At 44.3% G+C, this 72,089-nt stretch overlaps 1 protein-coding gene across 1 annotated transcript; it reads left to right on the forward strand.

Annotated features, from left to right (window-relative positions):
• Positions 1–688: 688 nt before the first annotated feature.
• On the forward strand, positions 689–41,451 carry LOC139233091 (bile salt-activated lipase-like). The gene is made up of 12 exons (XM_070863609.1): positions 689–959; positions 1,537–1,684; positions 2,099–2,247; positions 5,157–5,298; positions 9,012–9,107; positions 12,041–12,220; positions 21,295–21,425; positions 25,914–26,009; positions 28,932–29,040; positions 36,007–36,484; positions 39,696–39,875; positions 41,162–41,451. Exons 2-12 carry the CDS (start codon positions 1,627–1,629, stop codon positions 41,325–41,327), a joined length of 1,785 nt encoding a protein of 594 aa, XP_070719710.1. The 5' UTR covers positions 689–959; positions 1,537–1,626; the 3' UTR covers positions 41,328–41,451.
• Positions 41,452–72,089: the final 30,638 nt, after the last annotated feature.

Consider the following 72,089-nt stretch of genomic DNA (forward strand, 5'->3'; position numbering starts at 1 on the left):
CTTTTAAAAGGGAATCAGATTGCATTCTAGTAGCTTACAGTTTGTGGAGATATCTGAGAATGCATTCATGGAAGAGTCTAAAATTTATATTTGTGCAGTGCTGACCAAGCTGCAGACCACATGGCCACTTTGAGACCCGCTGCAGCAGAGGTGCTTAGCTCAGCTATAGGTTCTTTAATGAATGCTTTGGCTGCTCATTAAGTTGGGGAATAGACTAATCTACAGCAGCCTGCCTGGTGTGGATTTATTATTTTGGGAAATTAGATTGAAATAATCATAATACAGGGCTTCAACAGCCTCATTACTTTCCAGTAATCCTCACACAGATCTTTAACCAGGGAGCAGAAGTGGCAGGAGCTGGTGTGGATCATGGCGATGTCTCTTAGGGTGAAGCCACATAAATGATCCAGAAATCCAGTTAAATGGTGGCCAAAACTCCACAGAAGCAGAAAGGTTCTGCTTTCCACCAAATGTTCCATTCTCATTCTGAAAAATATTAATTTAAAACTTGATTTTCTTAACCTACAGTATATGTGGTCTATGTTGTTGCTTTGTATTTGATATTCCATATTTCCACACAAGAACAAAAACTTTCATGGGCCTGGTTTTAGTGACTGAAGTATTGTGCTGTGGCAATAATGAGAAAAACAATTTATTACTAGGTTGCAACAATGGGCTAAACCAACGATCTTGCAAAAAGCACACGTTTAAAATTGCACTTAGTCAATATATTGTTGCAATTCTCATTTTACAGATATCCCAGGCTAATGTAACCAAAGTGTAATCTTGCCCAATGTCCATGCCAATTGGTTCACTGATCTGAAACAAGAGATGGTGACTTACTATAAATGTAGGTTCGCTTTTCGGAAAAGCTGACAATCAGGTGATGATAGAGTGTGAGGAGAAAGAGACACCTCTGTCAAGCAACAGGGACCAACAGTGAAGGAAGGCTGTAAGAGGTAAGTAGAGAATGGAGTGATAACTGCAAACAATGCAGCCTATAATATTATACAATTGTATGTTTTTATCTGCAACCACTTAACCCAACAGAACACTTCACCTCGGCCTTTCACAGGAATCATAAAAAAAGCATTCAAAATTGAAATAATAATCGTTGTTGTGAAACGTTTTGTGGAAAGCTATCTGACTTTGATAGTATAAGGTGAACTCTATTGTAAGTATCTGCCATTGTATCTGTAGAATTAATTTCCCTTTTAGTGTGATGTGTATTTTGAGTACGAAATACATGTGTGTCATATCAAAAAAGGCCATTTAGGTTTCAAGTTTAAAAAGACCCTGATATTTTTGCCTTCAATAGATTTGAATCAATTGAAATTGAGGAATAATTACCAGTGATGTTTCTTTCTGAATGTGGATAATCAGGTGTCAGAATGAGAGACTGGTGCTGCATCACTAGAGCCTTCAGGCACTGATATTCAGATGGGTTTCCAAGAATTTGCAGATCAGACATGTAAAGTGGTCATTCTCTTACTGTTGAGATTTCTTCTAATACCGTCTAACTATTATTCTGTCTAGCCCGCATAAGAACAGTGCATTCATTGCATCTCCTGGATATACAAAGAGAAAAGGATAGACAAAAAAAATAGCAGTTAAAAGGATAAAGCTATGGAGACAGTTCTACTAGTGATGCTACTGATTGCCTTAGGGCCAGGCGCACAAGCAGGTAAGCCCGTGTTAAATGCTAACAGTTCTTATTGACAATTGTCACACAAATTAAAATGTAACTTTTTTCAGGATTCAAGCACATCCTGACGCAATTATCCAAACTGCAGTTGTAGTAAAATATGAATGGGAGAAACCAGGAAAGATGCTGACAGTAACCAAAATTTAATGAGTAATTTGGAAGTTTTAATTAGAGACGGAGTCTCCTTAAGGCACATTATATAACACAGAAAAAGCAGCTAAAATATACTTGCTTACATTTAGCGATAAAAAGAAAAATATTAAACACTGTAAATTCCCAACTGATGGGGACGAACAATGTTAACATTGACACCTTAACGCATCAGTACAAAGGATAGAAGTGTAACAAAAGTGAATATAGCTGACACTATTGTAACTGTTTTCTGTTTGACAGGCTCTTTGTACACACTTGAAACTGAAATTCTGAAGGAAAATAGCGTTGAGTTTAAAAACCCTGTTATTCCAGAAGGTTATGATTGTGCTGAAAGCATTGGCGGTCCTGAAGGAATTGATACGCGAAGTCTTTGTGAAAATCCGGAAGGGGTAATTGCATAATCTTTAAAGGAAATGTATTTACTTTCTTGAAAAAATTATTGAAATGACTTTTACACAGATTCACATAACAAATATTAAAGCTGGCTAATTAAAAATGAAGTAATACACCAGTGTGATTTGCAGAGTAATTTATGGTCACAGAATTTTGTAGTAACTTGATCTTTCAGAGCAGAACATGGTGTGAGCATGTTGCAGTTCTAAGCTGTGGCGTAAAGTGATAAGAGGGCTTTATGTCCACAATATTTTGTAGGGAAAGTTTCCAATCTCATCCATCCAGTCATCATTTTGATTTTGACTTCGTGTTGGTCTAACTTCATGCTTTCTGTGCTCTGGTTTATACAGTTCCCTTCCTTGCTCCCATGCTAGCTGACTCTGTAATCGGAACCCTCTCAAGCACTGCACAGCCCCTTTCAAACTTGCTGTCATTCCTCCCCTCGTAAAAAAATCCAAGCTCTTGCCCATCTTTCCTTGCCTCGTTTCTAATTTCTCTCCAGGTTCTTTGAACATGTTATCATCTCCCATCTCTCCCATAGCTCCCTGTTTGAATCCCTTCAACCTGTTTTCTGCCTCTCCCATAACTCTAAATGGCCCTAACCAAAGCAACGAATCACATTTTCTGTTACTGTAACCTTGGTGCATTATTCCTCTTCAAGCTCGTTGCAGTCTTCAACATGTTAACCACACCATCCTCCTGCAATGACACTCCTCCAACGTTCCAACTCTGGCAATGCCCTCACTTGGCTCCACCTATCCAATCGTAGCCAAACCATTTCTAATAATGTCCTCTTTTCCCACCCTTACACTCAAAGAATTCATTCTAGGCCCCTTTCTTTTCCTCATTAACATGCTGCCTCTTGGCATCTGCAGGCATGGATCATAGGAACAGGAGTAGACCATTCAGCCCTTCAAGCCTGTTCCACCATTCAATCAGTTCAAGGCCGATCTGTATCTTAATTCCATTTACCCATCTTGGTTCCACATCCCTTAATATCTTACCTAAAAAAAATATATTAATCTCAGTTTTGAAATTTTCAATTGATCCAGCCTCAACAGCTTTTTGGGAGTTCCAGACTTTACTACCCTTTGCGTGAAGAAGTGCTTCGTGATTTCACCCCTGCATGATCCAGTCCGAATTTTAAGATTATGTCCCCTTGTTCTGGACTCCCACAGATCAATTTCCACCTGATGTTGTATAACTCTAAATCTCCACACCACCACAGCTCTACCATCAAACTGCTTGTCCAACATTCAGTTTTGGATGAGTCTTTACTTCGTCCAATAAAATATTGGAAAGACTGAACCATCGTCTTTGGCCCCTGTCACAAACTCAGCTCCCTTGTCTCACTATCTGGCCACTGTCTTAGGTTGCACCAAACTGTTCAGCGTCCTGTTTGACTCTGAGCTGAGTTTATGACCCCCATGTCACTCCACCACAAGAAACTGCTTACTTCCATTTTCATAACATCACCCATCTTCTCCTCTACATCAGCTTATCCACCAATGAAAACCTCATACACACATTTATCACCTCTTGACGTGATTACTCCAGTTTCTCCTTGCCACTCGCCACAAACTCCGGCTTGTCCAAAACTTTGTTGTTTGCATCCTATACCCCATTACCCCTGCCTTCACTAACATATATTTGGTCCTGGTTTGCCTGTGGATTAAATTTTAACTCATGTTCTTCTGTTTCAGCTCTCCATGGTCTCACCTTCTGCTAACTGTGTAACCTCCTCCAATCCAACAGCCCCCCTTCTGCTGATCTCCGTTCCTCTAATTCCAGCTTCTTGTACAGCCACCTTTCTTTCATTCCATTATTGGTGGCTTTTGCCTTCAGGCACTAAAATCCCACTCTCTGGAATTCCCTCATGAATCCCTTCTGCCTCTCCACCTTCTTCTCCTTTTTAGAAACCCTCCTTAAAGCCCATCTCTTCAACCAATCTTTTGGTCAACCTTCCTAATCTCTTCTTATGTGGTCTTGCATTCATTTTCCACTGTCTGCTTGAAGTGCCTTGTGATGTTTTCTACATTAAAGGCAGTCTAGAATTGTAATTTTTTTTATTGTTGTTGATAGTGGTCACCAGCTACACACAAGCAGTCTCTCTAAAATAATTGTTGGTTTCCAAAACATGCCATGTGGCTTTCTCCGTTAAGTTTATACCATGCACTGACAATGGTCAGTTATGCTTGAAAAGGATAATTGATGAATAGCTAGTATTCAGGGTAATCATCTGCACATATCATGAACTGGGAGTGTATATAAAAGAGACTGTGAACCCTGATATCTGTTTTAGTTACTGCTCAGTTCTTAAGAGAAATACAGACAAGATAATGGGGTAGAAATTGGAAATTTTGGGCACAGAGCATACCAATTTACCAGTGGGATGGCCAGCACCCTATTTGTGCAGGCGTTGGTCCCACTGTTAAATTCACGGTGCCCTTTTTTTTTTAGGTGTTCGCACTTCCCCAGTCTAAATTAAATGATTTTAAAATTCTCATAACCATGTTCAAATCCCACCATGGTCTCGCCCCTCCCTATCTCCGTAACCTCCTCCAGCCCTACAACCCTCCAAGATTCCGAGATCTCTGCACTCCTCCAACTCCCTCCTTCCCACCATTGGGGACCACACCCTCATCCATGTAGGCTCTATGCTCAGGAATTCCCTCCTTAAATCTCTCGGCATTTGCACTTCTCTCCTCCTTAAAAAATACTTCTTTAACCAAGCTTTTAGTCACCCATCTTAGTAAATCCTTCTTCAGTCTGTTGTCAATCTGATTATGCTCCTGTGAAATGCCTTGGGACATTTTTGTATGTTAAATGTGCTATCTAAATGCAAGTTGTTGTTGAGTATTCGAAGGGAAGGCAACTTGTGTAATATTTGTTCCATTATGTGCAGGTAATTGTACAGACTAAATATGGACCTGTGAGGGGATCTGTTGAGACAGTTGATGACAAGACTATTAATATTTTCAAAGGGATTCCGTTTGCTGCACCTCCAGAACGATTTCAGAAACCTAAGCCACCCAAAAGTTGGACCGGTAGGACTAGATACAAACACTCAACAAGAAAGTGAAAAGTTATGTTTTAATCAGATAGAAAAGTCAGACACTGATGTGTATATTAAGTACAAGTATATTTTCTTGACGTGGAGGTGGTTTGCATAAGGCAACCTCTCTCAGAATTAAACAGTCACTTATTAACGGCAGGTCTCTCTCTCCACTATTATTTGATTTATCTGTTCTGGAGAGTTATGTCTGTACATTGACAATTCAAAGATAAACATTTTCCTATTAATTTATATGTAATATATATCCAGTTCTAACATTGTTTTTATTTTGTCATATTTTAAAATTTAAAATAAGCTTTTAAAAAAAATTATACATAGGACGGGGCATGGTTTTGGTATCATATTCAGGGATATAGTCATGGTAGAGCTTTGTCCTGGAGCAATGTTTTAATTATTACAAATACTATTTTATTAATTGGTTCTTCCTATTGTGATGACGTCCTTAATATTCAAACATAGAAACTTGCTGTTTCTTCATCTCAGTCCAATTTTATTCCCTTGCCATTTCTCTGTATCGATCCAATATTTTTTCAGTTTCCTATGTTATTAAAATCTCTGCCTCAATAGCCTCTTGCGGTAAAAGAGTGATATGTTCTGTTAGCCATGAGTGTGACATTTTTTTCCCATCTTCTCCATTGCTTTTATACTGATAGCCTTCAGTCTCTGGCTGGTATTTTGCCTACCTCGGCGTGTCCGGTGCAGTCGGTGGTCATGGCAGGTCACGACCCCACTGCTAGCTCCATCCCATTGCTGAAAATGAACTTACGGGCCTGTTAAGCCCGTCCAGCGTGTTACCCAGTCCAATTAAATGGAGCGAGTCTGGTGACGTCATTCATGACGTGCTTTCAGCCGGGATCTTTAAAGGGTCCATGGCCACATTAGATGTGGCGTTTAATGTAACTTAATGCTGTCAGTGTACTACAGCATTGGAGGGCTGCAAACACTAACAATGACTGCACAAACGCAGAGGGCTGCACCCAGACTCTCCAATGACTTCCTCCCTATGGTTATGTTTATGGAAGGAAGCAGAGTACACAGGGAGGCTCTCTGCCCTTCTGATGGGTGGAAGAGACCTCCCCAGGAGACTAAAACAACCTAGTTGCAGATTGCACAGGAGGTCACAAGCAGGAATATGTTCAGGAGGGTCTGGGTGTAGTGCCGCAAACATTTCAATTATCTAATTAAACAGGAAAGGTAAGTACAAAGCCAGACTCAACTTCATCCTCCTGTGCCTCTCATCACAACCCCATCACTCTGTCTTCCCTACCTTACTCCTGCACATCCTTACACCAACATACCTTGCACCTCTGCCCATCCCTCTCTCCCTATCTACATTATCGCATCTCCATCTCACTAGCCATTCCTCACACTCACCTTCATCCTGCTACAATCATCCAACTAACAACACATGAGGGTAGCCACTTGGGTGTTTTATCCAATGTTCATGTAAAGCTTCTGTTAATGAGGTGTCAAACATAAAAATCTTTATTTTCAACACTTTCCAGTCTTGGGCAGATTTGTGTGCACCTTTGGAAGTGCTTTAGTGAGTTACAGTGAATGGTGAGGCATAATGATATCTCCGCAATGGTGATGAGTATGAAAGGAATGGCACGGTCATTGTAGGGATGCTTTATGGTGTTGGTGAAGGGTGGTACTGACCTAGCGCATCATATAGCAGCCATATGGATATACAGCATGAAGTTAACTAAATCTGGCCATGATATGGCCATCCCTGGCCTCCCGGGCAGCAATGTGTTCAGGTGCTGATGCCCTCTGTCCTGTGCTGCATCAGGTGATTGCGGAGAAGACTAGTGTTGTTGTTGATGCTGCTGACGCGCTTGGTGCTGCTGGTGTTGGGGTTCATTGTGGTCCAATTCTGAGGACCAAGGTGTGATAGTATAAACAGCATCTATGTTGATGGAATAGAAAGCAGGTGACATACAGAATACTGAAGTGTTCTGTCAATGGTGAGAGAGGTCTTCAAATGAGGTGAGATTGGATGGAGACTGCTGGAAAGACTTGAAGCCTGCAGAATCTGTGCTGGAAATGGCCTGAGCAACAGCTTCTGCCTGAGGAAGGTGGTAGATTTTACTGTACATTTGATGCTGTCAAGTAATCAACTGGAGCAATGGCCACAGAAATCCCGCGTCAGGTTGACAGATATACTTCCCGAGCCATGTGGTTGCCATGGCCATGCAGTTAAATTTAATAAGTAAGTTAAAAAAGCCTGTTTAGGGTCTGACAACTAGCTGTTAATCATCTCAATCGGGTCACTCGCTGCGTCCAGTCGGGTTGGCTCCGCAATGACAGATGCGTGTGAAGGAAAGACGCGTGGGGCTGGGATGACAGCGGGTTCCCGACCCACTGTCAAACCTAACAACTTTCCCACCTGAACCGCCAACGATCGCGCCCGCCACCACCCTGGAAAATTCCGGCCTATGTATCTTGTTACCAGTTTGTTAACAAGTAAAAACAATCTCTCATTAGTTACCCTATGAAAACCTTCAAAATTTTTTAAACAGCTGTTTTATTTCCGGGGGTGCCGATTTGCTCTGAGTCCGTTTAGTGCTACCAGCGTAGACCAATTGCACCCTCAATATTTCAACTGCAGCTGAGACGAACTTTTGTACTAATTCAACTTCACTAAGTCGGGGCTTCCTGCACCCGGCCCTCAGTCACACCCCAGCGTAGGGTCAGTGTAAGTACAGCTGGTCTTACCAGGCGTTCCTCGCCAATGGGGTGGGTGTGAATCTCACATGGAGGACCAGGCTTTAAAAAAATATATTGCGAGTGGCCCCTTACACAGAGAACTACTGAGGGCAGCCTCCTCCCCTTGCTGAGGAACGGCCAATCCCCTCTTGTCCCTTGTCTGCAGTCTGCCTTTCTAGCCTCTTTAGTAATGGGGTCACCCCGCCCTGCTAAAGCCCCAAAACCGGTGGGCCCTCTATGACCCCCATGAGCTTTTCTGGGATCAACAGTGGAGGTTGCAGTTGGGCACATCCCCATCTTCCACTGGGATGCACTCCCACCCCATCCCCCTCCGCCACCACCACAGACTTTCAGAACCTCTATGATTTCCTCAAAAAAGTTTGATCAGATTAGTCATGCATGTGCAGAAATTCAAGCTGACTGTTCCTGGGTGACCCATGCTTTTTTAAGAGTTCACTAATCTTATACTGCATCATAGGGACTAGAGGGCCAACCTTTTGAACTCCCAATACCAATGAGGAGGCTCACTGGCTGGCCTTGTATGTTGGAAAATTACAAGCACTCCATTCATTTTAACAATTAATTTCTGTATAATAAATGCTGTAATCTATAGCAAATATAAATTTCACACTTAACTGTAGCTATTTGTACAATGGGTAGAAAATGATTGCAATCAGGTTGCGCATTGGCAGGCAGTTTCCGCATTCTGCTTCAAACTGACATGGTTGTCCCCATGATGCATTGTCAATTGGATATACTTAGATAATTAATTAGATGATCTCATTATTGTATAATAAAGGAAGGAAAGAAAGATGATGAGAAGTTAGATTGAAGAGAGCCATGAATTAAATAAAGTAGTAATATACAGTAAATGTGATGGTGAACACAAAATGGATCAAAGAGGAATACGAATGCAATGTATGTGTCTGCAATACTTTATGCCTACATTTATTCAAAACTCTGTCCTTTCTACAGACGTCTTGGATACTACTAAATTTGGAGCATTTTGCCTACAAATGGGTTTCGGAAGCGAAGACTGCCTCTTTCTAAATGTTTGGTCTCCACAATCAAGTACGTAAAGATAAACTTGTCGAAAGTTTTAGTTCATGAAGAAAAATTTACATTGAAGCTTGTGGTGCTACAAATGCTTTCAGTTTTTTGTTTTATTGTGCATGTATTTTTGGTTATTTTCAAAGCTATTAGACACAAAAACCCTTTTCCACCAGTTCCGATGAATTCAGGAGCCACATCAGTGCAACTTCTAAGCTGTACGTAACTGCTCAAACCATGTAACTTCAATAACTCACAATGACCTTGTCAAAAATTAATTGATTAATTGACTAATTAATTAATTAAAGCAATAAAATAAGTCATACAGACCAGAAAGTCCCAGACTGATCTCAATCAAGGAGCACTTGGGGTGCTACAGTTAACCTCAGGAACCCTAGTTTAGGCAGAGAAAATATCAGCCAGGCTCCTGTCTACTATCGAATAAACTCATCTAGAAACTGCATGTATAGATGCCAGAACAGGACAAGATTGGGTTTCTCTGCAATGCCCCTCACAACACCACCTGCCAACTCACTGTGGGGATTCACATGTGAGGAACTGCCATTTGGTTGACATACCAGAGTGTCATTAGTGCCTGTGTTGTTGGACCCTTCAGAAAAGTCGGGTAGGAAAAGAGAGAAAATGGGTAAGAAAATGAAACACACCGGTTCACAGGGAAATAATGGGGGGCGGAGGTTTGAATTTGCTCGGAGCTGCTCCCGCTAGCATTGCACCAGGCATCTGCCAGAGGGGTTGGATGGGAATCCTGGTGAAGAAAGTGATCTACATTTGTAAGGGGGCCCAAAAATACTTTCAAAATGTTACCAATTATCAGGGATCCGACCCAGGCTTAGACCTCAGTTGGACCCCACTTTGGCTGGATGGCGGGTCGATAAGCCTGCTTGCAATTTGGCATACTGGCCTGACACTCTTCCACCAAGCCAGAGATAAGCTATGCAGCTCATGCTGCTGTCCCTGTTGGGCGGGATTGCGCAGAAAAGACAGAAGATTTATAGCCCGACGGATCTAATGAAAGAAGCCACAAAGTACTAAAAAAGCACCTTCCTCAACTTACTTGCATTCGCCAGATTTTGAATTTTTTGCCCACTAAAATGAATGTGGGGTTGGGGGGGAAATGTGAGCGGGAAGCTCACAAACAGTAAGTTCTTACAACCAAACTCAACTCCAAAATGAAAGCAATGGGAAACTAAGGATCCGTGTATAATATTAGAGACAATGTGAGAAGTCCCCTTGAGCAACGCTTCTTCCTACATTATGGCATAAACAGTCGTACAGTCAAATTAGACAGATGAATGCATGCACCTTTATCACCACTGTATTGCTGTCTGTCACTATAAGAACATAAGAAATAAGAGCAGGAGTAGGTCGTACAGCCCCTCGAGCCTTCTCTGCCATTCAATAAGATCATGACTGATCTGATTTTGGCCTCAACACTTTCTTGCCCGTTTCCCACAATCCCTTGACTCTCCTATAGTTCAAGAATCTGTCTATCTCAGCGTTGAATATCTTCAATGACTCAACTTCCACAGCTCTCTGGGGTAGAGGATTCCAAAGATTCACAACCCTCTGAGAGAAAAAATTCCTCCTCATCTCCGTCTTAAATGGGTGACCCCTTATTCTGAAACTATGCCCCCTAGTTCTAGACTCTCCAGCCAGGGGAAGCAACCTCTCAGCATCTACCCTGTCAATCCCCCTCAGAATCTTATATGTATCAATGAGATCACCTCACATTCTTTTAAACTCCAGAGACTTTAGGCCCAATCTACTCAATCTCTCCTCATGGGACAAACTCTCATCTCAGGAATCAATCTAGTGAACCTTAGTTGCACCACCTCTAAGGCAAGTATATCATTCCTTAGATAAGGAGACCAAAACTGTGCACAGTACTCCAGGTGTGGTCTTATGAAAATTCTGTACAATTGTAGTAAGACTTCCTTACTCTTGTACTCCAATCCCCTGTGCAATAAAGACCAACATGTCATTTACCTTCCTAATTGCTTGCTGTACCTGCACGCTAACTCTCTGTGTTTCCTGTACTAGGACACCTAAATCTCTCTGAACACCAACATTTAATAGTTGCTCAGCATTTAAAAATATTCTCTTTTTCTATTGCTACAAAAGGGTATAACCGCATAATTCCCCACATTGCACTCCATCTGCCACCTAATTGTCTACTCACTTAACCTATCTATATCCCTTTGCAGGCTGTGTCCTCACAGCTTACTTTCCCACCTAGCTTTGCATCATCAGCAAACTGGGATACATTACACTCGGTCTCTTCATCTAAGTGATTAATAAGGATTGTAAATAGCTGAGGCCCAAGCACTGATCCTTGTGGCATTCCACTAGTTACAGCCTGCCAACCTGAAAATGACCCGTTTATCCGTAATTTCTGTTTCATGTCCATTAACCAATCATCTGTCCATGCTAATATATTACCCCCAACCCAATGAGCCCTTATCTTGCATAACAACCTTTTATATGGAACTTTATCGAATGCCTTTTGGAAATCCAAATATACTACAGCCACTGGTTCCCCTTTAGCCACCCTGCCAGTTACACCCTCAAAAATCTTAAATAAATTTGTCAAAAACAATTTCCCTTTCATAAAACTATGTTGACCCTGCCTAATCAGATTATGATTTCTAAGTGGCCCGTTACCACTTCCTTAATAATGGATTACAGTATTTTCTCAATAACTGATGTCAATGTGAAATCCTTCTCTCACCATCCCCCTCCCTTCTTTTCTGTATACACATAAAGGGTAATCTTCTAACTTTGCACTTCTGACCAAAAGTCTTCAATGCGCACAATTTTCTGATGAATAATTTAATGATGCAATTCATACCTCCACTTGTTTTCTGTGTATAAATGATTGAAAGAAGAATTTCCATTAAAAACAAATATATATTTTTTAAATATCATTTATCCAGAAGGGAAGAATTTACCAGTCATGGTTTGGATCTATGGAGGTGCTTTCATTACTGGATCATCTTCAAGCAACTGGTACAAAAGAGCGCAAGTCGCTGCCCGAGGGGATGTTGTTGTTGTGTCATTTAACTACCGCGTGGGACCCCTGGGTTTCTTAAGTACAGGAGATGCAAATGCACCAGGTCAGTTTCACCAGTGTTGCTGAAATCATTAACTATTTAATGAGAACTACAGGTATGAGCAAAATTATAGCATGCCATTTATAAGGCTGCAGCAGGTATCACAACCTTAAATAAAAGTTCTATTTTCCATGCCTCCCCATTATAAGATATTCCCCAACAGGATGTGGGTGTGGGCTCATGTTTCTTGGTATGGCAAATTTTCAATCTTGGGCAAGCTATCAGAACAACATCTTCTTCTTAGGCAGACCCTCTGATTCGAGGATGACTTGCTTCCACACTAGCATGAGTTCTAAGGTGGCTGATGAGTCCAATCGGGGATCCATAGACTTGGTCACAGGTGGGGCAGGTGGTGGTTGAAGGAATGGGTGGGTGGAGTGCTTGGCTTGTCGGACGCTCCTTCCGCTGTTTGTACTTGGCTTCTGCGTGCTCCCAACGAAGAGACTCAAAGTGTTCGGCGCCTTCCCGAATGCTTCTTCTCCACTTTCAGCGGTCATGGGCCAGGGAGTTCTAAGAGTCGATGGGGATGTTACATTTCCTCAAAGAGGCTTTGAGGGTGTCCTTGAAGGGTTTTCTCTGCCCTCCTGCAGCCCGCTTGCCGTGACGGACCTCGGAGTAGAGTGCCTGTTTCGGGAGTCTTGTGTCAGGCATGCAGACTACGTGGCCCGCCCATCGGAGCTGATTGAGCGTGGTCAATACTTCGATGCTGAGGATGTTGGCCTGAGAGAGGACAATGATGTTGGTACGCCTATCTTGCCAATGGATTCGCAGAATTTTGCGGAGGTATTGGTGGTACTTCGCAAGTGCTTTGACGTGTCTACTGTACATCGTCCATGTCTCTGAAGCATAAAGGAGGGCGGGAATCACTGCTGCTCTGTAGACCATGAGCTTGGTGCCAGGTTTGAGATCGTGGTCTTCAAACAGCTTACATTTACATAGTGCCTTTAGTGTAGAGAAATAGTCAACAGAGCGTCACAGAGTTGTGAGGAAAACAAATGCCAAGCCAGAGAAGGAGAGATTGGGAAGATTGACCAAAACAGGAGTGTCTTAAAGGAGGAAAAGGAGGTGAAGAGACAGAGGAGTTTAGGGAGAGAGTTCCGGAGAATGTGATCTAGGTGGTTGAAAGCATGGTGGCCAATGGCATGGGTTAAAAGAGTCTGCGCAAGAGCCAGATGAATGGAAAGTTTGGCGGAGGGAGACGTAGGGCTGTAGGAGGTGACAGAAATAGGGAGAGAACATAATAAGAACATGAGAATTAGGAACAGGAGTAGGCCATCTAGCCCCTCGAGCCTGCTCCGCCATTCAATAGGATCATGGCTGATCTGGCCGTGGACTCAGCTCCACTTACCCGCCCTCTCCCCGTAACCCTTAATTCCCTTATTGGTTAAAAATCTATCCATCTGTGACTTGAATACATTCAATGAGCTAGCCTCAACTGCTTCCTTGGGCAGAGAATTCCACAGATTCACAACCCTCTGGGAGAAGAAATTCCTTCTCAACTCAGTTTTAAATTGGCTCCCCCGCATTTTGAGGCTGTGCCCCCTAGTTCTAGTCTCTCCTACCAGTGGAAACAACCTCTCTGCCTCTATCTTGTCGATCCCTTTCATGATTTTAAATGTTTCTATAAGATCATCCCTCATCCTTCTGAACTCCAACAAGTAAAGACCCAGTCTACTCAATCTATCATCATAAGGTAACCCCCTCATCTCCGGAATCAGCCTAGTGAATCGTCTCTGTACCCCCTTCAAAGCCAGTATATCCTTCCTTAAGAGGCCAATGAAAGGATTTAAAAACAATGGCCTAGAAGTTGGATCATGCTGCACCCTTTTCATAGATGTAAAATGGGTGCCTAAGGGTCAAATATGGTGGCCGGAGTGTGCACACTCTTTCTGCGCTGCAAGTGCATCGCCCGCTATATAGGTTAGGGTCGCTCAACGAGCGTCCTGGGCACTTGCTTGAACCTGACGTTAGGGTAACTCCATATGCAAATCGGGGGCCTAATGCCGGTTTCAGACCTCTTTGCCAAATTACTTTGCAAATGATCACAGCATGTGTCATGTATGCGGCAGTCATTTTCTTCAGGTGTCACTGGAGCTGAGGGTGGATTCACTCTGGAGCATCCACGATGCTGAGAATGACGTGAGTAGCACGTGTAGCGAGTTGGTCTTACCGCAGGTGAAGGGTCCACAGCCAGATAGGGAATGGAAGGCCAGCAGGAAGAGCAGTGCAAGGAAGGTAGTGCAGGGGTCCCCTGCGGTCATCCCCCTGCAAAACAGATACACTGCTTTGAGTACTGTTGAGGGGGATGACTCATCAGAGGAGGACAGCAGCAGCCAAGTTCATGGTACCGTGGCTGGCTCTGCTGCACAGGAGGGCAGGAAAAAGTGTGGGAGAGTGATAGTGATAGGGGATTCAATTGTAAGGGGAATAGATAGGCGTTTCTGCGGCCGCAACCGAGACTCCAGGATGGTATGTTGCTTCCCTGGTGCAAGGGTCAAGGATCTTGGAGCGGGTGCAGGACATTCTGAAAAGGGAGGGTGAACATCCAGTTGTCGTGGTGCACATTGGTACCAACGATATAGGTAAAAAATGGGATGAGGTCCTACGAGAAGAATTTATGGAGCCAGGAGCTAAATTAAAAAGTAGGACCTCAAAAGTAATAATCTCGGGATTGCTACCAGTGCCACGTGCTCGTCAGAGTAGGAATCGCAGGAGAGCTCAGATAAATACGTGGCTTGAGCAGTGGTGCAGCAGGGAGGGGTTCAAATTCCTGGGGCATTGAAACCAGTTCTGGGGGAGGTGGGACCAATACAAACCGGACGGTCTGCACCTGGGCAGGACCGGAACCAATGCCCTAGGGGGAGTGTTCGCTCGTGCTGTTGGGGAGGAGTTAAACTAATATGGCAGGGGGATGGGAACCAATGCAGGGAGACAGAAGCAAAAGACAGAAAGGAGATGAGTAACAGTGGAGGGCAGAGAAACGCAAGGCAAAAAAACAAAAAGGGCCACTGTACAGCAAAATTCTAAAGGGTCAAAGTGTAAAAAGGCAAGCATGAAAGCTCGGTGCCTCAATGCGAGGAGTATTCGGAACCCAGGAGAGGGCTCTGAGCTAGTTAGAGTGGGTGAGAGCTCAGATGAACAGGACCCCAAGAAAGAATGCAAAAGGCAGGAGGCAACAGAGCAGAGGGGTAAGTGTAAACCACAAGGTGATAGGAAGGGACAATATGTATGAATATAAAGGGGCTGCAGGAGGGGTCAAAACTAAAAAAACGTGGTTTAAAAACTAGTATTAAAACACTCTACCTAAACGCACGCAGCATTCGAAATAAAGTAAATGAGTTGACGGCACAAATCATTACAAATGGGTATGATTTGGTGACCATTACAGAAACGTGGTTGCAAGGTGGCCAAGACTGGGAATTAAACATACAGGGGTATCTGACAATTCGGAAAGATAGACAAGAAGGGAAAGGAGGTGGGGTAGCTCTGTTAATAAAAGATGATATCAGGGCAGTTGTGAGAGATGATATTGGCTCTAATGAACAAAATGTTGAATCATTGTGGGTGGAGATTAAAGATAGTAAGGGGAAAAAGTCACTGGTGGGCGTAGTTTATAGGCCCCCAAATAATAACTTCACGGTGGGGCGGACAATAATCAAGGGAATAATGGAGGCATGTGAAAAAGGAATGGCAGTAATCATGGGGGATTTTAACCTACATATCGATTGGTTGAATCAAATCGCACGGGGTAGCCTTGAGGAGGAATTCATAGAATGCATACGGGATTGTTTCTTAGAACAGTATGTTACAGAACCTACAAGGGAGCAAGCGATCTTAGATCTGGTCCTGTGTAATGAGACAGGAAAAATAAATGATCTCCGAGTAAAAGATCCTCTCAGAATGAGTGATCACAGTATGGTTGAATTTATAATACAGATTGAGGGTGAGGAAGTACTGTCTCAAACGAGCGTACTATGCTTAAACAAAGGGGACTACAGTGGATGAGGGCAGAGTTAGCTAAAGTAGACTGGAAACACAGACTAAATGGTGGCACAATTGAGGAACAGTGGAGGACTTTTAAGGAGCTCTTTCATAGCGCTAAACAAAAATATATTCCAGTGAAAAAGAAGGGCGGTAAGAGAAGGGATAACCAGCCGTGGATAACCAAGGAAATAAAGGAGAGTATCAAATTAAAAACCAATGCGTACAAGGTGGCCAAGGTTAGTGGGAAACTAGTAGATTGGGAAAATTTTAAACGACAGCAAAGAATGACAAAGAAAGCAATAAAGAAAGGAAAAATAGATAACGAAAGTAAACTTGCGCAAAACATAAAAACAGATAGTAAAAGCTTTTACCGATATATAAAACGGAAAAGAGTGACTAAAGTAAATGTTGGTCCCTTAGAAGATGAGAAGAGGGATTTAATAATTGGAAATGTGGAAATGGCTGAGACCTTAAACAATTACATTGCTTCGGTCTTCACAGTGGAAGACACAAAAACCATGCCAAAAATTGCTGGTCACGGGAATGTGGGAAGGGAGGACCTTGAGACAATCACTATTACTAGGGGAGTAGTGACGGACAGGCTAATGGGACTCAAGGTAGACAAGTCCCTGGTCCTGATGAAATGCATCCCAGGGTATTAAAAGAGATGGCGGAAGTTATAGCAGATGCATTCGTTATAATCTACCAAAATTCTCTGGACTCTGGGGAGGTACCAGCTGATTGGAAAGCAGCTAATGTAAAACCTCAGTTTAAAAAAGGGGGCAGACAAAAGGTAGGTAACTATAGGCCGGTTAGTTTGACATCTGTAGTGGGGAAAATGCTTGAAGCTATCATTAAGGAAGAAATAGCGGGACATCTAGATAGGAATAGTGCAATCAAGCAAACGCAACATGGATTCATGAAGGGGAAATCATGTTTAACTAATTTACTGGAATTCTTTGAGGATATAATGATCATGGTGGATAGAGGTGTACCGATGGATGTGGTGTATTTAGATTTCCAAAAGGCATTTGATAAGGTGCCACACAAAAGGTTGCTGCAGAAGATAAAGGTACGCAGAGTCAGAGGAAATGTATTAGCATGGATCGAGAATTGGCTGGCTAACAGAAAGCAGAGAGTCGGGATAAATGGGTCCTTTTCGGGTTGGAAATCGGTGGTTAGTGGTGTGCCACAGGGATTGGTGCTGGGACCACAACTGTTTACAATATACATAGATGACCTGGAAGAGGGGACAGAGTGTAGTGTAACAAAATTTGCAGATGACACAAAGATTAGTGGGAAAGCGGGTTGTGTAGAGGAACAGAGAGGCTGCAGAGAGATTTAGATAGGTTAAGCGAAGGGGCTAAGGTTTGACAGATGGAATACAATGTTGGAAAATGTGAGGTCATCCACCTTGGAAAAAAAAACAGTAAAAGGGAATATTATTTGAATGGGGAGAAATTACAACATGCTGCGGTGCAGAAGGACCTGGGGGTCATTGTGCATGAATCCCAAAAGGTTAGTTTGCAGGTGCAGCAGGTAATCAGGAAGGCGAATGGAATGTTGGCCTTCATTGTGAGAGGGATGGAGTACAAAAGCAGGGAGGTCCTGCTGCAATTGTACAGGGTATTGGTGAGGCCGCACCTGGAGTACTGCGTGCAGTTTTGGTCACCTTACTTAAGGAAGGATATACTAGCTTTGGAAGGGGTACAGAGACGATTCACTAGGCTGATTCCGGAGATGAGGGGGTTACCTTATGATGATAGATTGAGTAGACTGGGTCTTTACTCGTTGGAGTTCAGAAGAATGAGGGGTGATCTTATAGAAACATTTAAAATAATGAAAGGGATAGACAAGATCGAGGCAGAGAGGTTGTTTCCACTGGTCGGGGAGACTAGAACTAGGGGGCACAGCCTTAAAATACGGGGGAGCCAATTTAAAACCGAGTTGAGAAGGAATTTCTTCTCCCAGAGGGTTGTGAATCTGTGGAATTCTCTGCCAAAGGAAGCAGTTGAGGCTAGCTCATTGAATGTATTCAAATCACAGACAGATAGATTTTTAACCAATAAAGGAATTAAGGGTTATGGGAAGTGAGCCGGTAAGTGGACCTGAGTCCACGGCCAGATCAGCCATGATCTTGTTGAATGGCGGAGCAGGCTCGAGGGGCTAGATGGCCTACTCCTGTTCCTAATTCTTATGTTCTTATGTTCTTATGTCAGTAGCAAGACAGTGTTCGATAGATTTTTGGATATTAAGGGTATCAAGGGATATGGGGATCGTGCAGGAAAGTGGAGTTAAGGTAGAAATTCAGCCATGATCTTATTGAATGGAGGAGCAGACTCAAGGCCAAATGGCCTACTCCTGCTCATATTTCTTATGTTCTTATCCTAAATAGACCGGCAGATCAATTTACCGTGGTTCAGCCACTGGCCTCATTAAGCACGTGCACTGTGCATTGCATCAGGATCGGCCTGATTCAGGCACGATCTAACTTGCAGATCAATGACTGGAACTGATAAATTAGGAGATGCTATCTCCTAACTGATAAATTGAGAACTGATAAATTGGGAGACCAGGAACCAGTGTTCGTCAGGGTGGGAGTAATGGGCAAACAGGATTTTGGTGTGAGATAGAATATGTTGGATGAGGTGGAATTTCTGGAATTTGGTGGATAGAAGAGCAGCAAGGAGAATATTGGTGTAACCAAGTCTGGAGGTGACAAAGGCATGTATCAGCAGCGAATGGGCTAAGATTAGTTCGAAGGCGGGAGAAGTTATGGGCTGAAATTAAACAGTCTTTGACATGGAAAGGATTATGGGGTTTGAAACTCAGCTCAAGTTGTACAGGATGCTGAGGTTCCAAACATCTGGTGCAGCCTGAGGCAACCGCAAGGGAGGGAGTTAGAGTCAGTGGTGAGGGGCCGGAGTTAGAGACTAGAACTAAAGACAGCAGTTTTAGTTGCCCAAAGTTCAGCTGGAGAATATTGTGGCTCATCTAAAATTGGATGGCGGAAAAGTAGTTTGATAGGACAGAGGTAGTGGAGTGTTTGAGAGACCTTGTGGAAAGTTAGAGCTGGATGTCAGTGGCATCCTTGTGGAAGCTGATCCCATACCTGTGGACAGCTCCCCATCCGAGCAAAAATGATGTGATCAAAATTGTATAATGGCAGAACACATCTCTGGGTTCAGATGAAATTGATAAACTACTTGAGTTGTGTTTTCAATATTCAAATTGCCAGCTGAACTCCTCTATTGTGATCCTGCCATGTCGTGTGCTGCAACCTAATTAATACTCTGAATAGATTTAAAGTTGTGTGTCTTTAATTTATAGAATGCTTTAATAACACCTGAGCCTGCTGCAATGTCTCTGCCCAAGTTGTCTCTTAGGCAGGTGACTCGGAAGTGCGAGTGGCTTGGAGTGACTTGCTCTATGATTTTCTCATTTTAGTTGGAAACATGCATGCTCTGTATTGCAATCGCTCAACCATTGGTGGCCATGCCTTCTGTTGCCTAGGCCCTAAGCTCTGGAATTCGCTGCCTAAACCACTCTGCCTCTCTACCTCTTTCCTCCTTCAAGACGCTCCTTAAAACCTACCCCTTTGACCAAGCTTTTGGCTACCTGCCATAATTTGTCCTTATGCGGCTCGGTGTCAAATATTTTATTTCATAATACTCCTGTGAAGTGCCTTGGGACGTTTCACTATGTTAAAGGTGCTATATAAATACAAGTTGTTGTTGTTGATTAGAAGCCATGGGCATGAATCTCACTCCTTTGTTCTCGTGATGTGAGCAATGCTGGCAATGCCACATTTATTGCCCATTTCTAGTTGCCCTCAGAAGATGCTGGTAGGCTTCTCCTTGAACCATTCTTGTTGTTGGATAATTCTTTCTTTATTCTTTAAATAGATTTGTACAACTATAGGCAGAAATATGTTTGATAATGCACTCCATTTATTATCAACAAAACATTAATCTTAATGCACATTAGTCCAATGTCTGAAACTCATGTGCTTGAATTTGATGAGAAATTGTGAAAATTGCTTCTCCAAACTTGTTCACCTCCCAGGATTTTGAAAGTAACTAGAGGTCTCTTTCTAACTAAGTAAAACATGACATCTGTCTTATATCTTTTCGGTTTATGATTCTCTTCCTGTCGAATGCAACCTACCTCATGTATTACAACCATCCATTTGTTTCAAATAGTTTGCCAAACAGACATGAGAGACCTCGTACCCTTTTCATACCAGAGTGTTATTTCTTATTTATTGTTTCCCTAAACCATGACTCAGCTGGTAGCACTCTTGCCTCTGAGTCAGAAGGTTGTGGATTCAAGTCCCACTCCAGAGACTTGAGCAGAAAATCTAGGCTGACACTCCAGTGCAGTGCTGAGAGTGTGCTGCACTCTCAAAGGTATTGTCTTTTGGATAAGACCTTAAACTGAGGCCCCTTCTGTCCTCTCAGGTGGGTGTAAAAGAATCCATGGCACTATTTCGAAGAAGAGTAGCGGAGCTATCCCGGGGTCCTGACCAAAGTTGGTGGAGTACAACAAGAGTGCACCCTAGACAAGACACGGCAAACCATGGCCTTGTTGTAAACAATCCTCTGATCTATGTAGTAGTATCAGCAGTATTGTGAAAAACAAAAGCAATATAAACACATATTGATATATTCTTACACTTGTGGTTGTGGTGCTCCCATAATGGTGTAAAGTATGGAACTTACAGGTGATGGGGTTTCTGCAACATTGGTGCTTTTTTCCCCTCCTCTGTTGTGTTCCTGCCAGGACAGGGATGAAGGGAGGGATGAGCTGTCAAACTAACCTTGGTGAGTCGTTGCGATAAATCCTATAGATTGTACATACTGCAGCTACAATGTGCCCATGATGAAAAGGATGGAATAAACACAGAAAAATCAGGAAACACTCAGCAGGTCAGGCAGCATCTGTGGAGAGAGAAACAGAGTTAACATTTCAGGGGAACAATAAATAGGTAGCAACAGTCTTGTATGAAAAGGGTACGAGAATGATTGCTTTGTAAACAACCTGACTCTTTCTCCATAAGAATGTATAATTTCCAACTAACTTCTCTAATCCAGGTAACTATGGGCTCTGGGATCAGCATGAAGCCATTACTTGGGTATCAAGAAACATCAAAGCATTTGGTGGAGACCCAAACAGTATCACTCTCTTTGGAGAGTCAGCAGGAGCCGCAAGTGTCAATTTTCAGGTAAAAAAAAGTTAATTTATAGCTCTGGTAGTGTGGCCAGGAATGTAGCAATGTAATTATCAAATAGAAACAAGTGTAATTTACAGCACTATAACTGTAAAATATTCCACATTTCAGCAGCTGGTGGACTCCATTCTGACAGGATGGAGGGTGGGGAGTAGAGATTTTAACCAATGTTCAATTGAAAAGCACCTTTAAAGTAGGAAACAATCCAAAAAAGCTTCACAGGAGTGAATATCCCAATATACACCGAGCCAAAGATGGAGCTATTTGGATGCTTGACCAAAATAGGTAAGTTTTAAGGAGGGTCTTAAATGAGGAGGCAGAGGTGGGAGCTGAGAGATTTAGGGAGGGAATTCCAGAGCGGAGGACCGAGACGGTTGAAGGCACAGCCGCCAATTGTGGGACCAAGGGAGTGGGAGATGCAGAAGAGACCAGAATTGGAGGAATGCAGAGTTGTTGGAGGGCTGGAGGAGGTTTCAGAAATAGGGAGGAGGCAAGGCCATGGAGAGATTTGAACATGTGAATGTGAAATTTAAAATTGAGGCTTTGGTGGACCGGGACCCAATGTAGGCCAGTGAGCACAGGGGCGATGGGTGAATGGGTTAGGATTCGGCTAATAGAGTTTTGGATGAGATCAAGTTCGTGGTGGGTGGAAGATGGGAGGCTGGCCAGTAGAGCATTGGATAAGTCAAGTCTGGAATTAACAAAAGCATGGATAAGTGTTTCAGCAGCAGATAAGCTGAGGTAGGGGCAAAAATGAGCGATGTTACGGAGGCAGAATTTGTATGGAGAAGATATGGGGTTGGAAACTCAGCTCACGTTCAAAGAGGATGCTAAGGTTGCGTCCTATTACACCGAGTATATTTTGATAACAAGCCATTTTTTGTTGGACATATGAAGAATACCTCGTCCATATCTCCAACATATTACAAAAGCAAAATACTGCAGATGCTGGAATCTAAAATAAAAACAGAAAATGCTGGAAATCACAGCGGGTCAGGCAGCATCTGTGGAGAGAAACAGAATTAACGTTTCAGGTTGATGACCTTTCGTCCAGAATTGATGAAGGGTCATCGACCTGAAACATTTACTCTGTTTCTCTCCACAGATATTGCCTGACCCGCTGAGATTTCCAACATTTTCTGTTTTTATCTCCAACATATTAATCCGGTTAAGCTAAGCAGGGTTGACTCTTAAAGCTGATAAATGTAATAGTCTCCTCCTCATAATTCAAAGTTACTTCATTCAAATTATTTGATAAATCAACTTCTTTTTGCACTGAATTTCTACATTCTTTATTATTTACATCACTTAATTCACATTATTGGATTTTAACATTTGTTTTAAGTGCAAGAAATAATCAGCTTGACCACAGTATGTGAGGAGGGACTCCTACTTTAAACAAATTGGAAAATCCCAGCCAAAATAATTGATCATCATCTGAGCACTTCAAAAGCTACTTATACATGATTGCCTTTACTGCATATTCTGACCAGAATCCCTTTGTGTAGCTATAGTCAAACCTGTCTTAATTTCAAACTTGACCCCCAGGTTTTCCATTTTCCTTCGGTTTTCCACTTCCATAGCTATTCATATGCCCTTTATTTCTTTAATGTCCTTTAATACTTGATGAGCTGATCTGTTACATCATTCCACTGATATTTCATTTCTATGATTGTTTGTTTTGGTTAAATTGAAACAAGCACAGAGAAAAAAAAAGACTTGCATTTATATAGCGCCTTTCGCGACCACCAGATGCCCTAAAGTGCTTTACAGCCAATGAAGTACTTTTTGAAGAGCAGTCACTGTTGTAATGTAGGAAACGTGACAGCCAATTTACACGCAGTAAGCTCACACAAACAGCAACTGATAATGATCAGATAATCTGTTTTGTTTTAGTAATGTTGATTGAGGGATAAATATTGGCAAGGACACTCGGGATAACTCCCCTGCTCTTCTTTGAAATAGAGCCATGGCATATTTTACGTCCACCTGAGAGAGCAGGCAGAGCCTTGGTTTAACATCTCATCTGAAAGACAGTGCAGCAATCCCTTGGTACTGCACTGGAGTGTCAGTCTAGATTTTTGTGCTCAAGTCTCTGGAGTGGGACTTGAACCCACAACCATCTGACTCAGAGGCGAGGGTGCTATCAACGGAGTCACAGCTGACAAAAGAAATATCAGTGGAATACCTATGGGTATTGTGTGCTATTTCACTGAATACTATTTTGTTAGTAGGAATGGAGAAAAAAACAGCTAATCATAATAAACCTGTAATAATGAGCCTTTAGATGAGAAATGCAAATGATGATCTAGATAACTAGCAAAAATAACAAAAAGTTGGGGTATCCGTGTGTGAAATAGGTGAATAGAAAATTCAAAAATCTAATTGTGAAACTGTGAGCCAAAAGTAAAATTTGAATTTTTTTACTGTACATTTATGTTATTGTTTAATCTGTTACGGTGCTATAGGTGAAAAAGTCTTGGAAAAATAGTTATTACAACAGAATTTGGTCATTGTATGGAATTGTTTTGTTATTAATTCTTCAGTAACTCACTCATAACAAGCAACAACATAATGGGCCCAAGTTTCGGGCTGCGCCGTTTCCTGGACACCCGTTTTTCGCGCCACAAAGTGCGCCTAAAAAAAACTCATCTATTCTCCGGCTCCCTGCAGGCCCTCTGAAGCTGGGCGCGGCACAGCATGAGCTGTGGGGGGCGGAGCCAGGTCCCTGCGCTGAAAACAGTGCCAGGACCTCTGCACATGCGCGCTACAATGGGCGCGTATGTGCAGTAGCTCCAGGCGCCCAAAACTGTGGGAGGGGCCCGAAGCACACAGCCCCTAGCCCTGGCCGAATGGCCTCACTGGGGCTGCGTGGATAAGGCTCCTTCCACCCGACCTTACCCGACCCGACCCCCGCTCCCCCCCCCCGGCGACTCGACCTCTGCTTCCCCCCGCCCCCCCCCCCCCCACCGGCGACCCGACCTCCGCTCTTCCCCCCCCCCCCCCACCTGGACCTCCGCGACCCCACACCCCCGCCCCCGAGACCCGACGCCACCTACCTGTAAATCCAGTCTGAAGTCTTGGGCCCAGCCGTTCAGCCTCCTTCTCTCGCTTCCTTTCTCCCTCCCTCCCTCCCTCCCTCTCTCCCTCCCTCCCTCCCTCCCTCTCTCCCTCCCTCCTTCCCTCCCTCCTTCCTTCCCTCCCTCCCTCCTTCCCTCCCTCCCTCCTCTCTCCTTCCCTCCCTCCCTCCTTCCCTTCCTCCTCTCTCCTTCCCTCGCTCCCTCCCTCCCTCTCTCCCTCCCTCCTCTCTCCTTCCCTCCCTCCATCCTCTCTCCCTCCCTCCCTCCATCCTCTCTCCCTTCTCCCCCTCTTCCCCCTTCTCTCCCTCTCCCTCTCCCTCCATCCTCTCTCCCTTCTCCCCTCTCCCCCTTCTCCCCTCTCCCCCCCCTTCTCTCCCTCTCCCCTCTCCCCCCCCTTCTCTCCCTCTCCCCCCTTTTCCTTCTTCTCCCCCCTCCTCCTCCTCCACCCCCCACCTCATCCCACCCCCCCACCTCCCCACCCCACCCCCCTCCTCCCCACTCCTCCTCCCCAACCCCCTACCCCTCCTCCCCCTCCCCCACTCCTCCACCCCCCCACTCCTCCACTCCTCCTCCCCCTCCCCCACCATCCCTCCTCCTCCCCCACACCCCCTCTTCCCTCCCCACCCCCTCCTCCCCCCTTCTCCCCCTCCCGTCGCTGTCAGAAACACAGACACTGACAGACAGAGAGTAAAAGACACACACACAGACAGACAGAGAGATAGAGACACTGACAGAGACACACTGGAGGGGCCATCCCAGCACGCTGTTGGAGGACTCCCGATGCTGCAATCGGTAAGTAGAAAATGTTTTATTTATTGATTTTTAGATTTTTTAATATTTTTTATTAATTTTTTTTGGATTGATTTATTGGTTGATTTATTGATGTATTTATCATTTATTATTGATGATGGCTCTTTATTTGTAAAACTGAAGTGTTTAATGTTTGTAAACTTCCCTTTAAACCCCCCCCCCCCCCACTCCATTCCCAACGCCTAATTTGTAACCTACGCCTGATTTTCTAAAGTGTAGACAAGGTTTCTTCGAACGTACAAAAATCTTCACTTACTCCATTCTAAGTTAGTTTGGAGTAAGTTTTCACTGCCGAAACTTTGAAAACAGGCGTAAGTGGCCGGACAGGCCCCCTTTTGAAAACAAATTTCTGTTCCAAAGTGAAACTGTTCTAACTGACTAGAACTGGAGCAAACTAAATGCTGAGAATTCAAATTTCTAAGATACTCCGTTCTAAACCAGTTGCTCCAAAAAAACAGGAGCAACTCAGGCTGAAACTTGGCCTCATAATAACAACTCTGGCTAAGAGGGCATACAGACCTCATTGTAATTAATACTTGTCCCACTTGTTACATCTAAACTTGCTTTTATCTGGATTTTTCTCCTTCCACAGATACAGAGCCCATACAACAAAGGTATAATCAAGAGAGCCATTTCTGAGAGTGGAGTAGCAAATAGTCCATTTGCTTCAATAGACAATCCTCTCCAATAGGCCCAAAAGGTAGGTAGAACAACCGAAAGCACTGGGCAGGAATTTCCATTATTATGCTAAACTTTCAGTTGTTTAAAGCAGAATCCTCATCAAATTTGGAGGGGGAGAGGATAAAGGTGGAACTTTCGATCAACCAAGTTCATGTCCAAAACACTTTTCTACATTTCTGTGTGCATTATTTTCATGCAGGCATTAACCCAGTTATTTTCAACAATTGGTAGTTCCACGTTTAGATGGGATCACAATGATGTCAAATGCAAGCAACGCATTGGCTTTCTTCTATCGATATGTCACATTTTGTAAGAGGACAAATAAGCTCTCTCTAGACATTCATAGTGGAGACAATGGCCTTGATTTTTACAGGGCGGGAGGGGGAGGTGGGTGCGTGGGAAGGGTGTGCAGGAGCAGCGGGTGAAGAACCTGGCAAGGTCGGGGACCAATCTTTGCTCTAAGCTGTGTAGCCAGAATCTGCAAGATCTCGCGCAGGCAACTCACCGACTTTTCCACTGTAAATACCACGCATGCGCAGAGATTTAAAGGGACAGTGTTTTCAAAGAAACAGGCCGCACAGCACAAGGCGCAGTTTACAGGGAACATCGTTGTGACATGACCTCATTTGAATAAATCTTTTCAGAGCCTCGTCTAACACCCTGCCAGATTGACTACCTGTCCACCTGGTGGGAATGGTCATCTGGTGGCAGGAGACCCGCAGTTGGGGACCTATGGCCCAAGGCTTTCAACCTCCTGGCCCACAAGGAAGCCTAAAATAAAACTTTACAGCTTATCTTCTGGGCCTCCTCTGGCCCACCATCCAGCTCCCAACAGTTAAGTCCTATGTGGCGTGCAAATTCATTGAGGGGTGGGGTAATACATTAAAGGCCACATCCTTCTCATATGCTGTTTCATTTTTCTACTCTCCATCCGCACCTCCTGCTTTTCCTCCTTCATTATAATGACAAAGTAATTCTCCTTGGAATCCCATCCCTGGTTTTCAGTACCTCTCACTGTGTGTGAGAGTGAAATATCCTGGGGTTTCACGGTCTCAAAGGCAGTCAGAGGCAGGTCCAGTTCTGTCGATGAAAAATGCATGCAAAAAAAGCTTCAAAAACTCTTTCCCAACTCGAATGATCCATGGACAAATTTTCAGTACTCTTCAAGATCAAAAGTTCCTCATTTCTGCCAATCTCTGCTGATCCTGGCCAACAGTTAGGCCTTCAACATTTCATTCCAAGTTACCTACTGGAGCACTGTGAGCGTAACTTTCAGATTTTCAATGCACCAATGCCACTGGTCCACATTTTAATATATTTAAATTAACTATATGAGGACTCGCCAGGCAGATTGCAGAATGAAGACCCAAAAACGGCTGACTTGTGGGCACATCGATTTTGGAGTGAAAAACTTGCAGAAATGGGTCCGTCCCAATTTGCAGGCCAGTATATTGAGTAACCCTAATTGTAGGCCCCTAGGCATGCTGAAAACAGCGAGGAATTTCTTAGCACAGCCAGTTGGTTCTTCTACTAGCCTCTTCGAAAGCAGTAAGATGTTGGTTCATCCGTACAAATCTCCAGAGTGAGTTTCCAATCCTTGAGGTGCCAATGGACATACTGAGTAAAATGCTTTTCCACAGGGAGCATTAGAGTCTGAGCCTCACTGGAGGTGGTATTGTGAATCTCTTCAGAGCAGCATTGTCAACACTGTGAGCAGCTCAATTGTGAACCTTCTAAGCCAATTATATCATTTTAACTGTGTTTATATTTGTTTTGGTATTATGAGCATTGACCCTTATATATTATCAATTTTTAAAAATGCAGCTGCACTACAACAGGATTAGTAACTTTCCTAAATTTGACAGCTCTTGTACTCTAACCCTTTGTAATAAAGATATGCTAAAAGGCTGAGATGAGGTAGATAGAATGGATGGATACTTGTGTGGAGTATATTCAGTCATTGAGCATATTCAAGACAGAGACCAATAGATTTTTGGATACTATAGAAATCAAGGGATATGCAGAAAGTGCAGGAAGGTGGAGTTGAGGTAGATCAGCCATGATCTTACTGAACGGCAGAGCAGGCTTGAAGGGCCGAATGGCCTACTCCTGCTCCTATTTATTATGTTCTAACACCAGCACAGACTAGTTGCGCCGAATGGGCTGTTTCTGTGCTGTACATTCTATGTAACATTACAACTGTTTAAACAAAACTATAAGTCAGCAGAAATAGTCTATGTCTGACATGGAAACTCCTTCCTTTTACATCCTACTGAATGGAAATGATTTTGGACATGGACATTTTAATATTGGAATTAATTTAAAATTATCTGCATTGATCTTAATTGGGCCCATTGTATTAAAGCAGACTGCTTATCATTTACAGGAGAGCATCACTGTGGGGTATATATATTCAATATAAAATACATCAAGTTTTTAAAAATGTTTTTATTTCTCCAATCTGTTAAGAAAAATTCCAAGTCTGAACAGCCACAGGGCACCTTGCTGCTGACCTGTCGTTTTAGGTCTCCCAGCCCGAAGAGAGATGTGTAAAGAAATTCTCATTGTTTTGACTACAAATTGGCATTTTCAGGACAAAATGTAAATCTGTGATACTCCAGTGGCATTTGGAATTTCAGTGTTACCCAAGAACATGAATCCCACTGAGGAACTGAATTTTCTGGTGCTGTGGGAGCACTGGGTACAACATCGAAGACCAGAAAGGAAGGCAATCCAATTCAAAAGGAGAAACATTTGCTGAATTTGAGTGGAGCATTTCTCTGTCATGGGGCGGGGGGTGAGAATGTAGTACTTTCAGTTGAAGGTACTGTCCTTACTGGGTTCTTTTTTGATAATATAACAATGAAATGTTATAGTATAATTACTAAAAAATAGTAATATTAATACAGTCTTTATTTTTTACTTGTAGACTGCAAAGCATTTCCGCTGTCCAACCAATGACACAAAAACTATGATAAACTGTTTTAGAAAAGTAAATGGACGGCTCCTAAGCTTGAACATCCTTTTCAAGCAACTGTGTAAGTTGTACAACAACTGCTAACCTAGTTCCATTATTCTATGATACGTTATTAGTTGGATTCGTCAAGACTGGAGGTAACAATGGCATTGATGAGGATTTCGGCAGATGAGCTGAGGCGGGGCAGAGACAGGTGATGTTCTGGAGATGGAAATAGGTTGTCCTAATGATGGCATGGATATGTGGTCAGAATCACAAAGACAACTTTTTTCCTTCCTGGGATAAATGCAAACCAGGTTCCAGAAGTGAACGGATGGTATAAATTTCATTTGGTTTATTCCCCTTCATTTAGTTATATTCCAGAAGCTATGCGCAAGATAAAATTTTTCTTGATTGATTTATAGATGTAGACCCACCAGAACTTATTATTGTTCCTGGTATTCTGTCAGTTTTAACTCCAATTTCTGCTGCTGTTGCCATTAAGCAATAGAAAACACCCGCATTAGTGGCAAGTTAGTGGCGGTGGAATGAGCATGGGCCCAGGCTCACAGTGGTAAACCATGAGAGCTAAAGTATAGCTGCAAACAAAAATTTTTTAATTGTACAGCGAACTTTAAAGAAATAAATAATATGCATTGTACCAAGAAAATCAACTGCTTATCAAATTAGTATATTGTCAGTCAAAAATCCCCGAAGATGATCCAAAGGGCTGCCACAAACTCGGTACCCGTGGCACACTGAAGCAGACTGGTTGCAATCGGTGTCCTACTCGATCCAGGGCTGGGCTTTCAACCTCATATCCTCTCCATCATAAAGACCACTTACTTCCACCTCCATAACATTGTCCACCTCTAACCCGAGCTCAGCCCATCTGTTCCTGAAACTCTCATCCATGCCTCTATCGCCTCCAGACTTGACTACTCCAGTGATCTCCTGGCCAGCCCCATTCTTCACCATCAGTAAACTTCAGCTCATCCAAAACCAAGTTGACTCATCAGCCCTGTACTTTCTGACCTACACTGGCTCCCGGAATTCCAATGCCTCTAATTTAAAATTCTAACTGTCGCGTTTAAAACCCTTCACACCTTTCCCCCCTCTATCTCTGTAACCTCTGTCAATCCTACAACTTACTTCCCCTGAACTCACTGCTCTTCTGACTGGCCTTTTTTCACCTCCCCCCGCTCTCCCCAATCCTTCACTCTACCATTAGCTGCTGTGCCTTCAACCGCTCCATGCTTTGTAATCCTCTCTCTGAACTCCTCTACCACCTCCTTTAGGGTCTTCCTTAAAATTCAACTCTTCGACTAAGCTTTAGTTCATCTTTCCGAATATCTCCTTCTTTGTCTCATCACACATTTTGATCTGATTACACCACTGTTCTGCACCTTAGGACATTTTTCTATGTTGAAGGTGCTATATAAATGCAAGTTGTTGCTGCTGTAAGATTGATGAGCTTGTGGTACAAATCTCCACACCATATCTTGTAGCACAAGGAGATTCAAGATCACATGTTCTAGAGAGTGGACATCCCACAAGCAGATAGTTGAGTGAAAGAGGAGAGCTTGGGGAGAGGATAGGAATGATTGACCATCTGCAGGGAGAGGACATGCAAGAAACCACCAGGCTATAAGATTTAGATAGCTATGAGGAAGTCAGCAACAGTGACTTGAAGTAGGGTAATCCTGATGAAAATTTGGGCTTCAAGATGGAAGGGGACACCCAAGAGGTGGAAGGAAATGTTGCAAAAAGAATATAGTTCTAGAAGGGAATTCCATAAGCAAAGCCATAGATAGCATGTGTTGCAACTATGACTGAGTCCTGCATAGTGCGTTGCCTCCCTGGTGATGGGGTAAGAGATGTGATGCAGCAGCTGGACAAACTTCTGGCAAGGGATGGGAATCAGCTAGTGGTTATAGATCATAAGGGAGCCAAAGATATTTGGCAAGAGTAGGTTGGAGTTCCTGCTATTAGATTATTAGGAACTGGGTGCTAGATAAAGAAAAGGATCCCTAGTGTCATAATCTCTGAATTATTACTGGTGCCACTTGCTGGGCAGCATAGGTAGGATAGGATTAAACAGTTAAAAGTGTAGCCAGAAACATTTTGTAGAAGAGAAGGATATTGTTGAGACACTCGGGCGAGTTCTGGGACAGAAGGAGGCCATCACCTGAACTATGCTGGCATCAATATCCTGGTGGAAAATATAAAAAGGGTGGATTTCAACTGGTATAGCAGACAGAGGGGCATTTAAAGATCAAGAAATAGATAGCATAAAACTGAACCACATGGCAAGTATGTTGAAAACAAGGAATGTAGAGCAGGTAAAGAACGACAGTAAGCCAAAGAAATTGGAGAGGTCAGGAGAAATGGGAATTCTGGCAAGAACTGCATCAATGAGTGGCGGGAAGGAAGGTTAAGAATAAATTAGATAATCTTGAGCTAAATGCTGGTGACAAGGATCATGATGTTAGTTGTAGCTAAATTAGCCACAACTAACATCATGAGTGGGTGGTACAACTCAAAAGATATAGACTGATGCATAAAGGTAGAGAGAATAGGCCAAGAGAGAGTGTTCGTATTTATGTAAAAAGATAAAGTAAGCAAAATAATTAAACCTGGATTTACTCCAGATAAAAGTAGATGTTATGGACTGAGATAAAGGATAATAAGGGATAATATGGTGACCGCTACCAGTCCCTGTGCAACCCTCAATTTCACCTCTGCCCCTCCGCCCCCCCCAGGATTGCCTCACCCTCTAGGCCCAGTCTGTGGGTCATCTGGACATAGGAGCTGGCTAATTGTCCACCCTTCCCAACTAGCGAGCTGCTTTGGAGTTCATCACTGCATGCTAAAGAGCTCCGATCACCAAGATGATTCAAACCTAGCACTGGTGCAATTGGCGCGATTGCAACATCTGCCACTCGCCCAATTAGCACACCAGACACAAATTGCTCCCATAGAGTCTCGATGAAAGAACATTGGTTCCTGTGGGGCAGAAGCAATTTATCTTCCAGGACAGTTCTACTTGTGCATCTTGAGCAGGGGTAGAAATGGGTTGCGCAGGTTTGGGATACAATGAGATTGAAGGCAATGAGGTATTGAAGGTTATGGTCCAGAGAAGACAGGCAGAGTCAGATATATGATACTCAGCCTCAGCCAAATTCAGGTCCCTCGGTCCTACAACAGCGCCTTCTTTGACAGCAGTTTTGATCATCCTTTCAGGGTTGGAGCTGCAGAAAAGGAGAGCTACAAGTTTAGAATGAGATAGATTGAAGTGGGTAATGGGAGTAGAGTAACTTAACTTGGCTGATATCTAAGGAAGGCAAGAGGCCAGAGAGAGGAATTTAGGAGGATCAAGAAGATTGGAGACAGAACAAGGACTCAGAAGGGGCAAGAGGGTAGCCAAGAAGAAAGAGTTGGAAGTGGTGAAAGAGCTCAGCTCCATGTTGGAGGGGTGAGTGTAGTGGGATCACTCATGGTCAGAAAAGGGAAAGTCAGAGGAGATTTTGAAAACAAGGAATGAAGCTAGGGAAGATACAAGCAGAATAAAGATGAAAGAGGAATCACGGGTGGGATGGCATCCCACGGGATGGTTGAGCCTTCGGTTCTTAATATCTGAAAGGAAAAAAAAAAGATTTTTGTTCAAGCTTTAGATGATATGAAGGTTGACATGGAACTGAAGACCGAGACAGCTATGGTATAGATTGAGCTGATGCTGTTGAAAAGATAGTTTGAGGGTGGACATGAAATGCCATGTGAGGGTGCACTATATGTACTCATGAGCAGTAGTCAGCAGAGCATTGAGTATCACAATGGTATTGTTGGTCATGAATAGATCCAACTGAGGAAGAGTGAAACTTTAACAAGAATCCATGTGCAGTGAGTGAGAGGTGGAACAGGTGTTGATAAAAAATTATGGTTGTGAAAGCAGATCTTAGCATTAAATAGTCACAAATAAGAACGGATACAATTTTTAAAACATTTGGTTTGGTGGAAATAAAATTTCAAAACATTTTTCTCCACAGAAAGAGGTTTTACAATCTGATTGAAAGTATCTTCCCCGATAAGGATAAAAAGGCTATAGATAGCGTATACGAGATATACAGCCAGGCCAATGGAAATTTAACAACCTGGAAAGAAATTAAACAAGCAACAATTGATTTTGAAACAGATATCATCTTCTTGGTTTCTACACAAACAACTCTTAATTTGCACCAAAAAAATGGCAAGTAAGTCACGCAAGGATATATTTTTTAAAACAATTACTAATTTCTTGTGTCTCTCCACGGTTGGGGAAGGTGTGAGAAATTCAATTTTGTGATGAATAGGCTAAGGGGACTTTTAAGAAGGTAACTGGATATTCTCTTGCTGTAACTATTGTGTAATAATTTACATACACTCTTCTAGAAACATTGGTCCCAAAATTTCCCTGCTTAGCGCCAGCAGTTCAGGCCGGTTACAGCAAAATAATTGCGGCCACCTCGCTTCCAGCCACTTCTGGCATGGGCTACAGTGGATGCTGTCATCTCTTGGAACCAGACCCCCGGCCTGAGAGCAAAACATAGAAACATAGAAAATAGGTGCAGGAGTAGGCCATTTGGCCCTTCGAGCCTGCACCACCATTCAATATGATCATGGCTGATCATGCAACTTCAGTACCCCATTCCTGCTTTCTCTCCATACCCCTTGAACTCTTTAGCTGTAAGGGCCACATCTAACTCCCTTTTGAATATATCTAACGAACTGGCCTCAACAGCTTTCTGTGGTAGAGAATTCCACAGATTCACAATTCTCTGAGAAAAGAAGTTTCTCCTCATCTCGTTCCTAAATGGCTTACCCCTTATCCTTTGACTGGGCGACCTAGCTAACATTTCCTAAAGTCAGAAGTGGGGATGTTCGCTGATGACTGCATACTGTTCAGTGCCATTCGCAACTACTCAGATAATGAAACAGTCCATGCTTGTATGCAGCAAGACCTGGATGACATTCAGGCTTGGGCTGAAAAGTGGTAAGTAACATTTGCGTCACACAAATGCCAGGCAATAACTATCTCCAACAAGCGAGAGTCTAACACCGCCCCTTGACATGCAACAGCATTACCATCACCGACCCCCCCACCATCAACATCCTGGGGGGGGTCAGCATTGACCAGAAACTTAACTGGACCAGCCACATAAATACTGTGGCAACAAGAGCAGGTCAGAGGCTGCGTATTCTGCGGTGAGTGTCTCACCACCTGACTCCCCAAAGCCTATCCACCATCTACAAGGCACAAGTCAGGAGCGTCATGGAATACTCTCCACTTGCCTGGATGAGTGCAGCTCCAACAACACTCAAGAAGCTCGACACCATCCAGGATAAAGCAGCCCGCTTGATTGGTACCCCATCCATCACCTTAAACATTCCCGGTGTACTGTGGCTGCAGTGTCGCTGGGTCAAAATCCTGGAATTTCCTCTGTAACAGCACTCTGGGAGTACCTTCACAACACAGACTGCAGCGGTTCAAGAAGGCAGCTCACCACCACCTTCTCAAGGGCAATTAAGGATCGGCAATAAATGCTAGCCTCGCCAGCTACGCCCACATCCCATGAACGAATATATATTTTTTACTTGCCGTCCATTGCTGCATCCGGGAGGTCACAGAGGCTCTGTACGCCAGGAGAAGGGACTTCATTGTCTTCTCTCTGAACAGCGAGAAGCAAGAAGAGCATACACCTGGCTTTGCCAGGATATCTGGCTTCCCCATGGTGCAGGGTGCCATTGACTACACACACGTGGCTTTGTGAGCGCCGCATACCAATTTTGAGATGTACCACAACCGCAAAGGCTACCACTCTCATAATGTGCAGTTGGTGTGCAACCATGCCCAGCACATCATGATGGTGAATGCCCAGTATCCCAACAGCAGTCATGATGCCTTCATCCTGCACCAGTCCGCTGTGCCAGCAATCTTCCAACTCGGACACAAGGGCTATCCACGCTATACCTGGCTGATGACTCCCCTCCACAATTCCACCACACATGGTCAGCACTCATATACTGACAGCCATACTGCCACGAGGAGTGTCATCGAGCAGACCATTGGGGTGCTCAAGCAATGGTTCTGCTGCCTTGACCGCTCGGGAAGAGTCCTCCAGTACATGACAGAGCGGGTATCCCATTTCGTGGTGGTCTGCTGCATCCTCCACAACTTGGCCATCACGAGGGCTTAGCCCTTGCCACCGTGACTGCCTCAGGAGGAAGAGGAGTGTGGTGTATGTAGCACACAAATCACTGACTCCACACGGTCTGGTGTAAATCTAACTGCTGTGACCTTCGTCCTTTATTGTTCAGCTCCAGAGTGCCTCTCAGGTGTGGTGGTCAGCCTTTTATAGTGCCTGTTGCAGGTATCCAGGTTTCCCACCACAGCCCCCTCTGTGGTGTACCATTGTGCTTATATTACATTTAAGGTACCAGGACAATACACACATTAATACATAACATCACACATCCCCCCCACCAGGACGCAGGACAACGATACACACATCAATACATAACATCACACTTGTCCAACGGAAGGCAGGTAGGCATAGACAGTGCGTTAGTATGGTACATGTTATCTGGTACATTAACTAGTTATTGACTGGTAACGGATCCCTGATTTCCTTGTTCGCTCTTGCCATTAATTGTACTTCATATCCATTATTTTACACAAGTACAGTGGCCATTCAACATTAAAATATTAATTCTTATTACAAATTCGTCATCTCACATTAACATAGCTCATTTTAGACTCGCTCTGCCTTACAGAGGTCCTTTGTGGGGACCACCTCATGGTAAGGCCCTTTTAAGACTCCCGGGTGCATTTCCTTTTTAAGGCGCCATCTTTGATGCAGGAGGATTCCACGAGGCTTCTCCTTGGGCGCCGCCATCTTTGATGCTCTGCTGCTCTGGACACAATGCCGCCGCCATCTTGTTCTCCGCCGCTCCGGATGCCCTCCGCTGTCGCAGCCTCCGCTCCCCTCCGCTGCTACCTGACTTGCCGCCTCTCCTGCGGCCTTCGTCGTCGCTTCTCCAGCGGCCACCGTAGCCACCTCCCCTGCGGCCGTCGTGGCCTCTCCAGCGGCCGCACTTGCCGCCTCCCCCGCGGCCTCCGTAGCGGCCTCTCCTGCGGCCGCCGTGGCCGCCGACCTCCAGCTGCTACTGCCGCCTGACTCTCCCTCTGCGTGGGCCCCTCCGATCCGCCGGCCATCCTGGATCCCTCGCACCCAGCCTGCAGCGCCCCGCCGGCTCACCCCGCCCCCCCCCCCCCCCTCACTAGGCCCCTCGCTGCAGAGCTGCTTGCCTGTGGGGGCTGAGGCTGCAGCTCCAGCTCAGTCAGCGTTGCTCTCTGGGGACCCGGGGCACAGCAGCACCCCGGGGAGCAGCAGCCTGTGGAGTGGTGAAGTCTTCCCAGCTCCCACGGACCGTCCCCATCCACCTCCGGCCGAGGAGTGTCGGCCCATCGCCTGCAACGACCCACAAAGGTAAACCGTGTGTCTCGTCCCCGTGGGATACCTGCACCGTCACTCTGCCAAGAACAGGTATTAGTTCCCTGGTGTAGGTACGCAGCTTCACCGTGACCGGGACCAGCTTGGGTCGTGCAGCTGGGTTAATCCACAGTTTATCAAAAGTTCTCCGACTCATCAACGACGGACCCGAGCCCGTGTCCACTTCCATACTCACAGGGACTCCGTTGATTTTTACTTCCCTTATCACTGGGGGCGAATTGTCGGTACACGTGTACAGTCCCAACACCTCATCATCTTCTGCCTGCTCCTCGCTGGATGGTGGATCATCCCCCATCTCCTCAGCTACATGTTGAGTCCGATTTCTTTTACACATACGCTGAAGGTGGCCTTTCGTGTGGCAGGTATTGCACGTGTACTCCGCAAACCTGCACTGGTGAGCCCCATGGCTTCCTCCACAATGCCAGCATGGTGCTGCTTGATTGGCCCCCCTCAGCGGACTCTGAGTTCCAGGACCCCGAGGTCCGTGCTCTCTGCCCCGGGCAGAGCCACGTTCTGCAGTTTTGTCCGTGGTGTGCGCTATCCTGTGGACAGTGCCTGCCGGGTTCGAGACTGTGTGGATTATTTGCTTGGTGCTGCAAGTCGAGGTCATATATGTCCGGCTGAAGGTGATGGCCTTTGTCAGAGTGACTGTGGGTTCCGTGGCTAACAGCTTGTGAAGGAGGCCCTCGTGGCCAATCCCCATAACGAAAACGTCCCATAACGCCTCGTCAAGATGTGCGCCAAAATCACACGGCGCCGCGAGTCTCCTGAGGTCTGCAGCATATTTGGTGACATCCTGGCCCTCAGGTCTGCAGTGATGGTAAAATTTGTATCTGGCCGTGAGGATGCTCTCCTTCGGTTTCAACTGGTCACGAATGAGTTCAGTCAGCTCCTCGTATGACTTGTCCCTGGCGCTCCCAGGTGCTAGCAAATCCCTGACGAGACAGTAAACCTCATCTCCACAACTGGAGAGCAATATCGCCTTATGCTTATCTCTCATTGCATCCGTGTCCTCTGTCAGGTCGTTTGCTGTGAAGTAGTACTCGAGCCTTTCCGTGAAGGCCTCCCAATCATTGCCCACGGTAAAATCCTTTAGCGAGCCCAGAGTAGCCATGGTTGCGTGGAGTTCGTCCGCTTCCTTGTTGCCAATGTGGTGTATGTAGCACACAAATCACTGACTCCACACGGTCTGGTGTAAATCTAACTGCTGTGACCTTCGTCCTTTATTGTTCAGCTCCAGAGTGCCTCTCAGGTGTGGTGGTCAGCCTTTTATAGTGCCTGTTGCAGGTACTTCCAGGTTTCCCACCACAGCGCCCTCTGTGGTGTACCATTGTGCTTATATTACATTTAAGGTACCAGGACGATACACACATCAATACATAACAAGGAGGAGTTAAGGAGGAGGCAGGATGTAAATCTCTGACTTTTGCAGAGTTTATGTCGATACTGGCTCCGGTTCCAACGAATGAAACCCCAGCTGCTCGTTGCTCAACAGTTCCTCTTGTGTAGAAAGCTGAAATGAAAGCCATCATAAAACAAACAGTCGAAACATAATTTATAAATTATTATTTTGAATCTTATATAACAAAGTTAACTAATCACCCTTGTGCATTCCCTTAGTGTCTGTCTTTTGTGTTCCTTTCCTTATTCTAGTATTCCTATGCAGTGCTACCCCAGTAGCTGCAGCATTGCTGGTGGAAGGCTGCTAACTTGCCATGGAGGGACACTGCAGATGACCTTGCAGCACGACCTCAGGGATCCTAGTCACCTGTTGGCGGCACTTGGGTTTCACCAATTTTGGGCCCATAGTGTAATAACCTAAAGGACAGAGATTCCTTCCCATGTGTTAATTTATCAGAAACTTCACAATGTGGGAAATCTCACTGACTCTTTTCACACGGCTGTTCTGAACTCAAATTCGCTATATAAAAGGGAAGGGACGCACTACTTATGTGCAATAGAGGGCTCTAGCCACTGCACAACCACATTTATGGATGGTGTCTTTGAGGTACTGCTGCAAGAAGTGAGGCAAAGGAGGGCTGCCCTGGTTGGCACTCAAGGGTACCCTCTCCAGAAAAGAACTGTTGAAAGATGCCTGGCAGGAGATAGCTGACAGGGTAAATGTTCTCCGCAACATGCAAAGCATATAGCTATAAAAGAAGACAGTAGACTAGAGGGGAGATGCCAAGGTAAGGCTATCTAAATATTTCCTATACTAAATATCTGCCCCAAGTATACATGTCATAATATGTGTCTATAGACCTGTTAGTCTCTTAGGCTGCCATATTTACCTACATAACAACAGTGACTGTTCTTCAAAAGTATTTTATTGACTGTGAAACACCTCCTCAGGATGTAAAAAGCATGATATAAATGCAAGTCCGTCCTTCTTTCTTCACTAATGGCCCATCCAAAGCTGGTATATAACATTAGAGGTCTATGAATGCAAAGCATTCTTGGCCATAAAACACAACACAAATACAGGCTGCAACTTCCAGCTGAAATGGTCGTTCTACTAAAATCTAACTATTGACTCGGCACAGCATGTTTAAGAATATGCAATTCAATTTTTAATGTGACTTATATATATGCCATAACAATGGATTCAACAAAACAGGAAACATAGTGCAGGTCTCAGTGAGGATATACATATCTTAAACAGCGCTCAAAAATAGCAATAAAACATTAGAAAAATGACTTTGGTTTCCTGCTGTGCCTAAAATGTTGTGCTTAATTTTACACTCATTTTGAACCAGTGTAACTGCAGGAAATTCATGTGTACAGTTCTTTAGCTTGGGGCAGAGCTATTATAGTGAGTCGAAATGCGTTCAGGGTCAAGAATCGATAGATTGACGTATAAGAATGTGGAAATTTGTGCTTATTGCGCCTACATGTGTAACACATTTGTGCCCAAGTGTCCTTGATCTTTAACACCAGCTATTTGCTTTACACTCCATTTGCACGTGTCTCCTGGCGCAAATACATAGGAAATTCCACCCCTTGAAGCAGAGGAAGATACAGGATTATGGGGAGAGGGTAGATAGTAGAATGAGTTTGGATTACTCGAGTAAAGAGCTGTACAGACAATTTGGGCCAGATGACTTCTTTATTGCTGTAAACTTTTTTAGTTCTATGGTACGTCAGTTTTTATCTTTATTTTACTGTTAACCTTTACTTTCTTTTTTAGGAATGCAAATACATATAGCTATGTGTTTTCCTATGCAAAAAAAACCAAAGGAGCTGACCATGCTGACGAGTTGCCCTACGTCTTTGGAATACCATTTGAGACAAAAAGATATTACTCTCGGACTGATCGTAAAATCTCTGAGTACATGATTGGGTATTGGACTAATTTTGCTCATACTGGGTAAGCAAATTGAATAATAATCTTAAAAGAATATTCAGTCTGATTTGATTTGATGGCTCAGTTCTGATTGGAACCTGCCTTCGCATTTTGTAGTGTGTTGTTTCATGGGTTCTTTGCTTAATAGGGTTTTATTGAGTCTTGTGAACATCATGTGACTGGCTAAGTCACTCACAGTGCAACAATTCCACAACTATTTTAAAGTATAACATGAAAACAAGTGCCCCCTTTTGACAGGTGCATACATTACACATTTGAAGGTGAATTAAAAGCATTATCAGCTTTTTGCTTTTCATTTAGAATAGAGTCTTTGCAAGATTGACCAATCAGTCAAATAGTAATCAGGGAGTGATCCTGTGGAACACTGACACTCAGCATCTTTGTAATTCAAATATTAGCATATTAAGGATGTTTTGTTCCTTCAAGCTTTGTCCCTCTATAGTTGAACAATCTTAGATGAACCACAGTATCCTCCAGTTAAAAATGTCCTCCAATGAAAAAGGTGCAAATCATGTCTTTGGCCCCTGCCACAAACTCCGTACCTTTGCCACCGATTCCAATTCCTCTCCTTGGCCACTATCTCAAATTGAAACAGATAGTTTGGAACCAAAGTGTCCTATTTGAACCTGGGCTTTACTTCTGACCCCATATTCTCTCCATTACAAAAACCGCCTACTTCCACCTCTGTAAAATCACATGTCTCCACGCGTGCCTCAGCCCACCTGCCTCTGAAACACTATCTATGCTTTTGTCACCTCCAGATTCGAGTATTCTAATGTATCATGGCTGGCCACTGGTATCCTTTCCCGTATCAAGTTCCTCTCACTCAAATCCACTTGTGCTCACTGACCTTCCTGGGCTCTTGATCCCCCAACGCCTCAAAGTTACAATTCCCATTCTCGTGTTTAAATCCCTTCATGGCATCACTTCTCCCTATCTCTAACCTTCTCTAGTCCTACAATCCTCCAAGATCTCAGCATTTATTCCAACTCTAGCCTCTTGTGCATCCCCCATTCCCGTCACCCATGGTGGTGTGCCTTCAGCTGTCTTGGCCCCATGCTCTGGAATTCTCACCCTAAAGTTCTTCACCTCTCTCTCCTCCTTAAAACCCACCTTTTTGACCAAGCTTTTAGTCATCTCATCGAATATCTGCATCCTTTTGGCTTGGTGTCGATAGTTGTTCAATTACTGTATTGTGGAGCACTTTGAGATTTTTTCTACATTGTTAAGTGCTATATAAATACAAGCAGTTGCGTTACAATGGACTAAATATGTTTTGTTTGTCACAGAAATCCTAATAAAGGAAGCTCTGCAGTTCCTGATCTCTGGCAACCTTATACTATTTCAGATGCATACTATTTGGAGATCAACAATCCCGTCAATAAGGCATCGGTTAAGCAGCATCTGCGTAAAGATTTTGTGAAATTCTGGGTTGACGTATTCCCAAAATTGTAAACTCAAATGAGAGGCAACCCAAATGCGCGTGCCATTTTTGTTAACCCGCTGAATGCTTAATGTCCTTTGCAGCTTTCAAATCTCTGGCGCTAAAAATACAAATAAAGAAGTATTTGCTTTTTGATTTTGGTGTGGTTAATTTGTAACCCGGTCCCTGCGCTGTTCAAATCCAGTTTCATTGCATTGTCTCTGATGCTCACTTATCTTTTAGCAGGACTTCAAACCTGCAATTCATTGGTGCCAGAAAGAACCTGAGCCAACTTATATTTGCGAGTCCAAGTCATTTCTATGGCTTAGTGGGAATTGTGCACAGACCACCAAACAGTAGTAGTGAGGTTGGGGATGGCATCAAACAGGAAATTAGGGATGCGTGCAATAAAGGTACAGCAGTTATCATGGGCGATTTTAATCTACATATAGATTGGGCTAACCAAGCTGGTAACAATGCGGTGGAGGAGGATTTCCTGGAGTGTATTAGGGATGGCTTTCTAGACCAATATGTCGAGAAACCAACTAGCGAGCTGGCCATCCTAGACTGGGTGTTGAGTAATGAGAGAGGACTAATTAGCAATCTTGTTGTGCGAGGACCCCTGGGGAAGAGTGACCATAATGTGGTAGAATTCTTTATTAAGATGGAGAATAACAGTGTTAATTCAGAGACTAGGGTCCTGAACTTAAGGAAAGGCAACTTCGATGGTATGAGACGTGAATTGGCTAGGATACACTGGCAAATGATAAAGGGTTGACAGTGGATAGGCAATGGCAGACATTTATAGATTACATGGATGAACATCAACAATTGTACATCCCTGTCTGGAGTAAAAATAAAACGGGGAAGGTAGCACAACCGTGGCTAACAAGGGAAATTAGGGATAGTGTTAAATCCAAGGAAGAGGCATGTAAATTGGCGAGAAAAAGTAGCAAACCTGAGGACTGGGAGAAATTTAGAACTCAGCAGAGCAGAACAAAGGGTCTAATTAGGAGGGGGAAATAGAATATGAGAGGAAGCTTGCAGGGAACATAAAAACTGACTGCAAAAGCTTCTATAAATATGTGAAGAGAAAAAGATTAGTGAAGACCAACATAGGTCCTTTGCAGTCAGAATCAGGTGAATTTATAATGGGGAACAAAGAAATGGCAGACCAATTGAACAAATACTTTGGATCTGTCTTCACTAAGGAAGACACAAATAACCTTCCGGAAATACTAGGAGTTCGAGGGACTAGCGAAAAGGAGGAACTAAAGGAAATCCTTATTAGTCAGGAAATTATGTTAGGGAAATTGATGGGATTGAAGGCCGATAAATCCACAGGGCCTGATAGGCTGCATCCTAGAGTACTTAAGGAAGCGGCCCTAGAAAGCCATTTGCTTTCTTAACCGCCTGCTGTACCTGCATGCCAACCTTCAATGACTGATGTACCATGACACCCAGGTCTCGTTGCACCTCCCCTTTTCCTAATCTGTCACCATTCAGATAATAGTCTGTCTCTCTGTTTTTACCACCAAAGTGGATAACCTCACATTTATCCACATTATACTTCATCTGCCATGCATTTGCCCACTCACCTAACCTATCCAAGTCACTCTGCAGCCTCATAGCATCCTCCTCGCAGCTCACACTGCCACCCAACTTCGTGTCATCCGCAAATTTGGAGATACTACATTTAATCCCCTCGTCTAAATCATTAATGTACAATGTAAACAGCTGGGGCCCCACTAGTCACTGCCTGCCATTCTGAAAAGTACCCATTTACTCCTACTCTTTGCTTCCTGTCTGCCAACCAGTTCTCAATCCACGTCAGCACACTACCCCCAATCCCATGTGCTTTAACTTTGCACATTAATCTCTTGTGTGGGACCTTGTCGAAAGCCTTCTGAAAGTCCAAATATACCACATCAACTGGTTCTCCTTTGTCCACTTTACTGGAAACATTCTCAAAAAATTCCAGAAGATTTGTCAAGCATGATTTCCCCTTCACAAATCCATGCTGACTTGGACCTATCATGTCACCATTTTCCAGATGCACTGCTATGACATCCTTAATAATTGATTCCATCATTTTACCCACTACTGAGGTCAGGCTGACCGGTCTATAATTCCCTGTTTTCTCTCTCCCTCCTTTTTTAAAAAGTGGGGTTACATTGGCTACCCTCCATTCGATAGGAACTGATCCAGAGTCAATGGAATGTTGGAAAATGACTGTCAATGCATCCGCTATTTCCAAGGCCACCTCTTTAAGTACTCTGGGATGCAGTCCATCAGGCCCTGGGGATTTATCGGCCTTCAATCCCATCAATTTCCCCAACACAATTTCCCGACTAATAAAGATTTCCCTCAGTTCCTCCCCCTTACTAGACCCTCTGACCCCTTTTATATCCGGAAGGTTGTTTGTGTCCTCCTTAGTGAATACTGAACCAAAGTACTTGTTCAATTGGTCTGCCATTTCTTTGTTCCCCGTTATGACTTCCCCTGATTCTGACTGCAGGGAACCTACGTTTGTCTTTACTAACCTTTTTCTCTTTACATACCTATAGAAACTTTTGCAATCCGCCTTAATGTTCCCTGCAAGCTTCTTCTCGTACTCCATTTTCCCTGCCCTAATCAAACCCTTTGTCCTCCTCTGCTGAGTTCTAAATTTCTCCCAGTCCCCAGGTTCGCTGCTATTTCTGGCCAATTTGTATGCCACTTCCTTGGCTTTAATACTATCCCTGATTTCCCTTGATAGCCACGGTTGAGCCACCTTCCCTTTTTTATTTTTACGCCAGACAGGAATGTACAATTGTTGTAATTCATCCATGCGGTCTCTAAATGTCTGCCATTGCCCATCCACAGTCAACCCCTTAAGTATCATTCGCCAATCTATCCTAGCCAATTCACGCCTCATACCTTCAAAGTTACCCTTCTTTAAGTTCTGGACCATGGTCTCTGAATTAACTGTATCATTCTCCATCCTAATGCAGAATTCCACCATATTATGGTCACTCTTCCCCAAGGGGCCTCGCACAATGAGATTGCTAATTAGTCCTCTCTCATTACACAACACCCAGTCTAAGATGGCCTCCCCCCTAGTTGGTTCCTCGACATATTGGTCTAGAAAACCATCCCTTATGCACTCCAGGAAATCCTCCTCCGCTGTATTGCTTCCAGTTTGGCTAGCCCAATCTATGTGCATATTAAAGTCACCCATTATAACTGCTGCACCTTTATTGCATGCACCCCTAATTTCCTGTTTGATGCCCTCCCCAACATCACTACTACTGTTTGGAGGTCTGTACACAACTCCCACTAACGATTTTTGCCCTTTGGTGTTCTGCAGCTCTACCCATATAGATTCCACATCATCCAAGCTAATGTCTTTCCTAACTATTTCATTAATCTCCTCTTTAACCAGCAATGCAACCCCACCTCCTTTTCCATTTATTCTATCCTTCCTGAATGTTGAATACCCCTGGATGTTGAGTTCCCAGCCCTGATCATCCTGGAGCCACGTCTCCGTAATCCCAATCACATCATATTTGTTAACATCTATTTGCACAGTTAATTCATCCACCTTATTGCGGATACTCCTTGCATTAAGACACAAAGCCTTCAGGCTTGTTTTTTTAACACCTTTGTCCTTTTAGAATTTTGCTGTACAGTGGCCCTTTTTGTTCTTTGCCTTGGGTTTCTCTGCCCTCCACTTTTCCTCATCTCCTTTCTGTCTTTTGCTTTTGCCTCCTTTTTGTCTCCCTCTGTCTCCCTGCATTGGTTCCCATCCCCCTGCCATATTAGTTTAACTCCTCCCCAACAGCACTAGCAAACACTCCCCCTAGGACATTGGTTCCGGTCCTGCTCAGTTGCAAACTGTCCGGTTTGTACTGGTCCCACCTCCCCCAGAACCGGTTCCAATGCCCCAGGAATTTGAATCCCTCCCTGCTGCACCACTGCTCAAGCCACGTATTCATCTGCGCTATCCCGCGATTCCTACTCTGACTAGCACGTGGCACTGGTAGCAATCCTGAGATTACTACTTTTGAGGTCCTACTTTTTAATTTAGCTCCTAGCTCCTTAAATTCGTTTCGTAGGTCCTCATCCCTTTTTTTACCTATGTCGTTGGTACCAATGTGCACCACGACAACTGGCTGTTCTCCCTCCCATTTCAGAATGTCCTGCACCCGCTCCGAGATATCCTTGACCCTTGCACCAGGGAGGCAACATACCATCCTGGAGTCTCGGTTGCGGCCGCAGAAACACCTATCTATTCCCCTCACCATTGAATCCCCTATCACTATCATGCTCCAACTCTTTTTCCTGCCCTCCTGTGCAGCAGAGCCAGCCACGGTGCCATGAACTTGGCTGCTGCTGCCCTCCCCTGATGAGTCATCCCCCCCAACAGTACTCAAAACGGTGTATCTGTTTTGCAGGGGGATGACCACAGGGGACCCCTGCACTACCTTCCTTGCACTGCTCTTCCTGCTGGTCTTCCATTCCCTATCTTGCTGTGGACCCTTCTCCTGCAGTAAGACCAACTCACTACACGTGATACTCACGTCATTCTCAGCATCGTGGATGCTCCAGAGTGAATCCACCCTGAGCTCCAATTCCGCAACGCGGACCGTCAGGAGCTCGAGGCAGATACACTTCTCACACACGTAGTTGTCAGGGACACCGGAAGTGTCCCTGAGTTCCCACATGGTACAGGAGGAGCATATCACGTGACCGAGCTCTCCTGCCATGCCTTAACCCTTAGATACCCTTAAATTGGTAATAACAATGTTACAGTTCACTTACTGATATAAAAAATAAAAAGAAAAGCTACTCACCAATCACCAGCCAATCACTTACCCCATTGGCTGTGACGTCATCTTTTGATTCCTTTCTACTTCTATTCTGCTTTCTCTCCCGCTGTAGCTGCACCGGTACAACTTTTATAGGCCGCTCCGACGCTGCTCCCGCCTCTCACCAACTGCCGCTGACTCTCGAGCTCCCGCTGGGCCTTTTATAGGCCGCTCCGACGCTGCTCCCACTGTATTGAGGGAGTACAGTTAAGGTTCATCAGACTGATTCCCGGGATGGCAGGACTGACATATGAGGAGAGAATGGATCAACTGGGCTTGTATCCATTGGAGTTTAGAAGAATGAGAGGAGATCTCATCGAAACATATAACATTCTGACGGGATTGGACAGGTTAGAGGCAGGAAGAATGTTCCCGTTGCTTGGGAGTTCCAGAACCAGGGGTCACAGTTTAAGAATAAGGGGTAAGCCATTTTGGACCGAGATGAGGAGAAACTTCTTCACTCAGAGAGTGGTTAACCTGTGGAATTCTCTGTCACAAAAAGTTTTTGAAGCCAGTTCGTTAGATATATTCAAAAGAGAGTTAGACATGGCCCTTACGGCCAAAGGGATCAAGGGGCATGGAGAGAAAGCAGGAAAGGGATACTGAGGTTGAATGATCAGCCATGATCTTATTGAATGGCGGTGCAGGCTCGAAGGGCCGAATGGCCTGCTCCTGCACCTATTTTCTATGTTTCTATGTTTACCTTCGCATTGCACAGAAATGCCTCTTCGAAAAGACTTGCACCTAAAAACAGGGGAAAAAAGTTTGCCTTGCCAAAAGCCTCTTGAGCTTGCAGCAGCAGTAATAGCAATAACCATGGACGATTGTAACCTTCAGTTTGATTGGACAAAGCAAATTGGCCAGGGTTGGTAGCCTTGAGGAAAAGTTCATAGAGTGTATCTGGAATAGTTTCCTTGAACAGTACGTTGCGGAACCAACCAGGGAGCAGGCTATCTTAGATCTGGTCCTGTGTAATGAGACAGGATTAATAAATGATCTCCTAGTAAAGGATCCTCTAGGAATGAGTGACCATAACATGGCTGAATTTCAAATCCAGTTGGAGGGTGAGAAATTTGGATCTCAAACCAGTGTCCTATGCTTAAATAAAGGAGACTACAAAGGTATGAGGGCAGAGTTGGCTAAAGTGGACTGGGAAAATAGATTAAAATATGCGACGGTTGATGAGCAGTGGCAGACATTTAAGGAGATATTTCATAAGTCGCAACAAAAATATATCCCAATGAGAAGGAAAGACTGTAACAGAAGGGAAAACCATCCGTGGCTAACTAAGGAAATAAGGGATGGTATCAAATTGAAAACAAGGGTATACAATGTGGCCAAGACTGGTGGGAGGCCAGAGGATTGGGAAATGTTTAAAAACCAGCAAAGAATGACGAAAAAAATGATACAGAGAGGGAAGATAGATTATGGAAGTAAACAGATTTCTACCCCTGCCCCAGAACCGCAACAACCCTAACCAAAGTCGCAAATGACATGCCTGTGATTGTGACCATGGTACATTTTCCCTCCTCGACCTCGCTGCAATCTCACCATCCTCCCCTAACTCCTCTCGTCTGTTGTCCAGCTCAGTGGGTTGCTCTCACTTGGTGCCACTCTTACCTACCTGATCGTACCCAGAACATCTCTGCCAATGACTTTCCTTTTCACTCACATATGGTTATCTCTGGAGTCCCAAAAAAGCTCCATCCTTGACCCCTCTTCTTCCTCGTCTACATGCTGCCCCTTTGCAACATCATCCACAGATATACAGTAAGCTTCCACATGTAAGCTGATGACACTCAACTCTGCTGCTTCACCGGCACTCTCGGCCCCTTCACTGCCTCTTATCAGGCTTCTTGTCCAACATTCAGTTGTGGATGAGCTGCAATTTTCTCCAGTTAAGCATTGGTAATACTGAATCCATCACCATCGGCCATTGCCACAAATATCACACCCTTACCACCAATTCCATCACTTTCCCTGGCCACTGTCTCGGGCTGACCCAGACTATTTGCAACTTCAGCATCCTATTGATCTTGATTTCAGTATTCCAATTTCAGCAGCCTATCTCCTACTGAAACCCTCATACACTGGAGCAGTCACCTTCAGATCTGACTTTTTAAAATGCTGTTCTTGTTGGCCTTCCATCCTCCGTCCTTCATAAACTTCAGCTGATCCAAAACTCTGCTGCCCATATCTGTTCCGCACCAAGTGCTGCTCAACCATCCGCGTGTCCTTGTTAACCGGCATTGGTATTCAGTTCCCAAACACCTCAAATTTAAAACTCTCGTCCTTAAAAATCACCATGGCCTCGCCGCCCCACCCCCCACTCCACCAATTCGCTAACCTCCTCCAGCTCTACAAATCCCCCCAGAACTCAGTGTTCTTCCACTCTAGCCTCTTGTGCATCCCCTCCCTCCCTTCACCCCACCATTGACAACTATCTATGCTCTGAAATTCCCTCCCTAAATCCCTCCATCTTTCCACCACCATCTCCTCCTTTAAGACTCTCCTTAAAACCCACCTCTCCGACCAAGCTTTTGGTCACCCTCCTTGGTTTGGCACATTCCCTGTGCCTCTATGAAGGGCCTGGAGATGTTTATTTCTACATTAAATATGCCATATAAATGCACTTTGTTGCTGTTGATAAACTTTCTAGCCAATTCCAGGCTACCATGAAACTGAAAACTATTTTAATCGTACTTCACAGTAACAAGTCAATTTTTGCTTCCTTGCAGAAATGAAAGCCACACTCTAGTAAATATATGAAAAAATCAAACACAAAACAGGAAGACTTTTTTTCCCACAAACAAAATAACTTGCTAGGTACAAAGAAATAAGAAAGACCATGGTGAACATCAAAAACTTCACATTATATCGATCTCTCCAAGGAGAGTCATCTAAAAATGCATTATCCCAAATGCCTAATTTCACAATTTGATGTACAGTATAGTACATAAAACAGGTGCTTACTGGACAATCTGAGTGCAGTCTTACTCTGGGAATATGCAGCACATTTCCTCAAACTAAATATATTCTTCTGGGATTTGTGTTTTTTCCAAGGAATTTAATAGGGTGTGAAGAATTTCACCGAATGTTTATGCGTTGATTTTAGGAGACCTCCCTGGAGTAGATCTTGTTCAAAATGAAAAACAAACTATTTTGGTTGAACATGGATAATAACCAAGTATGGTAGTTGCTGATTATAATTTGAGAAGAAGAAATTTGCTTAATCATCACTTTTATCTGTGTCTTCAATATAAACTTATTTATCTTCCAGATGGACAAAGCAGATATGATCAGTTGAATTGACAATGAGATGGGACTGGGAATATATACATATTTTTTTAAATTTCATATTTTCAAAACTACTAAATGGTTTTGCTTTTTCCCTCCCTGTATACACATAAGCTCTGAAATTCCCTCCCTAAACATCTTTGCCTCTCTACCTCCCTTCCTCCTTTAAGACGCCCCTTAAAACTTAGCTCTTTGACCAGAGTTTGGTCATCTGCCCTAATAATTCCTTGTGTGGCTTGGGACGTTTTTCTATGTTAAAGGCACTATATGAATACAAGTTGTTGTTGTTGTTGTAGTAGACACTGTTTCTCATCCTCTTTCTAGCTCTTCGTTTCTTTTATTTTCTCACTCTTTCTGTAACTCTCATTTTCTGTTCATCTCTCTTCGGTCGGTCTCCCATGCTCTTTATAGCCCCAATTTTAACCTGCACCAAAAGGTGGCGTGATGGTCAGGGATGGAGGGGGGGGGGGAGCAGAAGGGCCAGTACAGGCCCCAAGGTTTACCTGTGGGGCACAGAGAAACATTACTGCTCCTCCTGGCCCACAAGGAAGCCAAAGAAATTTTAAGTAACTTGCATCACCTGGCATCAGGCTTCGCTGACAAGGCACTGAATGTGGAACTGTTCGTTAAAGTCTACTTAGGGTCCGAATTATGTCACTGGACCGTAACTTTTGAATTTTGAGAGGCTTGCCAGCCTGCAACGAATATCTCACCCACTTCCCAAAACCCGGGAGTTAAAATTATGCCCGCAAAAGTGCGGCGCCAAGCAAGAGGGCAGTGCACTGCCTCTATTTTAGCTCCAGCGCACTTTGTTTTCATACGGCGCAGAGGGTTAGGATTAACCCATATTTCTTTCAGATTAGTTATTTTTTCTCTCTCCATATGTATAGATCTTCCTTTATTTTAACCCAGGGCGAGAAATGATCATGCAGGGGCCAGGGTGGGTAGCAACCCCCCCATGACATGTTTGACATAACTCCCAGGCCTCATTTAAATAAGATTGACTGGCTGCATTGCAAATCACGCAGCCCACCCTCATGATGCGTGCAATTTCTGTCACAACTCACAAGGCTTTCTTGAAGTGGGCATACATCTCTTAAAGCAAGGTTGCATCCCTGGCCTGCAATATTAATTGTAAACTGTGAAAGACTTTGAGTTCAAAGATGGGTCGAAGGGCTGCTCTTTGCTTTTCAAATGCCTCCCTAGGAGATCCTAGTGGAGGATGTGAAGACAAGAAGGGAGCAGGTGTATGCCAAAGCTTGCAAGGGCATCGTCAAGGCCAGAATAAAGCAGGCCTGGACAGAGGTGTCAGAGAGGATCAGTGACGCTAGCATCACCCACATGACCTGGGATCAACGCACAAAGCGATTCAATGACCTCAGGATAGTAAGGGAGAGTACAGCTCTTTACCTTCCCACCTCTCAACACTCCTGTCACTCCATCCCCCAGCACTCTTTACAATTCCCACTTCTCCATCATATCCTTCAGGATAAAAGCACGTTCATATGTTGCCACACCTCTTTCTCATTCTAAACACATCTCTTCCATTCCTCTCCACTTCACACACACTTACATCATTCTGTTCTCACAGACTATCACTTGCACAACCAGCAACTCCCTTCAAGAAACAGAAATTTACAGTGCAGGAGGCCATTTCGGCCCATCGTGTCCACGCCGGCCGACAAAGAGCCGCACGCCCCTTGGTCAGCAGCCCTGAAGGTTACATATAAATCTATGAACAATGACGGAAAGGCAAAGAGTATCAGCCCAACCAGTCTGCCTCACACAACTGCGACACCCCTTGTACTGAAACATTCTACACTCCACCCCAACCGGAACCATGTGATCTCCTGGGAGAGGCAAAAACCAGATTAAAAACCCAGGTCAATTTAGGGAGAAAAAAATTTGGGAAAATTCCTCACCAACCCATCCAGGCGATCAAAACTAGTCCAGGAGATTACCCTGGCTGTATTCTACTCCCTGCAGTACTTATCATTATATCTGCGCCGTTCAACAAAAGGTCATCCAGTCTAATCCCAATTACCAGCTCTAGGTCTGTAACCCTGCAGGTTACTGCACTTTAAGTGCCCATCCAACTATCTCTTCAAAGTGGTGAGGGTTTCTGCATCCACCACTCTTCCAGGCAGCGAGTTCCAAATCTACACAACCCTCTGCGTAAAGAAGCCCCCCCTTAAATCCCCTCTAAACCTTCTACCAACCACCTTAAAACTATGCCCCCTCGTAATAGACCCCTCCACCAATGGAAACAGACCCTTACTATCCACTATGTCCAGGCCCCTCAATATTTTGTACACCTCGATGAGGTCTCCTCTCAACCTCCTCTGTTCCAATGAGAACAAATCTAGCCTATCCAATCTGTCCTCATAACTAAGATTCTCCATTCCAGGCAGCATCCTAGTAAATCTCCTCTGCATCCTCTCTAGTGCAATCACATCCTTCCTATAATACAGCGACCAGAACTGCATGCAGTACTCCAGCTGTGGCCTAACCAAAGTATTATACAATTTAAGCATAACCTCCCTGCTCTTATATTCCCTCGGCAAATAAGGGCAAGCATTCCGTATGCCTTCTTAACCACCTGGCCTGCTAATTTCAGGGATCTGTGGACAAGCACTCTAAGGTGCCTTTGTCCATCTACACTATTAAGTGGCCTACCGCTTAATGTGTATACCCTTTCCTTATTAGCCCTCCCAAAGTGCATTACCTCACACTTCTCGGAATTAAATTTCATTTGCCATTGCTCTGCCCACCTGACCAGTAGATTGATATCCTCCTGCAGCCCATGACTTTCTTCTTCATTATCAACCACACAGCCAATTTTAGTGTCATCTTCACATTGCACATTCTTCCCTTTACCTCTCCATTCTCATTCCATCATGCTTCTTCTCCACCTGTCACCATGTGTATACAAGTCCTACACATCGCCATTGAGAGTCCACAGACACTCTATAACACTCGCCCTCCCTTTCTGCAGGACAAGACCGTCCATTAAACCAGGGCAAAAAACAAAAAAGATTGGTGGAGTTCCAACATCATCACCCTCACCCAGTCACAACTCAACCAATACCACCAAATCAAATTAGCTATCACAGGAAACAAAAACAAAGTGTTGGAAGTATTCAGCAGGTCAGACATTATCTGTGCAAAGATCAGAAAAGTTAATGATTTGGAATAAACAGATATTCACTGACCTGCTGAATGTTTCAAACATTTTCTATTTTTATTTCAGATTTCCTGGATCTATAGTTTTTATTTAACTAGAGAATTGGCTAACTAACAGAAAACAGAGTCAGGATAAATGGGTCATTTTCCGGTTGGTAAACAGTGACTAGTGGGGTGCCGCAGGGATCGGTGCTGGGTCCTCAACTATTTACAATCTATATTAATGACTTGGATGAAGGGACCGAGTGTAATGTAGCCAAGTTTGCTGATGACACAAAGATAGGTGGGAAAGCAAATTGTGAGGAGGACACAAAAAATCTGCAAAGGGAACTAGACAGGCTAAGTGAGTGGGCAAAATTTTGACAGATGGACTATAATGTGGTAAAATGTGAGGTTATCCACTTTGGCAGAAAAAATAGAAAAACAAAAAGTTAGTATGCAGGTACAGCAAGTAATCAGGAAGGCAAATGGAATGTTGGCCTTTATTGCAATGGGGATAGAGTATAAAAGCAGAGAGGTTCTGCTGCAACTGTGCAGGGTATTGGTAAGGCCACACCTGGAGTACTGCATACAATTTTGGTCTCTGTTTTTAAGGAAGGATATACTTGCATTGTTCAGATAAGGTTCACTAGGTTGATTCCGGAGATGAGGGGGTTGACTTATGAAGATAGGTTGAGTAGGTTGGGCCTATACTCATTGCAGTTCAGAAGAATGAGAGGTTATCTTATTGAAACATATAAGATGAGGGGGCTCGACAAGGTGGATGCAGAGAGGATATTTCCACTCATAGGGGAAACTAAAACTAGGGGACATAGTCTCAGAATAAGGGGCCGTCGATTTAAAACTGAGATGAGGCGGAATTTCTTCTCAGAGGTTTGTAAATCTATGGAATTCTCTGTCCCAGAGAGCTGAGAAGGCTGGGTCATTGAATATATTTAAGGTGGAGATGGACAGATTTTTGAGCGATAAGGGAATAAAGGGTTATGGGGAGCGGGCGGGGAAGTGGAGCTGAGGCCATGATTAGATCAGCCATGATCTTATTAAATGACGGAGGAGGCTCGAGTGGCCAGGTGGCCTACTTCTGGTCCTATTTCTTATGTTCTATTGATTTTGGCTTTTTCTGGCTGCTGTCCAAAACCAGTAGCCAGAAGTCATCGAAACATAGAAAACAGAAAATAGGCCATTCGGCCCTTCGAGCCTGCACCACCATTCAATAAGATCGTGGCTGATCATTCACCTCAGTACTCCTTTCCTCCTTAGATCTCAGCGATCTTCCTGCTGTTCCTGAAATTAAATCACTTAGCTTATTGGAGGTAGAAAGAGGTTGCTGACACCTTCTTCCCACATCCTCCAATTTGAGGGGGCTGGGCACAGCCTGGAAAGCATGGGCCTCCGCCAGGCGGAGAACCAGAAAAATGAGGCGGGAGGCATGTTGATAGCACTCCTGCCTCATAATAATAGTCTCTGACTGGGAAAAACAATGCAAGTATGTTGAACGCAAAGTGGGCAAAGACCTGCCGTAGAAGGCCTAATCATCTCCCTCATCTTCCCTTCTTCGTATAACTGTCAGACTTTTAAAATCTAAATTTGGCATCAGTTAAACCATACTTCCTGATTTGCTTGTTTTTTTTCCTCCTGCTACTTTAAACCCAGGTGGTATCCTACACAATGATGGACCTCGACATTTCACTTGAGTCTTACATTAAAAAAATATAAGCAATCTTTTTAAATTTGCTTACCAGGGTCCTAAAATTAAACCATGTAATGCTAACATACAAATGCTTAGGCCTAGAAATTCATTATCGGCTCGTTTGGGGCAGTAACATCGGGGAGGTGGGAAACTTTACTCCAGGCATGGAGGTCCCATCCCACTCGCTAAATTTGGGTTAGCTTCCTTCCTGGAGCGTTAACGGGGCACATGCCTCAGCAGCGCTATGCACTGGACCACATAACGCTACCGCGTACAAGGGTCTCTTCCCTCAATTAAAGGGAAGGGCCCAAGTTGCATACTCTGCCAATGAAGAAGCTACCTACCTGGACCACTGGGGAGAGGGGGTGCCATGCGATCAGCGCAGCATGCAAGAAGAGTGTCGGGCTGAGCAAACCCGGCAATGATCCTGGAAACAAATCGCGACCGGAATGGGAATGAAAAGGGCAGATTTTAATTTTTAAAATTTTTAATTTTCATCTCGTTAGTGGCCGACTACCTGGTACGCATCCTCTAAAGCAGTCGCTGTTATTGCCCGTGCTGATTCAATGGTGAAATCCAATTTAGGAGCCGGAGCGCTAATGGGGTGATACGCACGGGATGACGGCACGATCTCCGGGCGCAGGAGATCGGGGTGCAATGCCATAGTGCCGCCACTAAACTCCCGCCGAATTTAGCGTGAGTCGTTAGCGGTGCCACGCCCAATAGTAAACTCATTTGGCCCCGTTATGTAACGGGAGGCGCAAATGCTTGCAATTTCTCCCCCTTAGTGCTCGTCTGAAATTTCCCTCTCAATTATTTCAGTGGAGAGACCAGCACATCTAAAATAAGTGAGTTAGTACCTGTGCTAAAATACTGCAAAGAGGTATTTTAGACAAATGATTAAGCATTCAAAAGTTACTAACCCACATCATTATTTTGGGCCCTAGGTTAACAAGGTCTTAACATTAAATAACAAGTTTGTTTTGCATGACAGCTATCTATTATACATTAAAACAGTGAGTGGTCTCAAGATTGCTCTTTGTATTAAGAAGAATTTCCTAATATCTGTCCTAAAAAGACTAGACTTTCCTCTTTGATTTGGGTGATATTTCCGGCTTTAGTGTTTTTTTTTATTTTTCAGGATTGCCGGCATATCGCCCATTTTAAAAAGCACTAGTTTTGCCTTTTTAATTTGGGCGATAGCCTTAGTGATGTGAAATGGGCGATAGCGATGTATTCAGTCATGCAAGGCTGGCGTCCATAGCAATGGACGTTCTGCGCATGTGCGGTTTTTTTAGGCAAATAACTTTTTCCGAGATTCGGGAGGTGAGGTGTTATCTGCGCATGCTCAGAACGCAAAGGGAGAGAGAGGATTTCTGAGGGATAGGTGTTTATTGTGGAGCTTTGGATATCATGGAGCATGAAGAGTCGGGAGAGTGTTGGGGAAGTTGGAGTGAGAAGGAGGGCGAGACCGTTCTCTGAAGGGGCAAACAAGGCCTTGGTCCACGAGGTGGAGACTCGGTGGTTCCAATTAATCCGGGGTGGGGATGGGCGTGGGCGTGGGCGTGGGACCCCCCCCCCCCACCCCCAAGAACATACTGGAAAATATGGGCTGATATTGCCGAGGTAGTCTCATCGGCGGCCCATGATATAAGAGAGCCAGACCAGTGCCGCAAGCGATGGAACAGTCTTGTTGCATCTGCAAGAGTAAGTATTAAAATATTAAATTTATAATTGTAATGATGCACTGACTCATTAATTAGAATGTAAATCTGCTGGATTGTAATTAAGATGGGTAATCTTGGGTAGCTTCCCTATTACAATTTGGACTGGGGTCGGAACCTGCGCCCTTTAACTCTAACCTTGCTGAGATACATCTTAATCGACAGTATTAATTATTATTTAAACGCTTTGACCGAAAATTGGGGCTAAAAGAATGACTGGAAACACACAGACCACAAACACTCGACATTTCTACCACTTTACTTCAGGAGAATTATTAAATTATATCGCTGCTTGTGTGCTGTGAACAACTCGAACTCAGGCACCGTCACCTTTTTGGTTAGGTTGGTGGATGATGAATAGCATGTGGAATGACTAATTGTGGATTACAATATGTGTTTGTTTCCGTAATAGTACCTAGGTAATTAGCTTATGCCATGCATTTGTCACGTTTGATGAGGAAGTTGCCTAGAAATCAAGCCGAGCAGAGGCGGCCCGGAGGAAGGCCTGCTGACCTTCACGCCTTGACTAATCTGGAGGAGCGTGTCTCTGCCCTAGTAGGCACGTATAATCATTCTGCCACCTGTGGTGGTGTGGATCCCATTTGTGCGCAACGTGAGTAATGTGTAAACCAGTGGTAATTTAAAGTAATTTAATGTCATTTGATTATAATATATGAATGATGTAATGTTATGGATGCATCTTCTGTATTCTCATATTAATTATATGTAATGTCTCTCAGAGAAACATAGAAAATAGGTGCAGGAGTAGGCCATTCTGCCCTTCAAGCCTGCACCACCATTCAATAAGATCATGGCTGATCATTCCCTCAGTACCCCTTTCCTGCTTTCTCTCCATACCCCTTGATCCCTTTAGCCGTAAGGGCCATATCTAACTCCCTCTTGAATATATCCAATGAACTGGCATCAACAACTCTCTGCGGTAGGGAATTCCACAGGTTAACAACTCTCTGAGTGAAGAAGTTTCTCCTCATCTCAGTCCTAAATGGCCTACCCCTTATCCTAAGACTGTGTTCCCTGTTTCTGGACTTCCCCATCATCGGGAACATTCTTCCCGCATCTAACCTGCCCAGTCCCATCAGAATCTTGTAAGTTTCTATGAGATCTCCTCTCATCCTTCTAAACTCCAGTGTATAAAGGCCCAGTTGATCCAGTCTCTCCTCATAGGTCAGTCCCACCATCCTGGGAATTAGTCTGGTGAACCTTTGCTGCACTCCCTCAATAGCAAGAACGTCCTTCCTCAGATTAGGAGACCAATACTGAACACAATATTCCAGGTGAGGCCTCACCAAGGCCCTGTACAACTGCAGTAAGACCTCCCTGCTCCTATACTCAAATCCTCTAGCTATGAAGGCCAACATACCATTTGCCTTCTTCACTGCCTGCTGTACCTGCATGCCCCCTTTCAATGACTGATGAACCATGACACCCAGGTCTCGTTGCACCTCCCCTTTTCCTAATCTGCCGCCATTCAGATAATATTCTGCCTTCGTGTTTTTGCCCCCAAAGTGGATAACTTCACATTTATCCACATTATACTGCATCTGCCATGCATTTGCCCACTCACCTAACCTGTCCAAGTCACCCTGCAGCCTTTTAGTGTCCTCCTCACAGCTCACACCGCCACCCAGCTTAGTGTCATCTGCAAACTTGGGGATATTACACTCAATTCCTTCATCTAAATCATTGATGTATATTGTAAAGAGCTGGGGTCCCAGCACTGAGCCCCCGTTCACATTTAGTGCAGTACTGTTGCTCCTCGTACATATGCCTGCGCAGCGCAAGCATTCTCATACCTCCCCTTCTCTTCTACTAACCTCAATTATGTTTCCCAGCTCCCCAGGCACAACGGTAGGTCACTGGAGCATCACCCCCGTTGCTGCAGGTCGTGCTCACCACAGGTGAAGATGATAGTACAGAGGAGGACGATGTGCCGGTTGAAGAAGTACTGTGGCCACGTCATCCTCAGCAGATGAAGTAGCGGGGCCAAGCGGATTGCAGCAGGGCACTCCAAGTCGTCCAGTACCCACGCCCAACCCCGCGGAGTTTGGGTCGGCGAGGTACATAAGAACATATAAGAACATAAGAATTAGGAACAGGAGTAGGCCATCTAGCCCCTCGAGCCTGCTCCGCCATTCAACAAGATCATGGCTGATCTGGCCATGGACTCAGCTCCACTTACCCGCCCGCTCCCCGTAACCCTCAATTCCCTCATTGGTTAAAAATCTATCTATCTGTGACTTGAAAACATTCAATGAGCTAGCCTCAACTGCTTCCTTGGGCAGAGAATTCCACAGATCACAACCCTCTGGGAGAAGAAATTCCTTCTCAACTCGGTTTTCAATTGGCTCCCCCGTATTTTGAGGCTGTGCCCCCTAGTTCTAGTTTCCCCCACCAATGGAAACAACCTCTCTGCCTCTATCTTGTCTATCCCTTTCATTATTTTAAATGTTTCAATAAGATCACCCCTCATCCTTCTGAACTCCAACGGGTAAAGACCCAGTCTACTCAATCTATCATCATAAGGTAACCCCCTCATCTCCGGAATCAGCCTAGTGAATCGTCTCTGTACCCCCTCCAAAGCCAGTATATCCTTCCTTAAGTAAGGTGACCAAAACTGCACGCAGTACTCCAGGTGCGGCCTCACCAATACCCTATACAGTTGCAGCAGGACCTCCCTGCTTTTGTACTCCATCCCTCTCGCAATGAAGGCCAACATTCCATTCTCCTTCCTGATTACCTGCTGCACCTGCAAACTCACCTTTTGGGATTCATGCACAAGGACCCCCAGGTCCCTCTGCACCTCAGCATGTTGTAATTTCTCCCCATTCAAATAATATTCCCTTTTACTGTTTTTTTTCCCAAGGTGGATGACCTCACACTTTCCGACATTGTATTCCATCTGCCAAACCTTAGCCCATTCGCTTAACCTATCTAAATCTCTTTGCAGCCTCTCTGTGTCCTCTACACAACCCGCTTTCCCACTAATCTTTGTGTCATCTGCAAATTTTGTTACACTACACTGTGACCCCTCTTCCAGGTCATCTATGTATATTGTAAACAGTTGTGGTCCCAGCACCGATCCCTGTGGCACACCACTAACCACCGATTTCCAACCCCATTTATCCCGACTCTCTGCTTTCTGTTAGCCAGCCAATTCTCTATCCATGCTAATACATTCCCTCTGACTCTGCGTACCTCTATCTTCTGCAGGAACCTTTTTTGTGGCACCTTATCGAATGCCTTTTGGAAATCTAAATACACCACATCCATCGGTACACCTCTATCCACCATACTCGTTATATCCTCAAAGAATTCCAGTAAATTAGTTAAACATGATTTCCCCTTCATGAATCCATGCTGCGTCTGCTTGATTGCACTATTCCTATCTAGATGTCCCGCTATTTCTTCCTTAATGATAGTTTCAAGCATTTTCCCCACTACAGATGTTAAACTAACCGGCCTATAGTTAACTGCCTTTTGTCTGCCCCCTTTTTTAAACAGAGGCGTTACATTTGCTGCTTTCCAATCCGCTGGTACCTCCCCAGAGTCCAGAAAATTTTGGTAGATTATAACGAATGCATCTGCTATAACTTCTGCCATCTCTTTTAATACCCTGGGATGCATTTCATCAGGACCAGGGGACTTGTCTACCTTGAGTCCCATTAGCCTGTCCAGCACTACCTCCCTAGTGATAGTGATTGTCTCAAGGTCCTCCTTCCTACATTCCTGTGACCAGCAATTTTTGGCATGGTTTTTGTGTCTTCCACTGTGAAGACCGAAGCAAAATAATTGTTTAAGGTCTCAGCCATTTCCACATTTCCCATTATTAAATCCCCCTTCTCATCTGCTAAGGGACCAACATTTAAGGAGATTGGAGACACGCTCTCCCGAGATGCAGCGTGCAACAGATGCGACTCAGGTTGTGGCATTGGGTATGGAGACCAATGAGCTTACCTGATCACTCATCGGTAGCATCAGTGCAGTGGGTGAAGAGTTGACGGTCCTGACGGGAGAAATAGCAGTAATGACACGGGAACTTAGGGAGGGAATGTCCGAGGGAGTGCAATCGACGGCACAGGCCGTCAGGGAGGGCCTGGTTGAGGTAGCTGCTGCAATAAGGGCACACAGCCCAGCCAATCAAATGACACCCCCATGAGGAAGTGAACATTCACTGAGATATGGATGAGACATGGTTGCAGCCTTTCTTTGCTGCTTTTGTTCTTGTTTTTGATGTAGCTGTAGTAATGTTTTTCAAATTGAAATTGTTTTGTAAGTTTTGTAACTTTACAACTTATAAGGGATCTTATGGTTTTTAAGTGATCTTATAGTGTAAATGCTCTCACATTTTTTTGTATCTTATTTAATTTTGCACCTAAAAAGTGATCCTGAAGTTTAAGTGTTCTTCAGAGTGTAAGATTTTTCACATTTAAACTGTTTTGTAAGTTTTGTAACTTTACAACATATAAGTGATCTCAGGGTTTTCAAGTGATCTTATAGTGTAAATGCTCTCACATTCTGTAACTTATTTAATTTTCCATCTAAAAAGTGATCTTGAAGTGTAAGTGATCTTAGAGTGTAAAATTTTTCACATAGAAATTGTTTTGTAACTTTTGTAACTTTACAAGTTTATAAGTGATCTTAAAGTTTTTAAGTGATCTTCAAGAGTCATATTAAAAAGTATAGTTTGATACAACAAATATTTTATTACAGTGACGTTAACTTTTCAATAAAATATTTTTTCATTAAAACTGTTTCATGTTCCATTAACACAACACAACGTAGGAATAACTGCAAAGGATAAACATGTCCATGCGCAAAAGTAGTCGCAGAGCCCTCAGGCATCAGTAGTTGAAGCGTTCACGGATGAACTGCTGGATCAAGGCTCGAGCAATCGTTAAAGGGGCACGATGGACGGCCCTCCTCCGACCTCGTGCTCCGGCATCAGGCACTTGCATGCTTTCCTGATCGTCGTTATCATCCACATCCTGCTCTTCCGTAATACTATCATCATGCACTGGACCCTCACGTAGATCTTCTGGTTCCACTACCAGCTCCTGCTGCCTCATGATGGCTAAGTTATGAAGCATGCAGCACACAACAGTGAAGTGACCGACAATCTGAGGAGAATATTGCAAGTGGCCTCCGGAATGGTCCAGGCATCGGAATCGATGTTTCAATATGCCAATGGTCCTCTCAATGTGCGCCATGTTGTATTGATGGTCAGCTTCTGTCCGTGTCACGCGTAGGGGCGTCATGAGCCAGGTGGTCAGGCCGTACCCTTTGTCTCCCAGTAGCCAGCTCTGCCCTTCTGGCTGCTGCTGAAACATGTCAGATATAACGCTGTCGCGTAGGATGAACGCATCGTGGGTGCTGCCAGGGTATCTCGCAGCGACTGACATGATGCGCTGCTTGTCGTCACACACGAGCTGCACATTGATAGAGTGGAAACCTTTCCTATTTCGGTACTGCTCAGAATTCTCCACAGGTGCTTGCAAGGCTATGTGGGTACAATCAATGCAGCCTTGTACCTTTGGGAAACCGGCAATCCTGAAGAAGCCCACAGCCCTCTCATGGATTGCTTGTGCGGTCATTGGGAAATTGATGAAGTCATTCCTTCGTGCATACAGTGCAGCCGTGACCTGGTAAATGCAGGCATGTATTGCACGTTGAGAGACGGCACACACATCTCCAGTTGTAGCCTGAAACGATCCCGAGGCATAGAAAGAAAGTGCAGCTGTTACCTTCACTGCAACAGACAGGGCAGTTGGCATTCTGCTTCTGGGCTGCAAATCTGCTCTCACCATATCACAGATCTGTGACAACTTCTCTGCGAAAACGCAGCCTTTTCACACAATCAGCCTCGCTCATGTCCAGGTACGAGCGCCTGGCTCGATATTGTCGACGTGGATAAGGTCTCCTGCCCATCAACCTACGGGCTACGACGTTCCTGGTGCGGTGAGCTCCAATCAATTCTCTCCTATGCAGTGAATTGATGGCGAACCATTGCATAATACGTGGTGTTGACAATGCAGCACCCATTCTGCAAATTTAAGTATAAAACTGTCGATGTGGCTGCCTCTCCCTGTCCAAATGGCCTCAGTCCCCCTCACAGCTCGAAGGCTGCTGCTGTATCTTCGGTTGTCGTCGAGCCACTGACGCCGCCCCTAAAGCATGGCCAAATGGCCTCAAAAACCTTAAAGAGCTGCGTCGGTCCGGTGTTGATTCTTCGGCTGCTGGCCAGCCACTGTCGCTGCTGCTATCCCATGGCCGAATGGCCTCACGTCGGTCCGGTGTTGGTTCTTCGGCTGCTGGCCAGCCACTGTCGCCGCTGCTATCCCATGGCCGAATGGCCTCACGTCCGTCCGGTGTTGATTATTCGGCTGCTGGCCAGCCACTGTCGCCGCTGCTATCTCATGGCCGAATGGCCTCACGTCGGTCCGGTGTTGGTTCTTCGGCTGCTGGCCAGCCACTGTCGCCGCTGCTATCCCATGGCCGAATGGCCTCATGTCGGTCCGGTGTTGATTATTCGGCTGCTGGCCAGCCACTGTCGCCGCTGCTATCCCATGGCCGAATGGCCTCACGTCCGTCCGGTGTTGATTCTTCGCGGCCAGCCACTAAGAGAATGACGGCCTGCCTGAAGCACCGCAGCTCAGCTCGAAGGCTGCTTGCTGCTGCTGTTGGGGCTGCCGTAGACACTGACGCCACACCCCTGCCTGTCTCCAACATGAAAGGCCTGCCTGAAGCACAGCAGCTCGAAGGCTGCTGCTGTTTCACACAGATAGGAACATGGTTTATTTAATCTTTTCTTTGCTTCTAAATTTTTATTCAGGTTGGATTTATTTGTATAATATTTGTATAAGTATAACTAAGGATTGATTGTAGAATTTAATGACTTCCCTTCCCCCCATTCCCTCGTTCCCTATGCCTAATTTGTAACCTACGCCTGATTTTCTAAAGTGTAGACAAGGTTTTTTCGAACGTACAAAAATCTTCACTTACTCCATTCTAAGTTAGTTTGGAGTAAGTTTTCACTGCCTAAACTTTGAAAACAGGTGTAAGTGGCCGGACACGCCCCCTTTTGAAAAAAAAATTCTGTTCCAAAGTGAAACTGTTCTAACTGACTAGAACTGGAGCAAACTAAATGCCGAGAATTCAAATTTCTAAGATACTCCGTTCTAAACCAGTTGCTCCAAAAAAACAGGAGCAACTCAGGCCGAAACTTGGCCCCAATGTTTTCATCATTGAAGATTGATGTCTCAAAGCCTCTCTGCCTCAATCGTTTACAAATTTAGTTAATCCAGAATTCCACAGGTTACATCCATTCCTACAGATCAACACTGTCTTTGCCAATCTCCACTGGTGCCCTGTACATCAGAAAATCAACTTCAAGATCGTCATTCAGTCTCCCAAGTCCCTCCAGAACCTTGTTTCACCCTTTCTGAGCAGTTTTCTCTAGCCATATGTCCCTTGTCACGCACTCTGCTCTTGACTGTAGATTACTGTTCCAATCCTGCTCCCTCTGCTCCACCATCAGAGTTCAGTACTATGCCCGTGTTCTCAAATTCTTTCTACTACCACATTGCTTTGCCATTGAGGAGTGCCAAATAAATGCAAGTTGATTTTGTAAACTTCACATTTCTAATCAGTTTGACCACTAAGTGGAGCTCTGTGATAATACAAGAGAAAATAATGCACTGATCCTGCTCATTTCCTGTAACAATCTCAATTTTCAGCAACTCAATATTATAGACCAGCAATGGTGGTGGTTATGGAGTGTTATATTCTCTTGTAAAATACATCAATGCAAGTAGCATATGGTGAAGACAGAGACAAAATATGATTTAAGACAAAACAAGGAGCTTTATTAAATGCAAGAAGTGTGCTATATAATATATTGTGGTCATAGAAGCAAACCTTGTGTCTCCTGAACACTGCAGGTTCATGGAGGATTGAGTAGTTAATATACTTTAAGAGACAAGGGAGTCGATTTTTGAGCTGCTTCCATCCATTTTCGGGCAGTTTCTGGTAAATCAAGGGTGGGAAATAAGTTGGGGAGCCTCTTCAGCAGCTTTCTGGACACTGTGATCTAAGGTGCTGAACACACCTGCCCAGTTTATTCAAATTAAATGTTATTGGTAAAAATTTGTCATCTGACATATTTACAGTCATCAATCCTTTAGAAAAAGGTGGCATCAGAAGTGCTGTTGTGTTCCTGGTGTCATTATGTTAAGGTTGCGAAGGGCTGCATATTCATTGTGCAATTGATCGTACTGTAAAAATATTCTTAATAAACAGTTTATTTCACCATGACCAACTATACCAACCATGCCATACTGTGGCAAGTACTAAAGAAAGAAAGGCTTGCATTTATAATAGCACCTTTCATGACTTCAGGACATCCCAAACTGCTTTACAATGAAGTACTTTTGAACATAAGAACATAAGAAATTGGAGCAGGAGTAGGCCATACGGCCCCTCGAGCCTACTCTGCCATTTAATACGATCATGGCTGATCCGATCATGTACTCAGGTCCACTTCCCTGCCTGCTCCCCAAAACCCCTTATTCCGTTATCAGTTAAGAAACTGTCTATCTCTGTCTTAAATTTATTCAATGACCCAGCTTCCACAGCTCTCTGAGGCTGCGAATTCCACAGATTTACAACCCTCAGAGAAGAAATTTCTCCTCATCTCAGTTTTAAAGGGCAGGTCCTTATTCCAAGATTATGCCACCTAGTTCTAGTCTCCCCTATCAGTGGAAACATCCTCACCGCATCAACCTTGTCAAGCCCCCTCATAATCTTATACATTTCGATAAGATCACCTGAATTCTTCTGAATTCCAATGAGAGGCCCAACCTACTCAACCTTTCCTCATAAGTCAACCACCTCATCTCCAGAATTAACCTTGTGAACCTTCTCTGAACTGCCTCCAAAGCAAGTATATCCTTGCGGCAGTTGGCGAGAGGTGGGAGCAGTGTCGGAGCGGCCTATAAAGGCCCAGCGGGAGCTCGAGAGTCAGCGGCAGTTGGCGAGAGGTGGGAGCAGTGTCGGAGCGGCCTATAAAGGCCCAGCGGTGCAGTTACAGCGGGAGAGAAAGCAGAAAAGTAGTAGAAAGGAATCAAAAGGTGATGTCACAGCCAATGGGGTAAGTGATTGGCTGGTGATTGGTGAGTAGCTTTTCTTTTTATTTTTATATCAGTAAGTAAACTGTAACATTGTTATTACCAATTGAAGGGTATCTAAGTGTTAAGGCATGGCAGGAGAGATCGGTCACGTGATATGCTCCTCCTGTGCCATGTGGGAACTCAGGGACGCTTCCGGTGTCCCTTACGACTACATGTGTAAGAAGTGTATCCGCCTCCATCTCCTGATGGACCGCGTTGTGGAATTGGAGCTGAGGGTGGATTCACTCTGGAGCATCCACGATGCTGAGAATGACATAAGTGGCACGTGTAGTGAGTTGGTCTTACCGCATGAGAAGGATCCACAGCCAGCTAGGGAATGGAAGACCAGCAGGAAGAGTAGTACAAAGAAGGTAGTGCAGGGGTCCCATCTGGTCATCCCCCTGCAAAACAGATACATTGTTTTGAGTGCTGTTGAGGGAGATGACTCATTAGGGGAGAGCAACAGCAGCCAAGTTCATGGCACCGTGGCTGGCTTTGTTGTACAGGAGGGCATAAAAAAGAGTGGGAGAGCGATAGTGATAGGGGATTCAATCATAAGGGGAATAGATAGGCGTTTCTGCGGCCGCAATCGAGACTCCAGGATGGTATGTTGCCTCCCTGGTGCAAGGGTCAAGGATGTCTCCGAGTGAGTGCAGGACATTCTGAAAAGGGAGGGTGAACAGCCAGTTGTCGTGGTGCACATTGGTACCAACGACATAGGTAAAAAAAGGGATAAGGTCCTACGAGACGAATTTAAGGAGCTAGGAGTTAAATTAAAAAGTAGGACCTCAAAAGTAGTAATCTCGGGATTGCTACCAGTGCCACGTGCTAGTCAGAGTAGGAATCGCAGGATAGCACAGATGAATACGTGGCTTGAGCAGTGGTGCAGCAGGGAGGGATTCAAACTCGTGGGGCATTGGAACACGTTCTGGGGGAGGTGGGACCAATACAAACCGGACGGTCTGCACCTGGGCAGGAACGGAACCAATGTCCTAGGGGGAGTGTTTGCTAGTGCTGTTGGGGAGGAGTTAAACTAATATGGCAGGGGGATGGGAACCAATACAGGGAGACAGAGGGAAGCAAAAAGGAGACAAAAACAAAAGACAGAAAAGAGATGAGTAAAAGTGGAGGGCAGAGAAACCAAAGGCAAGAAACAAGAAGGAGCACTGAATATAAAAGGGCTGCAGGAGGGGTAAAAACTAAAAATCATGGTTTAAAAACTAGGATGAAAACACTCTACCTAAATGCACGCAGCATTAGAAATAAAGTAAATGAGTTGACGGCACAAATCATTACAAAGGGGTATGATTTGGTGGCCATTACAGAGACATGGTTGCAAGGTGGCCAGGACTGGGAATTAAACGCACAGGGGTATCTGACGATTCGGAAAGATAGGCAGGAAGGGAAGGGAGGTGGGGTAGCTCTGTTAATAAGGGATGATATCAGGGCAGTTGTGAGGGATGATATTGGCTCCAATGAACAAAATGTTGAATCATTGTGGGTGGAGATTAGAGATAGTAAGGGGAAAAAGTCACTGGTCGGCGTAGTTTATAGGCCCCCAAATAATAACTTCATGGTAGGGCGGGCAATATTCAAGGGAATAATGGAGGCATGTGAAAAAGGAACGGCAGTAGTTACGGGGGATTTTAACCTACATATCGATTGGTCAAATCAAATCGCAGGGGGTAGCCTGGAGGAGGAATTCATAGAATGCATACGGGATTGTTTCTTAGAACAGTATGTAACAGAGGCTACAAGGGAGCAAGCCATTTTGGATCTGGTCCTGTGTAACGAGACAGGAATAATAAACGATCTCCTCGTAAAAGATCCTCTCGGAATGAGTGATCACATGGTTGAATTTGTAATACAGATTGAGGATGAGGAAGTTGTGTCAGAAACGAGCGTACTATGCTTAAACAAAGGGGACTACAGTGGGATGAGGGCAGAGTTGGCTAAAGTAGACTGGAAACAAGGACTAAACGGTGGCACAATTGAGGAACAGTGGAGGACTTTTAAGGAGCTCTTTCATAATGCGCAACAAAAATATATTCCAGTGAAAAAGAAGGGCGGCAAGAGAAGAGATAACCAGCCGTGGATAACCAAGGAAATAAAGGAAAGTATCAAATCAAAGACCAATGCATATAAGGTGGCCAAGGTTAGTGGGAAACTAGAGGATTGGGAAGATTTTAAGCAACAGCAAAGAATGACTAAAAAAGCAATAAAGAAAGGGAAGATAGTTTACGAAGGTAAACTTGCGCAAAACATAAAAACAGATAGTAAAAGCTTTTACAGATATATAAAACGGAAAAGAGTGACTAAAGTAAATGTTGGTCCCTTAGAAGATGAAAAGGGGGATTTAATAATGGGAAATGTGGAAATGGCTGAGACCTTAAACAATTATTTTGCTTCCGTCTTCACAGTGGAAGACACAAAAACCATGCCAAAAATTTCTGGTCATAGGAATGTGGGAAGGGAGGACCTTGAGATGATCACTATCACTAGGGAGGTAGTGCTGGGCAGACTAATGGAATTGAAGGTAGACAAGTCCCCTGGTCCTGATGAAATGCATCCCAGGGTATTAAAAGAGATGACGGAAGTTATAGCAGATGCATTTGTTATAATCTACCAAAATTCTCTGGACTCTGGGGGGGTACCAGCGGATTGGAGAGCAGCTAATGTAACGCCTCTGTTTAAAAAAGGGGGCAGGCAAAAGGCAGGTAACTATAGGCCGGTTAGTTTAACATCTGTAGTGGGGAAAATGCTTGAAACTATCATTAAGGAAGAAATAGCGGGACATCTGGATAGGAATACTGCAATCAAGCAGACGCAGCATGGATTCATGAAAGGGAAATCATGTTTAACTAACTTACTGGAATTCTTTGAGGATATAACGAGTATGGTGGATAGAGGTGTACCGATGGATGTGGTGTATTTAGATTTCCAAAAGGCATTCGATAAGGTGCCACACAAAAGGTTACTGCAGAAGATAAAGGTACGCGGAGTCGGGGGAAATGTATTAGCATGGATAGAGAATTGGATGGCGAACAGAAAGCAGAGAGTCGGGATAAATGGGTCCTTTTCCGGTTGGAAATCAGTGGTTAGTGGTGTGCCACAGGGATCAGTGCTGGGACCACAACTGTTTAGAATATACATAGATGACCTAGAGGAGGGGACAGAGTGTAGTGCAACAAAATTTGCAGATGACACTAAGATTAGTGGGAAAGCGGGTTGTGTAGAGGACTCAGAGAGGCTACAAGGAGAAATGGATAGGTTAAGCGAATGGGCTAAGGTTTGGCAGATGGAATACAATGTCGGAAAATGTGAGGTCATCCACCTTGGGAAAAAAAACAGTAAAAGGGAATATTATTTGAATGGGGAGAAATTACAACATGCTGTGGTGCAGAGAGACCTGGGGGTCCTTGTGCATGAATCCCAAAAGGTTAGTTTGCAGGTGCAGCAGGTAATCAGGAAGGCGAATGGAATGTTGGCCTTCATTGCGAAAGGGATGGAGTACAAAAGCAGGGAGGTCCTGCTGCAACTATATAAGGTATTGGTAAGGCCGCACCTGGAGTGCTGTATGCAGTTTTGGTCACCTTACTTAAGGAAGGATATACTAGCTTTGGAAGGGGTACAGAGACGATTCACTAGGCTGATTCGAGAAATGAGGGGGTTACCTTATGATGATAGATTGAGTAGACTGGGTCTTTACTCCTTGGAGTTCAGAAGGATGAGGGGTGATCTTATAGAAACATTTAAAATAATGAAAGGGATAGACAAGATAGAGGCAGAGAGGTTGTTTCCATGGGTGGGGGAGACTAGAACTAGGGGGCACAGCCTCAAAATACGGAGAAGCCAATTTAAAACCGAGTTGAGAAAGAATTTCTTCTCCCAGAGGGTTGTGAATCTGTGGAATTCTCTGCCCAAGGAAGCAGTTGAGGCTGGCTCATTGAATGTATTCAAATCACAGATAGATAGATTTTTAAGCAATAAGGGAATTAAGGGTTACGGGGAGAGGGCGGGTAAGTGGAGCTGAGTCCACGGCCAGATCAGCCATGATCTTATTGAATGGCGGAGCAGGCTCGAGGGGCTAGATGGCCTACTCCTGTTCCTAATTCTTATGTTCTTATGTTCTTATCCTTTCTTAAAAATGGAAACCAAAACTGTACGCAGTATTCTAGGTGTGGTCTCACCAATACCCTGTATAACTGTAGCAAGACTTCCCTGCTTTTATACTCCATCCCCTTTGCAATAAAGGCCAAGAATCCATTGGCCTTCCTGATCACTTGATGTAACTGCATACTAACCTTTTGTGTTTCATGCAAGGACCTCTGGGTTCCGCTATACTGCAGCACTTTGCAATTTTCTCCATTTAAATAATAACTTGCTCTTTGATTTTTTTCTGTCAAAGTGCATAACCTCACACTTTTCAACATTATACTCCATCTGCTAAATTTATGCCCACTCACTTAGCCTGTCTATATCCTTTTGCAGGTTTTTTTGTGTCTTCCTCACACCACATTGCTTTGCCTCCCATCTTTGTATCATCAGCAAACTTGGCCAAGTTACACTCGGTCCCTTCATCCAAGTTGTTAATATAGATTGTAAATAGTTGGGGTCCCAGCACTGATCCCTGCAGCACCCCACTAGTTGGATTGCCAACCCGAGAAATAACCATTTATCCTGACTCTCTGTTTTCTGTTAGTTAGCCAATCCTCTATCCATGTAATATATTATCCCCAACCCCGTAAACTTTTATCTTGTGCAGTAACATTTTATGTGGCATCTTGTCAAATGCCTTCTGGAAGTCCAAATACACCACACCCACTGGTTCCCCTTTATCCACCCTGTTCATTACACCCTCAAAGAATTCCAGCAAATTTGTCAAACATGACTTCCCCTTCCCCGATTATGATATAATTGAGATTACGGAGACATGGCTCCAGGGTGACCAAGGCTGGGAACTCGACATTCAGGGGTATTCAACATTCAGGAAGAATAGATAGAAAGGAAAAGGAGGTGGGGTAGAGTTGCTGGTTAAAGAGGAAATTAACACAATAGTAAGAAAGGACATTAGTTTGGATGATGTGGAATCTGTATGGGTAGAGCTGCGGAATACCAAAGGGCAGAAAACGCTAGTGGGAATTGTGTACAGACCACCAAACAGTAGTAGTGAGGTTGGGGATGGCATCAAACAAGAAATTAGGGATGCTTGCAATAAAGGAACAGCAGTTATCATGGGCGACTTTAATCTACATATAGATTGGGTTAACCAAGTTGGTAGCAATGCGGTGGAGGAGGATTTCCTGGAATATATTAGGGATGGCTTTCTCGACCAATATGTCGAGGAACCAACTAGAGAGCTGGCCATCCTAGGCTGGGTGTTGTGTAATGAAAGAGGACTAATTTGCAATCTTGTTGTGCGAGGTCCCCTGGGGAAGAGTGACCATAATATGGTAGAATTCTTTATTAAGATGGAGAGTGACAGTGTTAATTCAGAGACTAGGGTCCTGAAATTAAGGAAAGGTAACTTCGATGGTATGAGACGTGAATTGGCTAGGATACACTGGCAAATGATACTTAAAGGGTTGACAGTGCATAGGAAATGGCAGACATTTATAGATTACATGGATGAACTTCAACAATTGTACATCCCTGTCTGGAGTAAAAATAAAAAGGGGAAGGTGGCTCAACCATGGCTAACGAGGGAAATTAAGTATCGTGTTCAATCCAAGGAAGAGGCGTATAAATTGGCCAGAAAAAGCAGCAAACCTGAGGATTGGGAGAAATTTAGAATTCAGCAGAGGAGGACAAAGGGTCTAATTAGGAGGGGAAAAATAAAGTATGAGAGGAAGCGTGCAGGGAACATAAAAACTGACTGCAAAAGCTTCTATAGATATGTGAAGAGAAAAAGATTAGTGAAGACCAATGTAGGTCTTTTGCAGACAGATTCAGGTGAATCTATAATGGGGAACAAAGAAATGGCAGACCAAGTGAACAAATACTTTGGATCTGTCTTCACTAAGGAAGACACAATTAACCTTCCGGAAATACTAGGGGTTCGAGGGTTCAGCGAAAAGAAGGAACTAAAGGAAATGCTTATTAGTCAGGAAATTGTGTTAGGGAAATTGATGGGATAAATCCCCAGGGCCTGATAGTCTGCATCCCAGAGTACTTAAGGAAGTGGCCCTAGAAATAGTGGATGCATTGGTGATCATTTTCCAACATTCTATTAACTCTGGATCAGTTCCTATGGACTGGAGGGTAGATAATGTAACACCACTTTTTAAAAAAGGAGGGAGTGAGAAAACAAGGGAATTATAGACCGGTTAGCCTGACATCGGTGGTGGGGAAAATGTTGGAATCAATTATTAAAAATGAAATAGCAGCACATTTGGAAAGCGGTGACAGGATCGGTCTAAGTCAGCATGGATTTATGAAAGGGAAATCATGCTTGACAAATATTCTAGAATTTTTTGAGGATGTAACTAGTAGAGTGGACAAGGGAGAACCAGTGGATGTGGTGTATGTGGACTTTCAAAAGGCTTTTGACAAGGTCCCACACAAGAGATTGGTGTGCAAAATCAAAGCACATGGTATTGGGGGTAATGTATTGACGTGGATAGAGAACTGGTTGGCAGACAGGAAGCAGAGAGTTGGAATAAACGGGTCCTTTTCAGAATGGCATGCAGTGACCAGTGGGGTGCCGCAGGGTTCAGTGCTGGGACCCCAGCTATTTACAATATACATCAAAGATTTAGATAAAGGAATTGAATGTAATATCTCCAAGTTTGCAGATGACACTAAGTTGGGTGGTGGTGTGAACCGTGAGGAGGATGCTAAGAGACTGCAGGGTGACTTGGACAGG

Source organism: Pristiophorus japonicus, chromosome 20 (assembly GCF_044704955.1).
Source record: "Pristiophorus japonicus isolate sPriJap1 chromosome 20, sPriJap1.hap1, whole genome shotgun sequence".
In the NCBI taxonomy this organism is placed as follows: domain Eukaryota; kingdom Metazoa; phylum Chordata; class Chondrichthyes; family Pristiophoridae; genus Pristiophorus; species Pristiophorus japonicus.

What these genes read in the sequence shown, in the direction of transcription:
- LOC139233091 (XM_070863609.1), top strand. Translation starts at nt 1,627, where the DNA reads ATGGAGACAGTTCTACTAGTGATGCTACTGATTGCCTTAGGGCCAGGC. An exon ending in TTTGTGAAAATCCGGAAGGG is followed by an intron (nt 2,248 to 5,156) that starts GTAATTGCATAA and finishes CATTATGTGCAG; the next exon opens with GTAATTGTACAGACTAAATA. An exon ending in TGTTTGGTCTCCACAATCAA is followed by an intron (nt 9,108 to 12,040) that starts GTACGTAAAGAT and finishes TCATTTATCCAG; the next exon opens with AAGGGAAGAATTTACCAGTC.